General features: G+C 33.9%; 1 protein-coding gene across 2 annotated transcripts; it reads left to right on the top strand.

The window, feature by feature from the left end:
• The first annotated feature begins 34,589 nt into the window (after positions 1-34,589).
• Positions 34,590-71,760, top strand: LOC129004033 (chromobox protein homolog 1-like). 2 transcript variants are annotated; one of them, XM_054432404.1, is made up of 8 exons: positions 34,590-34,786; positions 49,117-49,236; positions 50,804-50,923; positions 59,324-59,407; positions 61,722-61,952; positions 63,511-63,672; positions 65,080-65,187; positions 71,062-71,760. In XM_054432404.1, the coding sequence occupies exons 1-7, from the start codon at positions 34,754-34,756 to the stop codon at positions 65,179-65,181; spliced, it is 852 nt and encodes a 283-aa protein (XP_054288379.1). In that variant the 5' UTR covers positions 34,590-34,753; the 3' UTR covers positions 65,182-65,187; positions 71,062-71,760. The 2 variants fall into 2 exon arrangements, with proteins under 2 accessions (XP_054288379.1, XP_054288381.1); XM_054432406.1 differs by having other exon boundaries at positions 34,592-34,786; positions 61,851-61,952.
• Positions 71,761-72,089: the final 329 nt, after the last annotated feature.

The following is a 72,089-nucleotide window of genomic DNA, read 5'->3' as shown; positions in this document are numbered from 1 at the left end:
CTATAAGACCTAAAAATTCTAGTTTGAACTATAATTTATTTTGACTAAAGCATAGATACAATGTACTATTGTCAATCAAATTTTCATCTTTGTTAAACAATCCCAGGAAATCTTTTATAAATATAATTTATCATCATATTTCTGGTTATAAGTATAAAAGTATAATGGAGTAACAAAATATTAAAAGTAAATAAATGTATTCCCAATTTCATTTTTGGTTTATATAAACATATCTAAATTGGAAAGGAGCGTCATTCCCTATAATGCGTTGTTATTTTAGAGCTTTTATTGAAATTCCTGAAGAATTTCAAATATTCCTGGGGCTTTGACAAAATTCGGAAAAACTCGGAATTCGACGTCATCAGCTTAAAGAAATCATGATCACATGCTTTTACGTTACCCTTTGATTTCCCCAATACGTTAAGCCTTTGGCAGCCGCTTTGCTCTCTTTACTGGATTTATCGATTCGAATATTCTATTTGCCTCAAAAGTAAGATTTTTATTTTATCTATAAACCCAAACTGAGGTGCATCTTAAAATGTATCACTCGAGCTCATTGAATTCCATACTTAACCACTAATAAACCTTGATAAAAAATATATCTTTCATTTTAGGAAACTAGTAATGATATTATAAAATCTATGGAAGTATAATGTACCTTATTTTCAATCTTTAACATATACAGATGTATTGTTTATGTCTCAATCTTCATGACATCGTCAAGGTCATGCTGATAGAAAGGTTTTACGCCACCTGCACTGTATATTTCAGGCTTTTAAGTACAGTAGAAACATAAGGCAAAAACGTTATTTAATTTGGTATTGAACCAACCTCCAAAAAATTCTATGAAGAAACAGTTAAAACATACAACAGCGCTTTGGATAGTATTAAAATCACCTTTAGTCATTTTATATTTATATTTTGGAACTGGCCAAATTTTTTCCGGTCAACAGTAATAAATATTCTGATTGTGATCCAACAGATTTAAACGATTTTCAACTATTTTTCAATTGGTTTAGTAGTTATGTAATGTAATTTATAACTACCCTAGCACACTTAATCAATTTATTTTCTCACAAAATGTGTAAATTTATATCCTTTTTAAATATGTAAAAACTCGTCGTTTTTAGCATTTCAATGCGACCAAGTGCTTTGAAATGATTACAATGTAATCCTCACATGCTTTGTCATGATTACAACGGGTAAGATTGACAAACATTTACCGAGTAACTGGAAAACTGATCCAGAAAATTATACCTTTAACATGGAGAATTATTTTTAAGAAGATTAGTTTCGCGAATCTCTCTTAAGCTATTACTATAGTGCTTATATTAAAAAGAGAATGTATTATATGAGTTGTTTTTGCTATTTTATATTATTTGGTTCTTCAGAAAGAATCTCTTGTAAACCAAAATCATGTTGAAACATTTTCATGGTTTATAAGATTAATATAACTTAGGTTAATATATTAATTCACTGAATTTTTTCCCTGTATAAGTTTTAGCTACTACATAATTCTTAATTACAGGATCTCTAGTTTTTGTAGAATTTTTCAAGTGACATTTTTCTCATTTGTTATACACATTAACAAAATTGTATTACAACGCCAAATGAAACCAAATAAAATGTAATATAAAAAAACTTAAGCTCCTTTTATCAACGCAATTATTATTACATATAGGGATTTTGCTATATAATTCATCTTGAGGGTTCCCCAATGCAGTAGAGCCTTTTTAGATATTCTCTTTCATCAGAGGACGTGGAAGTCTTGACATGTCTTGACATGTTTCACTAGGAAGCTGTTTTTGTAGTAAATCATCTGCAGTACTGACTTTATATCCTACATAATATTATGAGTATAATAGAGAACGTATTAGAGAATACAGTAAACAGATTAAGCCTTTGGTAAGTAAAACCCTGCTCGGTCCCCAAACTGACGATGGACAGCAATACGGAGCTTTCAGCCTTCAATTAAAGTTCGTAAAACGGCTAAAAACATCGTAGTGTAGTGAAAATAAAATTTCGCCACAATTTTGTTGGGGATGATTCTACAAGCTTAGATCGCAATACAATAAAAGAGATCTGCCTACTTCAAGTTTTACATTTAATTATTGACGTCAGGAATGAAATGCGTATGTAAGTATGTAAACTTTACATACTTTTAGGCTACATCATAGACAAAAATAATTAAATAATAGACTGTCAGCCGTATTGCGGTTACCATGGTTACCATAGGTTCTGGCGCACACCGCTGGGAGTGCCGTGTAGTTACGTAGTACGCCGTAACTACATGTCTCTCACAGTGGTGTGCGCCAGAACCTATGGTAATTGCAGCATGGCTGACAGTCTATATTTAATTCTTTTTGTCCATTGCTACATCTAGGTAGACTAAAGAAGAAAATTACAAGGACACAGAGAAAGCAATTGTCAGAAAGTTGGACAACTCCAATTACAGTCCGACCATGGAGTAATCAGCTGTGGCTGTACGTGTCAATCACTAACTAGTCGAGTGGAGACATAAATTTGGTGTATTTTAAATTGTGGTGTGTTAAGTAATCACATCAACAGTTTACAATAGCTACTTAAAACACTTGTTAGGTAATTATAGTTATATATGCAATGGTCAACGCACCGTTTTCATGTTATCACGTCGTTATCAATGGTTCATTCGTTAGCACAGGAAACTACAGTATGTTCATAGGTCCATGTCTTGGCCTGCCTGTACAATTTAACATAGTCCAGTCAATGAATGATCCAAAAGTAGGTGTAGAGTGCGTGAGCAGGTAACTAAGCGATTCCTTCAGAAACTTGTTCAGGGGGCTTAGGGTGTTAACATACCAAAAGTCCTGACTCCTAGGTGGTGAGCCAGGGGGTGGAGGGGGGAAAAAGGGGGGGAAAGGTACGCATTTTGGGTTTTTTGATTATATCTCGAAAACTATCAACTTTTTGTATACTATAGTAAATTATAAAATTGAAGAAGATTAAATTTTCTACAAGAAAAGTATATAATGTGTTTATTTTGGTTCAACAGATTACGAGTTATAACTTATTTAATTGATATCTTATTAAAATACTCCTTCCATAAGAAATACATGTAAATTAGTATGCGAAATGGGGCGAATCCTATCCGCCCAAAGGAAATATAACTGATATTCTGGAAATATTGACAAAATTTCCAGTAATTTGACACTTTAATCATGAAATTTTGTCAAAAATTAAAGCGAGGGTGAGCGTTTAAAAATGGGATGATTTAAGGTTTTTTTTTATATTTCCAATAAAAAACACCAAAACTCGAAATTTTGTTACCTCGCCCTCGCCTTAATTTTGGATCAATTTTAATGATTAAAGTGTCAAATTACTGGAAATTTTGTCAAGATTTCCAGAATATCATTTATATTTCCTTTGGGCGAATAGGATTCGCCCCATTTCGCATACTAATTAACATGTATTTCTTATGGAAGAAGATTTTAATAAGATATCAATTAAATAAGTTATAACTCGTAATCTGTTGAACCAAAATAAACACATTATATACTTTTCTTGTAGAAAATTTAATCTTCTTCAATTTTATAATTTACTATAGTATACAAAAAGTTGATAGTTTTCGAGATATAGTCAAAAAATCCAAAATGCGTACCTTTTCCCCCCCTTTTTCCCCCCTCCACCCCCTGGCTCACCACCTAGGAGTCAGGACTTTTGGTATGTTAACACCCTAAGCCCCCTGAACAAGTTTCTGAAGGAATCGCTTAGTTACCTGCTCACGCACTCTACACCTCATTCCTTGACTGGACTAACAATACAGTATCCACTTAAAAGTGATAAAAAAGCTTCGGTCCAAACCATGTTCTAAAACATTATTTTACTAAAATGAATTGGAAAAAACCAATTGTATTAAAACGTTATACATTTATCGTATTTGCGTAAAGAAGCTACTGTTCCGAATCAAGTTAAAAGGTTTTTATTGGATAACCGTTAAATTATATTTTGAAAGATATTTTATATTTTACACATCTGTACCATAAACAACTTGGTCTTTTAAATTTGTTAATATTAATTTGCGATTTTTTTTATATCTATAACTTGTTTGTATAATTCTTAACTCTAGAGCTTTTTTTGCTCGTAAACCATTTGTTTTCAACGAAATGTGACAGTTATAAAGTGCATGCGTTAATGACTTAATAACACTCATTGTGAATATGTTAATGTTCAGATTTAACTCAGGGTGTAAAGTTTATGTCACTTATCTCTCTCCGTCCCACACTAGGCATTAACTGTGGACTCTCGACATTAATTACTAGGAAATTTATGCCTATCAAACAGCGGATTTTGTAATCTTTCGACCGCATACGTGGTTATCTAATACTTTAAGTTAAATCTTCTTTTATGATATTTTTATCGTTGATGGGCTGTATTTCTGTAATACCCTGATAACTAAAATAATTTACTTAAACCTCAAATAATTTTTTGTGACATTTACCATTCATAGGTACAAGTTTTAATGTAAAATCTGTTTATATTCTTTAATTCAATTAATTAATTACGTTTTGAATCGTCCCATAACAAAAACTATCAACTTTTAATTTCATTATTTTGTAATAAAACATTTTTTTCTATACTATATTTTATCCCTACTAGGCTTAACCTTGAATAATATCAATAGCGTCAAAACACACGAGCTAACAACATTACATATATCTAACTACGAGCCATTTTCTCGTAGATTTTAAGTCATTTTGAGAGATATCAATCTAAACTGGTAAATTTAACATTAAAATATTTTATATTTCATCTCGGCACTAAAAAGGGGGTAATTTTAATCCCTTCAATTACAGATGGAAAAACTAATTTTCTAATTTTGCAAAGACTGCTGCAAACCCAAACTGGAACAAATTAAATCGAATCCTTATAGTCCAGTCAAGGAATGAGGTGTAGAGTGCGTGAGCAGGTAACTAAGCGATTCCTTCAGAAACTTGTTCAGGGGGCTTAGGGTGTTAACATACCAAAAGTCCTGACTCCTAGGTGGTGAGCCAGGGGGTGGAGGGGGAAAAAGGGGGGGAAAAAGGTACGCATTTTGGGTTTTTTTATATATCTCGAAAACTATCAACTTTTTGTATACTATAGTAAATTATAAAATTGAAGAAGATTAAATTTTCTACAAGAAAAGTATATAATGTGTTTATTTTGGTTCAACAGATTACGAGTTATAACTTATTTAATTGATATCTTATTAAAATCTTCTTCCATAAGAAAAACATGTAAATTAGTATGCGAAATGGGGCGAATCCTATCCGCCCAAAGGAAATATAAATGATATTCTGGAAATCTTGACAAAATTTCCAGTAATTTGACACTTTAATCATTAAAATTGATCCAAAATTAAGGCGAGGGCGAGGTAACAAAATTTTGAGTTTTGGTGTTTTTTTATTGGAAATATAAAAAAAAACCTTAAATCATCCCATTTTTAAACGCTCACCCTCGCTTTAATTTTGGATCAATTTAAATGATTAAAGTGTCAAATTACTGGAAATTTTGTCAATATTTCCAGAATATCAGTTATATTTCCTTTGGGCGGATAGGATTCGCCCCATTTCGCATACTAATTTACATGTATTTCTTATGGAAGGAGTATTTTAATAAGATATCAATTAAATAAGTTATAACTCGTAATCTGTTGAACCAAAATAAACACATTATATACTTTTCTTGTAGAAAATTTAATCTTCTTCAATTTTATAATTTACTATAGTATACAAAAAGTTGATAGTTTTCGAGATATAATTAAAAAACCCAAAATGCGTACCTTTTCCCCCCCCCCCTTTTTCCCCCCTCCACCCCCTGGCTCACCACCTAGGAGTCAGGACTTTTGGTATGTTAACACCCTAAGCCCCCTGAACAAGTTTCTGAAGGAATCGCTTAGTTACCTGCTCACGCACTCTACACCTACTTTTGGATCATTCATTGACTGGACTATTAGCCACAAAACAAATCATAATATTGATAAATAAGTTTCCTGAGATAGTCGTTTTTAATTGACAATTAAATCATTCATCTACATTTTTTCAGCTGTTTGGTCCCCGAGTCTACAATCGCACACTAAAGAAATGGCTTTGTTTTGTAAATAAATGAGGGACTTCTTTAAAGACGCCATTAAGTGTTGAGAGTTCCGTGCCTAAGCATTCGCACTGGAGACTCAGTAACAATCGCACTTAAAATAAATCTTCAACAGGATTGGTATAAATCGTGTTTGTAGTTTTATCCATTATTTAAGGTGCTTCAAAAAATATGCATCTCAAACCAGAATAAACTTTTAAAACTATGTTTTTGGGTTTTTAAGGCGTTTGTTCTAGACAGGGGTAGTTTTTCACATTACTTCAGAGTCAAAGAGAGTCGCAGTATTATAACGTAAAATAAAATGCATTGATGGCGGGATTTGGACCTGGGACCTGAGTGACTGAAGTCCCGCACTCTACCAATAGACCAGCTCGTTATGGTGAATACTATAAAAATCTCTTAAAACTTTCAAAAACCTAAAATTACATAATTTTAAAACGAACCATGTAAAACTTTACCCATATTTACTCATATTAACCCATATTCACAACCAAAATTAAATACATACATTTAAGTATATTTATACCAGTGCATCAGTCTTAGGCTACGGCCACACGGGCGTTTTTTTTTTCACGCGGTAAAATGTAGCTTATCTTCACGCTGCTTGAATTCCCGCTGTTGTATGCCACACGTGCGTTTTTTTCTCGCAGTAAAATGTAGCTTATTCTCACGCCGGTTGAAGTCAAGGAGCGGCAAAATGCGGTGGGGACCCGCAGTTGATTGACGAATTCACGTAATTATGTTGTATATCTTCCTTATGGCCGGAATAGTAACCTTGTTTCTGACTAGAGAACAAGAAATATGAATGGTATATTAATTTCGATACGAAAACAACACTAAGGTATTTTATTTTGTCAACTTTTCATTTATTTTTTTACATTTAGTATAAAAAAATAAATATAATATATAAATTTTGATACAAAAAGAACAATAACATTACTTTATTTTGTTAAAATTTCATTTCATTATTTACATTTAGTATACAAAATAAATATAATAGGCCTATAAATATTATGATGACAAGATTTTCATCAGATCTTTGAATATTCTACTACATAAATGCCTCTTTACATCTTTCAGTTCAACTAAATGCCTTTCCTTTTGGTAACAAATTATTAAGTGGTCCAGTAAGGTCGACCTATGTTTAAGATCCTACTGTGTAATTGGCTAGACCCAAAAATATTTTACGCTATCCTGGAAAAATTAGATACATTTATCTTTGTTTTAACTTGCTAGGACGACTTGATAAAAGCTACGTGTTGCTCCCGCCCGTGTGGCCAGGGACAAAGCGTGAAAACAAGCTTCAAAAATGCACCCCAGTCCATTCTTCTGCGGGCCCGCGGCGGGTGATTTTGCAGACGCGCCACATCTGCGTGAAAACACACTGCGTGTGGCATACCTCATTACAATGTTGCTCATATTTCTCGCGTTTTTCCACGCTGCGTTCTCGCTTGAAAAAACGCCCGTGTGGCCATAGCCTTAGGGATGGAGACATACTGTAGTTTATTTTGTTGTGTTATTTTAAGAAAATCTCTATTTAAGTGGCCGAAAACAAGGGAATTGTGTAAAGAGAGCCCAGCATTATGTTTTAATTACAAACTCAATTAACCATAAAAAGCCTTTTAAACCTTAACGCGGCAAGCAATTTATAACTGATCACAGATAATAGCCAATTCTTGAAATTTAAGAATTTCGTAAGTAAACATCAAAAACAATTATTTTAATAGAGAATAGTGACATTATTTGTGACATATTCGTACCTAAACTTGTATCTGATTGTGCTTGCTTACTTGAAAATCTTTGGACGATGTAAGAAATGCTAGACGAGTAGTCATTTTAATAATTCAGCCATATAATTACAACAAATGTAAACTATCTGATATAAAAAGGGGTTTCGAGTAGTTTCCTTAATATAAATGATGCTTATAATAGACGATGTTTACACACGGATTTGATAAAAATTCTTAAGAAGAACCAGCCTCGACAAACTAACAAGTTAGGGAAGTAAAAAGTTTATTCAGATTTAGAGTTCATGTTTATAAACTAGCTTGAAAGTGTCATCGTAAACTTTTGCACCGCAACATGTAATAAATAATAGGCCGAATCAACCTTGAGGTTAACCTTTGTAATGCCCTAAGAGTAAGTTTGTGTTGTCCATTATGTTAAGTACTTTTGAATAACTTTACATTTTGAAAACCATCAGCCATGTCTAGGATAAGGCTTAACGCTGAACATATTTTCTGATACCCAGGGTTCGGTTCCTATTGACCACCACCAATAGACATAAAAAGAACTTAAAGAGTCCTTGGTGCCTAGACGTTCTAATTCATAAAACAATTTAAAAAATACACAGTACACAAGATATTTAATGTATAATCACTTTGGTGTTTGAAAAACTATTTTTGGATTATAATTAACTCTTCAGCAGCTGTTTGAAACTATCCAAAATGGCCGCTAGCATCCAAGGGATATTTAATTGATTGAAATGTATAGTTTTTAGTAGTCTGAGCTTACAAATAAGCATAGTTTTGCAGCAAATGGTTGTACAAATGACTTTATGTCACACCCAAAAAGGCTGTTTGCATGTTTTACATGTTGCTGTTTATTATTCAGTACACAGACACCTGCAGTGCTACCTGATCTACCACTGTATTCTACTCTGACAACACGTCTCCTGTTTGTACTTTTTTGTTGGACAGTTTGGTTCTTTTTATAACAGCTGTAGCCAATGAAAAGCTAAACTTTATCTGCAAGAGTGTTGATGGCGTTAAAACACTCCTTCAAATGTTACCAATTAAATCCACGGAACAGTATTATGATTTAAAAACTAAATAAAGTTATTTAATTATCAGTTAAGCTCAGATATAAGTATAGTGTGATAGGTAATACAGCATAAGAAGTCAATTTGTTAATAATTTTCCTTGAGGTTTAAACGTTAATGCCTTACTGCGATCAGTGATCAATTTGTTTAAGTACTGCATCGGTTTACAGATCTTTTATGCACTAATATGTACCCATTTTATTGCTTTAAACAAAATTTCTCATCCAGATTTTGTACTAAAATTGAATCTAAAAAGCAATAATATTTATATAGATTGAAATAAAACAAACCGAAGTTAAATCAAGATTCTAAAAGTATTTCAAACTAATAATTAAGATACCTACATAAATGAGTTTTTTTCCCTTCTAATCTACAACTTTTTTTGCACTTTTCTATACTTTTTATTTTTTTCTGAAATATTTATACATAGAAACATCGATTTCATTATTAGTGTTTTAAAAACAAGTTTTAGTTATAAACGGGAACGTTATCCGTTAGATTTAATATCAAATTATATGTTTTACGAAAACAAACTCCTAGTGTGTGTTCGGTTGACAAAATGTTAATTTGAGAACAGAAAAAGGCAAAACACACGATAATTACGTAGCTGCTAAACAAGCAGGCATATAATTACTGCATCAAATAGCAAAACAAATGAGACTGTGAATTAAGTACTTATTCTGCTGTCATCAGTCTAAAAGCCTTTGACTTTTGTGGCCCTGGGACATATTCGTAATTATATATTTTTATCAATTATCACAAAGACTGTTTGGAATGTACGAAAACCAATTACTGTGAACAGAAAACTATCCAAACTTAAAGTTTTCGATTCTAATTTACTTAAAAGGTTAGGAAACCCCGAACTAGTTTAACGCGAACAGTCAAGAAAGACTCCTAGGACTAGTGGAAAGTTTACCATTGTCAAAGTAGTTCTGAGTGTTTAAACTTCTGCACGTGTGGCTGTACTTACTTAGAAACTAAATATTGAAATATTTTCCTGTAGTGTGAAACTTAATTCATAATATAAAAGGTAAGCTAAGACTTTTGCAGTTTGGTTACTATTCGTAGGGACAACAGAAACGGAATGAGGTAAAACATGTGTTACTGTAAAGATTTGGGGTTTTACCCGAGGAGTCACTACGTAAATTATAGGCCTACCTTTTATGAACACCATTATATGTAAAACAGATAGAGTACCTCCCCTTACTACCCCTTACTATAATATTACTTGATTGTGTGCTGAAAGTAAGTTTCAAAATACCACGTCACTGCATTGTCACATAGACTTAGTTGATTGATAAGAGTCAAACCACGGCAGAAGTGCCCTAGGGAACCTACGCCTACACCGGATACACTAAGTTATTCCCTTTCATTAAAACAGAACGTCTTGTTTCCTATGTGCATTTGCGAGCAACACTTTATTTAATTTTTACACTAGTTCCTCACACTAGATCATTGAAATAGTATATTTCGTACCTAGGGCCGAAAAATGAGGTATCAGTCCCGGGCCTAGCTCTTACCACTAAACCTACAGTTATAGATTATTTTCTTATGGGAAATTCGCTAAAAAGCTCATATTGGGAGTTAGATAATTTCCAATTAATGTTATGGGAACTAAAATATAGCTTTTTCTACGTATGCTAGACAGTTTAGAAAAATCACAAAATCCTCAATAACATATGTGATTTTGCAAGAAAAGTATTGAAATGTAAATTGTAAGAGAAGATGTTTACGCTACATACATTACAGTATGCCAGATAGTGTTGTTAGTATTCCAGGCTGCACAACCTCTTCTTAGTGACCTAATTGTGGATTTCTCGTTACTCACTTCACTTCACAAATAGAATCATAATTCTTGTAATAAAAATATTCGTTTAGCTATGTAATTTCTTGAGTAAATCAATCAAGTAATTCTCGTCCTTAAAACATAGGTAACTACTATACTTAATTTATAGGAATTAGTGTGGTATTTGATTAAAACTTTATTATTTAATGTTTCGAGGGTACCTAATATTTAAGATGAATTATCTATTTTATTATATACAATAAGTGTTAATGTAGTTGTATTGAGTCCAAACGCACCAGCCCCGGGGGCTGTTAGAGTGCCTACCCAGATTAAGCGCTACAGCTACAGATTAAGCACTACAGTTACAGATTAAGCGCTACAGCTACAGATTAAGCACCACAGTTACAGATTAAGCGCTACAGCTACAGATTAAGCACTACAGTTACAGATTAAGCACTACAGCTACAGATTAAGCACTACAGTTACAGATTAAGCGCTACAGCTACAGATTAAGCACCACAGTTACAGATTAAGCGCTACAGCTACAGATTAAGCACTACAGTTAAAAAATTAAGCACTACAGCTACAGATTAAGCACTACAGTTACAGATTAAGCGCTACAGCTACAGATTAAGCACCACAGTTACAGATTAAGCACTACAGTTACAGATTAAGCACTACAGTTACAGATTAAGCGCTACAGCTACAGATTAAGCACTACAGTTACAGATTAAGCGCTACAGCTACAGATTAAGCACCACAGTTACAGATTAAGCACTACAGTTACAGATTAAGCGCTACAGCTACAGATTAAGCACTACAGTTACAGATTAAGCGCTACAGCTACAGATTAAGCACCACAGTTACAGATTAAGCACTACAGTTACAGATTAAGCACTACAGTTACAGATTAAGCACTACAGTTACAGATTAAGCACTACAGTTACAGATTAAGCACTACAGTTACAGATTAAGCACTACAGTTACAGATTAAGCGCTACAGCTACAGATTAAGCACTACAGTTACAGATTAAGCACTACAGTTACAGATTAAGCACTACAGTTACAGATTAAGCACTACAGTTACAGATTAAGCACTACAGTTACAGATTAAGCACTACAGTTACAGATTAAGCGCTACAGTTACAGATTAAGCACTACAGCTACAGATTAAGCACTACAGCTACAAATTAAGCACCACAGTTACAGATTAAGCACTACAGTTACAGATTAAGCACTACAGTTACAGATTAAGCACCACAGTTACAGATTAAGCACTACAGTTACAGATTAAGCACTACAGCTACAGATTAAGCACTACAGCTACAAATTAAGCACCACAGTTACAGATTAAGCACTACAGCTACAGATTAAGCACTACAGCTACAGATTAAGCACTACAGCCACAGATTAAGCACTACAGTTACAGATTAAGCACTACAGTTACAGATTAAGCACTAAAGTTACAGATTAAGCACTACAGTTACAGATTAAGCACTACAGCTACAAATTAAGCACCACAGTTACAGATTAAGCACTACAGTTACAGATTAAGCACTACAGTTACAGATTAAGCACTACAGTTACAGATTAAGCACTACAGTTACAGATTAAGCACTACAGCTACAGATTAAGCACTACAGCTACAAATTAAGCACCACAGTTACAGATTAAGCACTACAGCTACAGATTAAGCACTACAGCTACAGATTAAGCACTACAGCCACAGATTATGCACTACAGTTACAGATTAAGCACCACAGTTACAGATTAAGCACTACAGCTACAGATTAAGCACTACAGCTACAGATTAAGCACTACAGCCACAGATTAAGCACTACAGTTACAGATTAAGCACTACAGTTACAGATTAAGCACTACAGTTACAGATTAAGCACTACAGTTACAGATTAAGCACTACAGTTACAGATTAAGCACCACAGTTACAGATTAAGCACCACAGTTACAGATTAAGCACCACAGTTTATGAGATTATGTCGATGGGACCGAGGGACTCTCGATTGCTCCAGTGAGACTAACTTGGATTCTCTGAGGAAGTAGGCACGTGAGACAAGGGTTAACTATATTACAAAACGTTCAAGTCCTCCTTCAAAACACCTAATGAACCTCACTCTTGTAATATTTCAATGCAATATTGAGGTTGTTAAGACACAATAACTTTTCCTGTAATTCTTAGGTCCTTTTTGTGGATTAAGTCACTGCATACATACAAACAAAAATAATAAGATATCTTGCAATGACTAATGGTAGGATCCAGTTCCAAAAATGCATAATAGAAAATCATGTACAGTATGTTAAAAACGTTAATGTCAAATTAGGACAGTACAGCTTTCTTTGTGTAGAAAGTAATTTATGGATTGCAATTATACTATCTGGAATTTCAAAGACTTGATAAATCATAAATAATCGAGGTTACATACCTCAAATGCAATTCCCGTGTTGGTACAATGACTATTTCACATTTTAGGATTACAATCGCATCCTTAGGAATTAAAAACATGAAACTAATCTTCGCAGACTCGTCTTAGGCGTGCACAACACAAATAAATAGTATATTTCATCACTAGGGCCTAAAGTGACTATTTTTGACGCGAGGTAATTTCTACGATCGACGCGATGCCGAAGCATTTATTTTTTCTTAATATAAGGATTTTAAAATATTAGGTTATGAAGCCTACAATCTTTGATAAGTATTTTCAATTATTTATTCAATAAGTACATTCTATTATGTTCCACTGTATTTAAAATATGGCTACAATTATTTAGATTGGATTGATTGGGTGTTCAAATGTCAATCATTAAACTCATCTCAACTTGACACATTGTTAATGAACACCAACAATTGACATTGTTGAGCAGCTCTAAGCAATGCGTATGTATTGAGAATAGTTCTAACATATGTTTGAGTTGTGGTTTCAAATGAAACGTTAACTGTTTGAGGTTTGATTGTGGTTGGATACTGCATGTAACTAAACATTGTGGCCTCCGGTTTGAGTATAGAGTGTGTTACATATTTGTGTAACTATTCTAAACTGTTAATCTGTAACAGTTGCGAGTGTAGTCCAACCAAAGGTATCGCTGCCACCCACTCTTTGATGGGAGAGTAAGCCTTATACGAATAGACTTTTGAGAAAATGCAAATTTACATTAGTCAAACTTGAGCTAAAGGTTTATTTAAACAGGTATGAAAGCTGCGTAAATTTCTGTTTAATAAGCAATGATGTGGACAGTAAGATGAACATGTGCAAATAATACATCGATGACAATGTATGCGTGTCCTCCCTATTCGAACACGGGATCAAGTAACTTCAACGCGTCTCTTTGTTTTAGACAATTGCATTGAAATCACATGATTAACAAATTATTGGATAAGCCAAGTGCTGAGAATATCACTTGAATACTGTTTCAACTGTTACATGGCCTAGAAAAAAAAAATAAAATCAGCAATCAATTCCAAACTTAAGGGTGGTGACACGCTACAAGTCCTTTGCATGAACAAGTCCTTGAACATAAATACATCTTCCATTCCTTTTCTTGAAATTCCAAAACGTCGTTTATTATTTCTATTTTTAGCACTTACACCATATAAAAAGTAACCAATACACTAATGCTCAATTTGAACAATTAAATGGCTCCAGGACAATTAAAAAATTGGGAGAAAGGATTACATATTACAAAGATTTTCTAAGAATTCAATTTAGAATCTGAATATCCTAAATGTGTCAAAGAATGTTGATAAATAAATGGGGATTACTGTACGTGATCTTTTTTCAAGGGCCAGACAAACTTTGGACTAAAAGACAATAAACTAGTAATGGAGTCTGATCTGGCAAACAACAGAGTAATCAACCACAGTTCCCACAGCTCTTTGTCCCTGTAAAGTGACTCTTTCATCAATGAATTTAAAAATAGTTTTCAAGCAAGAAAAAATAAGAGTAATCTTTTTCAACGAGCTTTTCATTAGTACTGGCAACAGAAACAGCTGATCGTAGTCAGTACCTACCTTTGAGTGCTAATATAACTTTATTGACTTAACTACCCAAAAGTCAATGTATCTCCCCTAATGCTGCACTCACACAAAGCTGAAAATTCTTAGATAATGCTGCTGTTATAGTGAGGAAGTATTTTAGTGATGTTTGGATTATTGACTGCTGATTTCTTACTTTTGGAAGAGAAGTTCTAAACGCTTATGGTATGAATTGAGATCTCTAATCGAAAAAGTGTATCCAAGAATAGATTTATAGATACTTACTCCAAATTTTGATTCATCAATTGTAATAAACATCTAATGTTGTTGTTTTTTGCAAATGTTATGCATATAAACATAGTTTTAATGTCTTAGTCAATCACCTTTTGAAAATCAATTCAGTTTAAGTAAATTTGATTAAAATCTATCAAGTTTTTTATACCATCCATAAAAAGTGAAACTTTAAACATCTCACTGCATCATCAAAACACATAGTTCCTTACCTATTTCACTCAGAAACATAACTGTTAATCAACTCAATTTAAACATGCAAAGCATAATTTATTTTATTTTAAAATGTGTATTTTTTTATAAAAGAGGTTTTTATATGCTCAATTGTTATCTCAATAAAAATACCTCACATAAGAGCCGTTTGGAGCATGGCAGGATAAATATGTAACGTTTGCTCACATAAAGTGGATCCCTATGGGAAAGTAGCAACATTTACAATTCTACAGGGAAATTACCGCCATCTTTGGTATCTGTCACTGTAGCATCATTGCAGATAAAGTTTTATTTTTCAGTTGGCAGCATTGAATCATGATAAAATCTCTTCTTGTAAATAATGTCCTTTTTGTTAAGTGAGATTGTTCAATGAAATTATGGTTGTCAATGCTTACCATACGCATAGAAAACATAGCTATGTTTAAGCCCCAAGTAAAACACCCCTTATGTTTTAAACTATGTAAATCAATTATGATCTTCTTGCCATACATTTTTCTACGTTTATGCTCAAAACTCCCTTGGTCGTCTTATTGCTCTGTAATAAGGTATTGGGTATTCAGTTAGGCTAATTCAGCCAAAAATTTACAGAAGGCATTTAACTCATTACCATTTCTCTTTGCGTAAACCTCAATAGGAGAAATACAAGATACATTGTCACATTAATTAACTTATAAGTTTATCTTGTCCTAGATAGTACGAACGCAATGAATCTTACACTGGCTTATCAAGGGTCCATAGATTGTATCAGAAATATAAATTTATTTTTTTATGTCCCACCTTCACATCCTAGGTTGCTAGTTCTATCCCAGAACTGTTTTACACATTACCTCAGGCTAGTCCTAGAAGATTGTGGAATTATCACATGGATAAAATCCATTGGAGATTGGCAGGATTTGGACCCAAGATCTCAACACCGAAGCCCCGTGCTCTACCACTAGACCAGCTCGCTCCCCTAGAGATATAAATTGATGTATGTTGCTAGCCTAGTGGTTAGCGTGTCTAAATTCGGTGCAACAGGGACGGACTCGATTTCCGGCACAACCACAAATCATAATGGTTTAGACCACTTTCCAAAGCGTTTGCGTTCCTCCTATATACATCCTTTAGGATTTTATAGGACGAAATCTACACAACGAAAAACTTCCTTGTATGATTCAATGTGTCAAGTCCTAGCTTATTGCTAAACTTGATATCTCTATGAATTAATTTTTTTCAGTTAATAGGAAGTATGTGTCAATTGAAGTTTTTGTATATTTGTATAGCTTTTAAGCAACTTTTACTTTTCGCCTTTTTTAGTTGTTCCCAATTTTACATTTACTAATGTGGTCCTTCGAGCCGGATTTGAACCAGACCTATGTGTCCTCATCAGTGGCAGACACGACACCGGCTTAAATTATGTGTCATGGTTTGACCGAAGACTGTACAGGTTAGATAAATTAATATCGTTGAGAAAAATGACTGCAAATAAATTGTCTAATATTTAAAAGATTGCAGGTTAAAAAAGGCTAAGTAAGGTTACGTAGTAGCCTTGTTGATGAAGGCTAGACTTAAATCCAAATCTGTTGTATGTACTTCACTTTATCCCATAGATTACTATTGACTTTTTCCGTTAAGTTTGATAGTTTTATTATTGTCTATAGGGGGTCAAAGTTCAATAAAGATCAACTCTCAAAGCCACAGAGGCAATATGACTCCCTCTTGTGACAAATAGAATGTCTTATTAGATCTTGTGTACCAGACTGGGAGTGTTGTAGATTAATTACTAATTTAACTACAATACAATATAAAATATAGTTTAAAATGGTTTTACCATGCACTCTTATTGCAACTACATACTTTTAAAACAAAAAGTTCATAAGACAAGCTGTAAAAGTCTATTATTATAAAAGGTTTTATGATTTTGACTTTTACCCATTTAAAATGTATAAAATATTTGAGTAAAAATGTCTATGCTCTAAGAAATAACAAGGGCTCTTCATACAGTAAACTAATGTCACTGATTCGTTCAAAATTACAGTGTGAAGTGAATAAAATAATAACGTAATAGTAAAACTAATTGTGAATTAGTATAGTTAAATATTAAAATGACAAAACTCCATCAAGAAGTTACTAAATATACAGTCATTTTTTGCTTAGTAGCTAACAAACAACTTCAACAACGATTGTCGATTTTCCTTGCACGAATTTAATAAACCGTAATGTTTTCTAAAGAAGGCAGGAAATTAAAATCATAATCGAACATCAAATTAGATCATTTTACAGCCAATCGAGACAAACACTGAGATCTTAGCCAGCTTATATTTCGCTTCATTCTCTTTGTATTAAGTTTTGATTTAATATTCTGAATCATCCACTGACATTAAATCGAAATTTATTATTTTTGACCAATAATATAAACGGATGATTAGATTTTCTGTTTAAATACTAGCAATATGAATCTATATATTAATTTGAAACTAATTTTCTTTGTGACAGCTAATTTGAGAGAACGGCTGGGCGTAGAAACTCAGTAGAGGTGTCTAAAGAAAGGGCTTGGTCTGTAGATGAGCCATCAAAAGAGAAACGTGGTAAATTTCCTTGGGACTCTGCCCCAGTGGCCTTTAAATTCCCATCCCATGTTATTCTTACGGGGGAAAACGTGTTTTTGTCACAGCTAATTTCAGAGAACGGCTGGGCGTAGAAACTTGGTAGTGGTCTCCAAAGAGAGGTCATGGTCTGTAGATAAGCCATCAAAAGAGAAACAGGGTAAATTTCCTTGGGGCTCTGCCCCAGAGGCCTTTAAAGTCCCCTCAGCAGATTTGTTTACATTATGACCATATGTATAATTTTACACTAATTTTTAATTAACCAGCTGTTAATATTTAAATTGTGATTTACTGAATTTGTCAAAATGAAGTATTTGCAAAGGGTTTTTCTGATTTTAAAATCGATTTTCTTCTGCATCGTGTCATGTTTTGCAATAATGTTGTAATGTTGTAATGTTATAATGTGAAATCCAAATCAGTGGAAAATCCTAATATCACAGTAACTCTTAAAATTATTTCTTATGGAGTTAACTTAAGTCTATTGTATGGGTTGGTTTCTGCCTTTTTTTACCACTTCTTGGAGATTGTACGTAGGCGTGTTGCACGTAGATGATATTCTTTGCGTATTGCTTTGTAGACGATACTTGGGTTGGTGTAATTATTACAATGGAAAAAAGCGAGAAATCCTGGACGATTTGATATATGTAGGCCTACTAAAAATAAAACTGAATTAGAAGAAATATAAATAATGTTTTTTTTCTTCTTCATAATCATTATTATAGAGAACCTAATGCGGCCATGAGAGGGAAACATTTGTAGAAAACTCTAAAAAACAAGATCAGCTTTTGAAAAAAGATAAGATAATTACAAACAATTTTGATTATATCTAACTGTTGTGTATCGTGAGTATTTCCATAATCTTTGATTCGACTTTTGACCGTTATTTGTTTTAAAATAACGCCTGTAATGCTTTGCAATTGCTCGAATTCGAGCAACAGGTAAACTAGTACTTTAAATATTGTCAACGAGGGTAATTTGGGTAAGGGAAGAGTTCAAGCGACAGCAGTTTATTTTTACTTTCTCCAACTTTACATAGTATATGGAGAAAGTATTGTTTTAGTTAATATTTTCGAGTTTGAGTTTTGAGTGGATATATCCATTTTGGGTCCCCCTGAACCCAAAAAAGTGGTTTTCGAAGTGATGTCTGTGTGTGTGCACATGTGTCATGGTGTGCGTGGATGTGTACAGAGCTACGGACCACACCTGTAGTCAAATTTTGATTAATTTTGATATTTAGGTTACTAATCCATGGTATCTTCAGGTTTTTTTATATTTTTTGAAATGTTGATTTTTAATGTTGATTTTCCCATAAAACAACGGAAAAATCAATTTCTTTCAAAAATAGCCCGAACGATCTTGATAAAAATTTCGTATGTTATAGCCCTTTAACTTCTAAACAAAATGGTAGAACTCAAATTTCTGTAAAAATTACGGTTCAAAAGTTATTGTAAATTATGCTATTTTCACACAAAAAAAAACACAAAATAAGAGAAAATCGTATTTTCGAAAGAAACCGGATTTGATTGAAATTAGTATGTGATAATCCTTATAATTCCAAACAACATAGTGTAACCCCCATTGCTGTAAAAAATATGGTTAAAAAGTTATGCTCTGTTGGTAACGCGTGCAAAACGAATCCAAGAAATGTGCATTGGCTTCCCTGTTCTACTACAACTTTCATCAGAATTGTGCATTCTCCCATATGTTCCACAGCCAGACCTGATTTACATGTAGACGAAAAATTCCAAGGTAAAAGATGCCTAAAAACAGGAAACCTACCAAATACTCATGTACACGACCATTGGGATTTTTTACAAAACTTTTTCTTTCAAACAACGTCCACAAAATTGTAAAGATGCCATTATAATTATAATATTGTATGTTCCACCCAAACTTCAGCTGAAGTAGGGTTAGGGGTGGTGGTTGGGGTGGGGGGTCCTGTCCAACTTACCAACCCTTGATAAGCAGATTTAACTAACCATACAGGATAATCCCTACATTAGAGACTATGTTTGTTTTGAAAATCCTCGTTGTTTTTAAAACGGATTTGTATAATTTACATATCAAAAGGTGGATGTATTTACAGATCATTTTGACAAATAGTATGTTTTGATTTATATAATTAATGTAACTAAATTGTAGTTTAAGGACATTGGATGTTTATTTTTTTGTATGTCTATGCCAGAAAACTTTCCATGTTTTTCTTTTAATGAAACTGTTTTAAATCGTGTCTTTTTACTATCCAACGTGGATTTTTTTAAACATAATATACAAATACCCCAAGGACAGCAAGATCTGGTTTAAAATTATCAAAAGGTTTCTGATTTTACTTAGTAGTAAATAGTTATTTACAAGTACTTATAATTTACTGCTCCTGACTTAAATATTAGTTAACGGTGGCGAAGAGTAATTATAAGTGAGTTAATTGTTGCTTAAATCAGCTTTTTCTCTCGCTAGAGTAATTTATTAAAACTCCAACCACCCAGAACAGCTGATCCAACAATTTCCAACAATTAACATCTGTTTCATACCTTTTCCAGGACCAACCCTGGGATTTTCTTATGACACTGTAACTATAGTGACTTTCATTGTTGAACGTTTCCTTTTATTAGTAAAGAATCGTATTAACACTTAAGGTGGTCTTAAGCCCCCCCCCTTGATTAGACGACCGTTAAGCCCCCTTGGGTCTCATTGTTTTCACTAACAATAACGTTGAATTGTGTAGTTTTAGGAGTTGAGCTCTTGAAAAATGTCATACATACTTGTAGGGGTTTTAATAATTTATCTTTATGTTTGTTTTATGCTCAACAGTTTGTTACTAAACAGCTCCATAAATTTATTTTTACTGAAAACCCGTGGTAAACCCATGATACAAAGTTGCAAGGTAAATTCTACGTTGCAGAAGGATGGATTTTCATATTGATTTATCCGCTTTGTTAGACATGAATATAACAATACAAATAGTTTAGTTCGTTACACCCGCTTATTACAAGATGTTCTTATACAATCTGCATTTTATGATAGTAAGTATTTACTTTAGGATATTTTTAGACTGTGACCATGATCATGGATGAAATTCATAAGTCAGTGACAAGTCAAAAAGGAGATTTAGGATTTTCTTATATATTAAGTATTTCAATTTTTCCTTTCCCTCCCTATACCAAAGTATATGGAGAAAGTAGTGTTTTCGTGAAATAAAAATTCGAACGAATATTGTTGTTGACCTCTGATGAATGAAAAAATAAAAAAATGAAATGATGAAAAATGAAAATGATGAAATGAAAAATAAATCAATTCGGTCCCGGGCTTAGGTATTTTCGTGCCACCTACGGTGTAGCTACTTCTTTATGAGGGAAATTCACTAGAACTGATTTTGGAACGGTTGCCCAGACAATGTATTGATCTCATAATTCGTCTCCATTTTGTCGACACCTTTGCGAATGCCACCTAGTTTTATTACTTTAATATTACCATAAATAATATATTCTACATTTGCAATGAACCCCCAATAACACTAAACCCCGCAGTTAAATGCATCAATGCAAATCAGCTGATCGACAATGAAATAGTTGAAGTTGCTAAGATTTATTTGTTAAGTTCATTTACTTGGAAATAAATGTTTGTTTATATCACATAAAAATGTAAACCCCAACGACAACGTGACTAGTTACCAAAAAGTAATATTTGGGAGTATTTTATGTGCATTTTTTAGCTGTATATACAAAGCACACAAATTCTCTACCATCGTTTTTTATTCTGATCCCCCCCCCCTCTGAAATCATTTTCATACATATATTACATATTTCGTTCCAATGTTTAGGTATTCTACAATACTGTTTCTAATTTCAACATAAAGTACTTGCGTGTGTACTTTAAAGGTGGAAAAGAAAACGTTGAAATGGAGCGAAAGCAAGACACTGAAAGTTCAAGTCCAGCGTTACATTTTACAGCGCTGATAAACTTTAGAAGATAGTGCCTTGACACTTCTTAGCAGATGCGGAGGATTTTATGGCTTTATTTTAACTGAAACATAGCTAAAACTCTTCTTTTTTATTGTATTTTTATAGGAATATTAGCAAATCAAGTGCGTCTTCTGTTATTACACCAATCTGGTTTTCCTAAATTTTTTATAAGTCCATAGATACTTTTTTTGGTACCGACACCACCTAACCCACACCTAAATTGGTAAAATAACCCCGTTAGGTTAGGTTAGGAAGATTTTATTGTTTAAACTTATTAAAACCTTATATGGAAGTTAGTTAACGGTATGGTCGGTATAATACTAAAGTACCAGTCTATATATATAATTTAAGGTACTAGCTTTTGTTGTGCTTTGCAACGGGAAGAAAAATAATAGTGCTCTACTCTATTGTTAAATCTTTAAAAAAATGTTTTCTTAGGTTAAGCGTTAACCTAAGTACAAATTGAAGAAACCAAACGTTTTACATTACTTGTAATACGCCTTGCAATTTCAGCAGGATCCATGTTGATAGAATGCTGAACATGTTCAATTAACATGGGGTGGACAGCTACAAGCTCAGTCCTGACGTTACATGGGGTGCAGATAAATAACCGTTTATTGGCCGTGTAAAGGCGACCGGACCCTTCTAGCAGTAATTTGGTGCCTCTGAAGTACTCAATAACATTGTTGGACCAAAACAATTTAATTTAAACTAAAATTGCATAATGGATAATGTCACTATTACCATTTGAAATAAATCCTTGTCTAGAAAAATACAAACGGAAAGTTTAAAAATATGCCCAATTTTACCATACACTTACTGTTTACTCACATGACAGATAATACCTATAAAGAGTGGTAAGTGGTGATCGATTTCGATTGGACACTCCAATCATCATCATCAGACCGAAAAGGAGATCACCATATTTTAAGTATTTGCCACCTTTTGGTAAGTGTAAATAGGTTACAAGTGTAATTAGTTTTTTTTATTTACTTTCTGTATATTTTAAAATGAACAATGTAGTGGGACTTAACATTGAAGTAATGTTAAAGCAATTTGCTCAAAGAGTTATGTAACAAAATTAAAATGGATTAAACTTCATTGCACATTTTAAGATACATTATTCCAAGGTACCAGTGTAAAAATTAATGTTTATGCTGAAATAATCATGGTGTTATTTTAATCTAAGCTACTTTTCTGGTACATCGCCAAGAGATTAGGTAGAAGAGTGTTATTTTAGTTACTCTGAGTCAGTTTTACACTGATTTCGTTACTTTTCAGGCATTCCGCCAACATTACTTCTCATGCTATATCTTACCATTAAAAAAAGGGTTGAACCTTTAAAACTATTTATTACTAGATAGGGTTTTGATTTTAACCCTTTGCATAAAGCCGTCTATTTTCATGACATAGCCATTGTGATCTAAATAGCTTCTTCATTAGCATTGCACGTGTTATTAAATGTACCGAAAGTACATCAAATACGTCTAAATACACTTTTAACATATTTACACTTAGAGTTGACTCACAAGACGGTTAAAAATGGTAAGTGGTGATTGATTACGATTGGACACTACAATAATCCTGATTTGTTGGACAAAGCAAGGTTCAAATAACCTTAGGTAAAATACTTAGCCATGATGACAAATCTTTTACGGGGTTTAAATTGGTTTTAAGCTTAATCCTCCAAAGTCCTCCTCACCCTTTATTGGGTCGTTGCTAAATCCTCCGGAGCTTCACTGTTGGTGTTTTCATTGACAGCAGCAAAGTCTTGTTTTATAATGCGATTCAACGTGTGAAATACTTCATCGACTAAATTAGAATATGGAGTGTCACAACAATACTGTTTTAAAAAATGGGCACTCTGTTGGTGTATCATTTCAACTTCTTCCAATAATTTCGTTTAAAGAACTGAAAATGTTGAACAATGGGATGAAATATCTAGTTCTATCAATAATTAATAGAAATATTCTGTAAGAGACTATTTAATCTATTGTATAAGTATGTAATTTACAACTTGCACAATATATTACCACAATATACCAGTGACGTACGATATAGCCTCAATGTATTCAGTGAACTGATTGCACTGAAGATGTTTGTATTGTCACTGAAAGCTGATGAGCTTATCTCGCCGCCAAGTTGCGGGTGAAGTTACACTTTAGCTGTCTCAACCCTTAACTACCTCCTTATCAGCTGATTTAATCTCATTGTTGTAACTTTATTTTGTTTAAACTCATAACAATTTTGTAATGTTGGTAGCATTATAAAGTTCGCTGTGGCATTGCAGATCTCAAGTTACTACTGTCAAATTTAAATGGTATATCTGCGCATGTTTGAGGTACAAATCAAAATTCTTAGAACAATACGTATTTAGGTGAGTTCCTTGTAAAACGAACGAATTACTAGTCTACAAAATTAAAGCAATAAATTTGATTTTCACTATTTGTATATCGTGAAATAGATAACTTCCCATATTTAAGTAATGGCATGGCTTTATCCTATTGTAGAATCTATAGGGTGTGTTGATGTGTGTTAGCGAATTTCCCTATAGGGAAGTAGCTATTACCGTAGGTGGCACGGTAAGACCTAGACCCGGGACCGATTTACTTTTTCATTTTGATGTCCCCAGAGGCCAAACACACCATTCGTTCAAATTTTTATATATGTATATATATATATATTTATATAGATTTATATATATATATATATAGATTTATATATATATATATAGATTTATATATATATATGTATATATATATATATATATATATATACGTCCGTGAACGCGATAACTTGAGTAATTTTTGTCTGATTTTGATGAAATCTGGTTTAAAGGTGTAAAGCGGGATAAACTTGAATGAGTTCGCGAACCAGCATGATCGGACCATGGGAACGGGGCTTTACGGGGAGTTTTATGGGGTAAAATTGGTTTTTCTCATTTTTGACCCTCAAAACACAAAATTTTCCAATTTCTCTTCAGACCTTTTTAAAGAGCTTAAAAAACAAATAATTTAGTATATAAGTTGAGTGCTTGAATCTTGGCTTCATTGTTTTCAATTGGCACGCCCATTTTAAGGTAGGTTTACCATTTTCTTTTGCCATACCACCAAAGATTACTTAATATTTTACAATAGGCCTAAGTATATTGCCAAATGAATCAAAATAGTTTTGAAAATCTTTTAAACGTCAAAAACCAAATAACAACCGACAAAAAATTGTCTGCACAATTAAGGATCAAAACTAGCCTCAAAAATAACTGTCTTCAGTCGATCCAAAAGATACTGAAACTATAATTTAACCTACATCCAAAACCACTTTAATTAACGGTATTGGCAAACTGACACACTTTTTTCCCATGCTTGTCAACAACAATTAATTGGTAAGCGGTGAGAGTAACTAAGATATTCTTAGAGAATAATCACATTAATTGCAATAACTTTAAAACCGTACTTCTTACAGCAATTGAGTTGTACAATTTTGTTCAGAGTTAAAAGGACCATAACACACTGGATTTTTATCAAAATTGTTCAAGCCGTTTTGGGAAAAATCCTATTCGTCTGTTATAATATGGGTTTAATGGAAAATCTACATTGTAAATTCAAATTGAAAAATGAAAATTTTCTATAGATACTCGGGATTAGTATAGTACCCACATACAAAATTTCATTTAAATTCTACAGCTCTGTACATCCACAGACACATATACAACATACACAAACACAGACATCAAAAATCACTTTTTTGTGTTCACGGGGGGGGGGGGAATTTAATATTATTCCACCCAAAACTCAACCCCGAAAATACTGAAGGATAATTCAGGGGGATTGCCTCTTCATTTACTTAAGTCAATGCTTGCAGCTCTATACTTTCACTAAATAGGAAAATAGTGTATAAACACTTACATCAACACTCTAAGCCGGTAGGTTTCCACATTCTATACAGTGTGTAAAATAAGTCTTGAAAGAAATCTGTATTTTTTTAACCGAAATAGATAGAAATATTCTGTTTGTGGTGTTGACTGTCAATAAAGTTTCCATATTTTTTACACCAAACATACTTTTTAACTTCCCTAACAGAGTAGGGGGTAGGGGGTGACTTATTTTTTTCAAATAGCAACCTCTATTAAGTGACCCCTCATTTTGAAGGGTTTGTCAAAAGAAATACAAACCCGAGGTAGATATTTCATCACTAGCCTAAATGGCGGGTATTCCAAAATTTGATTTATGTGAAAATCATATATTTTGGAATACCCGCCATTTTGGCTAGGCGTGAGATATTCACCTCGGATTTGCGTCATTGTGATTCTCTTGACAAGCCCTTCAAAATGAGGGGTCACTCAATAGGGGTTGCTATTTGAAAAAAGTCACTCCCTACCCCACCCTGTTAGGGGGTTATAGAATTTGTTTGTGTAAAAAATAGCGAAACTTTTCCTAAGAATCAATGCTACAAACAGAATATTTCTATCTATTTCGGTTTTAAAAATACAGATTTGTTTCAAGACTTAATTTACACACTGTATAATATTAGTTTAAACTTTAAATAAAGGATTTTTAAATACAGATATTCAAATAAAAGAACTCAAGTTGGATCAGTCAGGTTTTCGGCCTCAGTGCTGCCATCCAACGGCGTGGCACAAAACTACAGTCAATAGCAGTGAGAAGAGGACATAATGTTAAACTGTTCCATCCAGCGCACCCTACTTTTCGAAATATTTTTGTTATGAAACCATACTACTCTAGATAAGACAATGTTCAAACAATAAGCTAGCCATAATGTTTTTTAGGTGGAAATATTCATTAACACATGTAGAATATGTCCTAGAATATAATGTTTTAAACTTCTATGCTGCAAAAAGAGTATTTATATAGGCATAGCGGTTAAAATACCATAAATGATAATTTGTATATTTTAATTGTTGAGTGTTGCGAGGAAAATGTTTATTTTCAAGCTGGAAGTAGGTTTAAGATATTTTCATTTTTGTCTTGTTTTGATCCAAAATATAATATTTATTTTGTCTTGAACCTAATTTTCTCAGATACCGTAAAAGCAATTTTACTGAAGTATTAATTTATTATCTTTGTAAAAGCATTGTTCCATACCTTAGATTTCACATTATGTTACTTATTGTTAACTGACTAGCCATCATTTTCCGTCTAAATTCTGTAATATATTTGGGTTTATCCGTTGAAATAAATAAATAAACACATTGATGGTTAAGTTGCTGAACGAAATTCAATGTCAAATCAATTATTGACATTATTGCAACTCTGATGGACGTTCCATTTCAGACAATTCAATTATGCCCTTCAAACTTGTCAATAAATATTGGAATCTCTTTTATCCATCGAATTTACAGTGAAATATAGAAAAATTAGAACTAAGTTTGGAATGCTTTTAAATGTAATTTCTTTAAAACCAATGTTGTATATTGTAAGAAATTTAAATATTAAATCATAATAATAAACAGCGTTTGTTCTTCAACTATTTTTACAAATAGTTCTGAGATAGTCAAAGCAATTAATAAAAACCCTTTTTTCAAAATAAAAACCTCAATACAAGTTGTCATTTTCCTCCTAGCCTTTACGAGTGAAAAACTCTAGTTCATATTAAGGATTCAGGAGATAGAGTAAGCTACATAGAATCCTTATTAAAATCCCGTTGGCTAAGCTCTAAGCTGGTTAGGCTGCACCTCATTTTGTCGTACTATTTTACAACCAAAATCTTAATATTTCAGCGTATTTTTCATTTGATTGTTTTGAACTTGGTGTTGTTGATAGGAAATTTAAAATTATGAATAAAAGTGTCATTGAAATTTGTTATGAAATCATCCTTTTTTTTACCATAAATAATAAAAATTAAATAGCCGCTATATTGAAATTATAAATTGAACAACGTTATTTTGTTCTAACACAGATCCCTTTTGCCTTAACATACATACCGAGTTTTATGAAAATCGGTTGGATCAATCCAAAGATAAACATTTATGAAAAAAACACAAAAAGGCAGCTATCTGGTTAACGAAACAATTTTGGAAAATACTCATTTTTTATTATGTTTTATGTTTTTGGTCCATTGAATTACTTGCCAGAGTTTTGGTTGTTTACTTACCAAACACCCTATAGATTTGCTCAATGATAAAATCTAATAATATTATACTCATAAGTTAAATACGATTTCTAGCAACGTTTGTTATACATCCGGAGAATTAAACTGGTCGATTTTAGCACTAGTTTTCCTCAAAGCACTTTTGTTTCTTGGATAATGTCCATCTTCCTACTTCACTAATTTTACTGAAATTGTGTTTATCATTAAATTAATTGAATGTCCTTCCTCATTGCATTGTATCTAACGCATTTTGCAAATCACTTTCTAGACTTAACTTAGTCCAACTCAACTAGATCGATTTATTTATAGTTCATTCTGATGGCAAACTTAAGCGTATTATTCCATAACTCGTTAGATATAACTGTTTTAACCAATCAATGAATGACGTAGGCGTGGTTTAGTAAATAAATGAAAAGGGAATGTCAATTTGAAATCGTCAATAACAAGTGAAAAGCTTTTAGCTCGTCATGTCCGGTGGTGGAAGAGCGTTCAATGATGCAAGGGACATCAATAGTGGTGCGGGGTTCCATGTTAAATATACAGCCTCCCTTAATTTACCGTTTTCAGATATTTACAAATTTCCCATATATGAAACTAAACTATTGCCTATTACGGTTAGACCTAGACCCGAACCGAATTGCTTTTTCATTTTAATGACACCATAATAAATTAAAACACTATTAATTAAAAATTTAAAATTATTATATACTAGGGTACCCACGTGAATCGTGGATTTTAATATATTTAAAAACTTAATTACAATGTAAAAATAATAATGGAATACTTATTTACATTCCAAAGATCAAGACCTCCACCATAAAGGCTAATGTATAATTTACCTACCTCAATCAGGCTGCAATTTTCAGAAAAATGGACTATTTAAAAATCAATTTTCCTAAACTTTTTCGTCTGTCTCTTCTTTACAATCTGACTGTGGTTAAAATATTAAACTGATGGACCAGCTGTTAGATTCAGCAGTCATTCGTGTTTAAACCGTTATGATAGACACTTTTTAGTCGTGTAATGAACTATACTTCTAGTCTTTCTTGCATAATCAATTAGCAAACTAAGCCAGAAATCGAACATACTTTTCATGCAAGGATAACAGGATAGCCTCACAAAATGGCTTCAGCTTGTGTTCAATATGTCAAATTATTGACAACCATGAACATGCTAAAACATAACAATAAATCATTTGATAAATAATTTCCATCCATGCGATTGTTAACAATCTAAATTTATAGCTGATTATGTCAGCTTACTTTTGCTCCCTAGGGAGTAAAAATGCTACTTTAGCCAAGACACGCATGTGTTAAAAACGGCTGTTGTTGCTGCAGTTGCTGACGAAAAGAAAGTTTTTCAGCAACACTGGATCTTTGAAAGTGAAATATAAAAATAATTGAAACGTTAGGGAAGCCCTTTTTCGTTAACATTCGTAGATGCGTTGGATCATAAGCTTTAAAATTACACGTCAATCTTTAAAATCGGTTAAGTGGGACAGCTGAAAAGGGATGTCGCAGAGAAAGCCAATGTATATGCTATAGATTATGATCAACAGTCTATGAAATAAATTATAACAAGCTGCTTTACCCGTGCTTTGCAACGGGAAGAAAAGTTGTGCTGATGTGTATTTTAAAATACACCAACTCTATGATTTAAAAGTTTAAACCTAATTACTTTCAAACCCCTACTTTTGATGTTAATAGATCCAAAAGAATATGACAACATACCTTAGTGTAGCAATAGCATCAATTGCTTCATATTGATGCTTCATGAATGACATTTTTTATCATAATTCTTCAATTTTAGCCAAGCTTCTTTACATGTAGCTTACTGTATAAATTACAAAATGAAACTTTGAGCAATACTTTACAAAACGTAATAACCTTTCTTTAAAACCAAACATAACCCTCCTCAATCTACATAGCGTCACAAACATATTTTTTCGAGAAAATAAACAAACACCAGTTCATTGTACTGACCAGCTGTTTCATTAACTAAATTAAATCATTTCTTTGGAAGCATGCCAGGCGTAGCCCTTTGGAAATGAGCCTTTGGGGCAGAGCCCTTAGGAAATTTGTCCATATCAATACTTTTCGGCAAATCTACACACTCTAAGCTTCATTTTGATGTGCCATATGCCCATATTTTTATTGGGCAAATGACCTTAACCGTTTACATAAAATTTGATTGTATCACTTTAATCTAATATATAAAATTCTCGTGTCACAGTGTTTGTCTGCAAACTCCTCCGGAACGACTTCACCGATCGTTATGAAATTTGGTGTGTAAATTCTGTAGGTATGCGAATCGGACGTAAACTATTTCCCGTTTCGAAATTCTTAAAAGGGCTCCGCCCCAGTGGCTCTGGAGTTTCCCATGTTAACCTTATGAGAAATGGAATTAATGAATCTTATCAGCTGTTTCAATTAAACAAGTTGGTTCTGTTCTATGATGTTCAATAGCATTAAAGTTACAAGGATTACCAACAGGGTGCAGCACTATTATTTCTTTTACATTTATGACAACAGCTAATTTGCAACCAAAAGGTGAGTGAGCGTAGCGAACGAACTTCAACCTGGAGGCAAGTGAGCGCAGCGAACGAGCTCCAACCTAAAGGTGAGTGAGCGTAGCGAACGAGCTCCAACCCAAAGGTGAGTGAGCGTAGCGAACGAACTTCAACCAGGACGTGATTGAGCGATGCGAACGAGATCATCTTGAAAATTAAACGTAACGGTACTTTCTTTCCATCGGTCTGTCTTAGGGGAAACCTATAACTTAGGCGATACGAAGTTCGCCGGGTCAGCTAGTAATATAATAGATTCTTTTGATTCTTATAGTTGGTAGTTCGTTACCACCAAGCTGTCTTACCACACGAACCACAAGCTTGCAACCACAAGTCCTCCCTCAACCAAAGCCTTCGTTACTGTAGGCCTACCCACAAAGGAAAGTAAATGTTAGTGGTTTTAAATGAACCAGTTTGATCCCTTTACAAAGGACTCTTTCCACATAGTTAGATTTGTGTAAAAAACATATTGTGGCTTTAAATAAAGGTGGGTGATCTTAATTTATTTGATTAATTTTTTTAACTAGTTAAAATATGCCAAAATGTGAGATTTAGGTTCCAGAATAAAATAATGGCTCGTGGTATTATCTAATAAACAAAGGCTTATGTGCTTAGAAGAGAAAATGTAAAAAAAATATTTTAAAATTCTAATGTTTTTACTATGGAGAATTAGTAAACTGGGGGCCAAATTTAAAATACCGTTTAGTTTGGGCACCACGTTATTTTTAACTCACAGGAATATAAATTCAACAGTGTTCTGATAATGAATCATAAAACATTCTGACAACCCTTCGACAAAATAATAGAAAAGAGCCAATTGGGTTAGGGTGCTATAACTTAGAAGGCAGCGGGCAGGGGAAGGTGACGCGGATATCTATAAGAAACAAATGTTCCCGCCATTTCTAACCGACACCGTTGTTCTACCGCCAAGCGTGTGACGTCACCACCACCATACAGTGCTGCTGCCGCTGCCAAACGACTGCAGCGGCCATTATACGAACTAATAAGTCGTCTCGTCCCTTCCTTTTGTCTGTCTGCGTCTGGCTCTGGCAGTTGGAGTTGGGCCGAGTAAGGAGTTGCTCAGCAAAGATCAGCACATTCCAGCCACGCGACAGTTGGCACTCTGCAAGGCCAATGGCCAAAGAATGCGCTGAGCATAGTTGATGGAGTTTTCAATGGAAACTATTTGCTCAAATTCTATGAGGCGAAAGGGAATTCTAATGCAAACTTTTTTTGCTAGGTATTTTAAGGCAAATTTTATAGTGAAAGTAGAATGTTCATTTATGTTAGTAGGTACCACATTGGTTCGTGTTTTATAAAAATAAAATATATATTTAAGATCAACTATAACATTTTTTTATATTTTGGTTAGTATAGAGAAATCGTCAAACAATTTATATGAATTGGGCCTACCAACTACATACAATACTAGTAGTCCTGTATACAGATTGGGTGATAAAAAGCTTGTTTGAGTGTTTCAGGCCCGCAATATTTAGATTTGTAATTTACTTTCCATAAAGTCAACGATACCCAATAATGATTCAAATAAAATAAAATAAATAAGATAAAATGAAAAGGGTATTACGAATTTGGAATTGCCAATAACAAATAGGTGGAAAAGCTTTTAGACAGTCGTGTACGGTTGAGGACTAGTGTTCAATGATGCACTGGCTAGTAAATATTAATATTGATGCGTGGTTTAATGGTGAATATCCAACATTGTTTGTTTGATAGTTTGCTGATAAAAACCCTTTATCCATCAAGTTTGGATACTCTGTTTTGACTTTTCGTGCTTGTAAAAATACTAAACTGGTTTTGGCGGGTGCTGTGGCCAGTAATATTTAGGTGTGTTCATTTTTTCTGAATACCATTAAAATAATTTAAATGAACTCAACTATAAACGAGTACCTAAAAATCAGAGTCCACAACCTATCCAAGGCCTATTGGAGTCGACAAGTTTTTGTATGGTGTAAACAGAGGGTGAAGATATACAAATAAAGTAATAATTACCTATTTTAAATTACTACTTAGGTCTGTTGCAACAGGGAAGGTAATATCATTGACTATGAATCCTTAAGGATTCATAGTCAATGGTAATATAGTGTGTGTTTTTAGTGAAATGTAAGCTATAGCTTAGTATAAAATAAATAACTGGCCAATTTGATCGAAAGATTATCCTCAAGAATGCTACTATACTTAATTAACCATAAGGATAACACTGGAATTTTGAAAATTTGTAGATTTCACCATAACTATTAGGCGTACAACAATGCTTCAATGTACTAAACTATTTGTTTTCATCTCTACAAAATGGTTTCGGGATAAAATTTTCAAAATTAATGTTGTAAAACCCAATTTTACCCCATTACACCCCGTTCCAATCATGTTGCTTCGCCAACTCGATTGCTGATGAAATGTTGTTTTGTTGTAATTTAATGTTTTGTATTTATATAATCTTATTATAATCTTAACTAATTATTTTGTAAATGGCATTGCCGTGGAAAATAAAAATGAAAATGAACTCGTTCAAATAAATGCAGGTTTACACGTTTATACCGAATTTCATCAAAATCAAATGAATCGTGCTAACAGATTAATCAAATAATTTAATAAGTAATTTATTTTGAGCCTAATAAAATTTAAAACGAACCATGAATGACCAATTTACGAGTAGAAGGGTGAAACAATCTTATAAATTTCAAATATGCTAAATTGTTATTTATAAACCAGACTGCTGTGTTATTTATAGTTAGTTTACCATTATTTATTATTCAAACCTTAGTATTTGATAGTTTTTCCCGCTAAAAGTAGATTTTTCATCATGTCTGATTCCTTCTTCTCCCCCACTTCCTTTTCTTCTCGGTTTGAAATCAACTTCGGATTCAGTGTTCCCGTGTATGGGAATTTTTCCCACATTTTTTCCCGTTATATTTCATTTGGATGTTTGGTTAAAATAAGTTTTCCTAATATCGGCATGTTATGCTAATAGCTAGATGCGTATTTTAGGCCTAATCTAAATAAGAGTGAAAAATAGATTATAGAATGAAGTAATAATATATATATATATATATGAGAAAGTATGTATTTTTTCCAATAATAATGATAATAAACATGTTATTCAAGCGTTAGGTATATATTGCCCTTAATGATTAGTTTTGATAATGTGTAATTTTTCTTAAACATGAGTATAATTTGATTCAATTTTAATTTTTTTGCAATATTTGTTTATTCCAAAAATTGATTCATAATTGATCTACTAGCAGTGCCCGAAGTCTACACGAAGTCAATGAATGTTTTATTTTATTTATTTTATTTATTCATTCCGACGGCAATCGCTATTTTACAAAATAATACATTGACAAGATTTACATGCAACAAGATAATACAATAGAAAACATCAATAAATGAGTAAGAAGTTTGGTGGTGGTGGTGGACAGTTTGAGTAAATTACAACCGTTACAACATTGTGAAAAAAGTAACAATAACAAGAAACAGTGTAAATAATTAACATCAATAACAATAACAAGAAACAGTGTAAATAATTAACATCAATAACAATAATAAGAAACAGTGTAAATAATTAACATCAATAACAATAACAAGAAACAGTGTGAATAATAAACATCAATAACAATAACAAGAAACAGTGTAAATAATTAACTACAATAACAATAAGTGTGAATAATTAACATCAATAACAATCAGTATCATCAAAATGACAACATTGTAAATAATTAACATTAATAAATTCACTATACATAACAATAATAGACTATGGCAATAGATAACAATATAATAAACTGTGAAAAAGCTAACGTAACATAAAAACAAAACTATATAACAAAAGGATGGATCTGGAGGGAGAAAAACTTTTTGATAGTATGCTGACAACAAGACATTTCATCACTTAACACTGTTGAGCGTGTGGCCCTCTAAAGGCACCACCAAGGAACTTCAAGAGCACAAATCCCATCACTTGACACGAATGTTGTTGCCGAAAGGGAGTAGTCTACCTTTTAATCAATGGTATCGCTGTATGGTAGCATATATTATCTCCTGCTTCAGACAGGGAAAATTATTTTTTGTCTGTAGTTGAGTGGTCACACTGTTACTGTTAGTAGCGTACTCGATCTCTTCCGCATCTCGATCTCAACTGCCATCATCGCTATTCATTCGGTCGGATCGAATCGTTGGCTATTCGTTTATTTCACCGGTTTATCGGTTAATTGCTGATCCTAATTCCTAACTAGGCTTATTTTTGAAACGGGATTTAGAAACTGTACCCATAGTAGCGATTAGTGTCCCAAATTTAATCCAGTGCAATGGTTAAAGGAAAAAAGCCTACAAAGAAAGAGGTAAGTAACCTAATGTAATGCAAGTTAGTGGACTCTCGGCTCGGCGTCCTTACGATCACAGTAACTCAATTCAGGCTATTATGTTATATTCATTTTTTACCTATTTTTAGTTTACATAATTTTGGTCGATGTATGCTACTGGTCATAACAAACCCTATTATTTAGTTTCGAAAACATTAAACCCGTTGACCTATATTAATCATAAGGCCTACTTCATCTCAGAATCCCGCCAACCGCCATTTTTGTTTTTACTGATGCAGCACTTTAGCTATTGGCTATCGTCATAATAACTTACTTTTACTTAGTCTAATCCTAAGCTTACAACAGTCAATTTTATTTAACTTTCGTCGTTTTTACTTAGTTAATAATTAACTTACTTGGTTATTTTGAAATGCCCAAATTTAGATACGGTATCTTGCACAAATTCTGGGCCTAAGTTATTGTTTTGTTAGGCCCATTAGGCCTACCTAAGTCCTCTAGGCCAAGTAAGGCCCTAGGCCTAGACATCTTATAACTAATCTAATCTTATAATAATCTTAATAATAATCTTATAACTCTATGCATGTTTTTTCTATCTATTTAACTGTACAGCTATTTATTTATTGTAGCGTCTGTGATATGCAAGCCTTTCTATTTTGTATGCTAAAATGTGACTGTGATAATGTATCGCTATTGTTTTATATATGTGTCTCTGACGAGGTCTATTGTAATCAATGATTAGGCTATTTAATGACCAATAAAGTACTTGATTACTTGATTACTTGACATAAAATAACCGTGTATGCTATCCTTTAACCCAAGTTACCCAGAGAGCATAGACCTAATTAATTTACCTACTTTGGGTCGCTGGAATTTTACCCCCTGGGCAAAGCTGACGTCACTATGACGTAGGATCCTGAGTGGCCAAAAGTTTGTTCGCGGCCGGAATTTTACCCCCGCGGATTTGGAAGTCTAATGAAAATAGCCAGAGCGTGATTAATTAGATTAGCGATAAAAACCGGAATTTTACCCCCTGTCCATATAACTAGCGTTTAGACAACTAAGTTAACCCTCCGAGTGTCATGCGTCGCTGCAGCGACGCGTAACGCACTTTGTATAGTGTCGTGCGTCGCTACAGCGACTCGCGAAAACTGTTTACGGCGAAGGCTCTATGACTAACTGAATCGGACTGTACTGGATTGAGTTAGGTATCGTTCTTTCCGTAATATTCTAAGCTTTCTCCAGAGGTCTGTCTCTAAGCACTATTCATTTTAGTTCCGAAAATATTGTAGCAGACAGCTGACTGAGCTGACGTGCGTGTATTTGTAAACAGCTAGGTTACCCTCGGACCGATGACTGATGTGTTTTATTACATTTATCATTGTTTTAGTGTTAAAAATCAAAAGTAGTGATATACGTGGTGCATTATAAGAAGATTTAAGTGGTTTTGAAGTGCTGGTTGATGATCCTGAAGAAGTAGGTAGTGATATTGATGTAAATTATCAGCCAGATTCCTAGCTATGGTTGGGCTATGCATTCTTAGCTAAACGCTATGTAGGCCTACTGAAATCTGTTTTTTGCCCATAACTTATTTATTTGCAAATCTACTTCCTTATATTATTATATATTTGTAATCCTCATAAAATTTAGAACAAAGTGGCTATTTTCAAATATTTATAGGCCTATAATTTATACAATTTCATTGAGCGCAAACTTATTTTTTTTTTTAATTTTCGAAATTATACATTTTTTTTTACCTAAAAAATTTTTTTAAAAAAATCTTCCTTATGTTTTATATATAATATTGAAGCCCAAGATTTTCCAAACAAAATGGTATATAGAACAGTATAATTAACATTGTTTTTAAGCTTCTCAGATCAGTTTTAATAAAACCTTGCAAATGAGCAAAAAATAGGCTGACATTAAGGCCAAAACACGTGACACTCGGAGGGTTAAAGATGTACGGGCCGGATTTTTACCACCTGGAATTTTACCCCCTGGCCGGTTTTAGAAATTGAATGATTGATTTTCTTATTTCTGTTTTTAATTAATTGTAAACATTTCATTATTTAACTTAATAGCCTATCGGGTCAATCCATATCAAAGTGATCCAGAAATAAAATAATTGGTTGCTTGACCATTTTAAAAATAAATAATAATTTTATCCTAGATACCTCTATCAATTCTGGGTTCAAAAGTGATTTTAATTTTTTTTTATCTCTTTTGTTACTTCTACGGCGGCCATTTTTGTTTTGCGGAACACGCAAATTTTTGCTCATATAAGGGTTTGCGTTAACTTGCACAACTCGGTAACCATGAACACTAGAGCGATGAAACAAAAAGCATTTTAATCTGGAAGAAACAGCCTAAATATTATGTTCAGTAGGCCTACATATTTATTGAAATGTGTAGGCCTATCAAAAACAGTTATAAACCCATCTCAACATTTCATAAGAAAACGGGAAAATTTCAACTTTTGAAGGCGTATTACCATTGGAACGAATAAAATCTCAGACTTGATTTTTTTTGTGTGTGTAGCAACTCAGTAGAACTGTTTGTATTTCAAATATCAACAATGAGACTTAATTCCTTTAAGTTATCATTTTTCAAAAACTGAATTTTTTTGAAAAATTCAAATTTTTAGTCTCAATATCTTTGTTGGGACAAAGTGTAAAAATCTGAAATTTTTACCAAAAACCCCTCTTATGGTTGTTATAGGCTACTGCTGTATGAATTTCATCTTTGAGATTTACTTTTAAGCTAAGTTACAGTATCATGAAAATCACAAAAAACCCATAAGCTCGGCCAACGTGGCTAGTACTGTAGGTAGCTTAAAGATTAATTTATAGGTGTAGGTAATTATTTTATTTAATGTAAACTTATCTTAATGTTCATTTCAAAAATCCAAAACAGATTTTTAACTTAAACTTTGTAAGTTACCCAAAGTACAAATTAGGCCTATATGTACCGCTACGGTACTAAAAATAAAGAAAATCCTGCTAAATTTTAAGTTTTATTTATCATTTAACTTAAATAAAACTTAGTTAATTCTATTTATATTGAGGTCTTAAAATTTATTTTCCATTTAGATTTAATGTACCGTAACCTGTATAACACAAATCAATAAGTGTTTATTGTGGTATTTTGAAAAAAAATAACTCATATTCAGTGGGAACTGATACAGTCTCCAGTACCTACAGGAAGTCGTAAATGAGTCACAAAACACAGTTTTTCTTAACAAAATAATTCATTTTTATAACAGATGAAGAAATCACTCAACACCTCAACAACAAACTCCTGGACCGATTTGAGAACTATTTAAAGATTACTGGAACAAGAAGCTTCCATTGTTTTATTCCTGTACCGGACAGTAGTAATGTTAGGTGCTTCGTAACCTCACTAGCAACTGAAAGCTGTAAAAATTACACTTCATACCAAAGACTCTATTGCATTTGTGTATGACAGTGGTGGGTGGCAGAGGTGATTGACATCAGTTATCAAAATAAAGATCCAGCAGGACCAACAACCAACCGCCTTTAAAACAAATTAGAAAGACCAAGCTTGGGTGCCTATAAACAATAACAAAGTTTTGAGAAAATTAAATCTCTTTTAACTGACAAAAACCACTGGAAGGACAAACCCAAACTGAATGAAGAAACATCCAAACTTCCTAATTAGCATGACCAAAGTAGAACAAAAAACACTAACAAGTAAAAAAAGTTGTATAAGAACTTGTCTTTCAAACAGCTTTTGTATGTAAAATTTCTAATATTCTTTATTAAAATGAAAGTGGTTCAATAAATTAATAAATTAGTTCAAAATATTTAGGCCTATTGAAAAAAAAGGTGTACCGGTAAACCTAAATGAAAATAATCTGATAAAAAGTTTTTTTTTAATTTCACATAAAAGACAAGAAATTTGCAAGAAAAGGCTATACATTACTTTAAAGTAAGTTAAGTAAGTTTACATTAAATAAAATAATTACCTAGACCTATAAATTAATTTTTAAGCTACCTACAGTACTAGCCGCTTTGGCCGAGCTTATGGGGTTTTTGCGATTTTCATGATACTGTAACTTAGCTTAAAAGTAGGCCTAAATCTCAAAGATGAAATTCATACAGCAGTATAACAACCATAAGAGGGGTTTTTGGTAAAAATTTCAGATTTTTAAACTTTGTCCCAACAAAGATATTGAGACTCAAAATTTGAATTTTTCAAAAAATTTCAGTTTTTGAAAAAAGATAACTTTTAAATGAATTAAGTCTCATGGTTGATATTTGAAATACAAACAGTTCTACTGAGTTGCTACACACACAAAAAAAAAATCAAGTCTGAGATTTTATTCGTTCCAATGGTATAAGGATGCAAGACAAAGTTTGTTGTTTCAGTCTATAAAAAATTTGTCAGGCACTTGTTTCTGTGTTAAAGTATGTAATTATATTGTATTATTACAAATAAATATTAGTTGGTCAAATCAAGTACGAAAATATCCATGAAAAAATACATTTCTTGGGAGTTACGAAACTGATTATGTGTTACGAAACTGACCGCGCGTGACGAAAATGAATATCACGTAACGAAACTGACACTACATATAGGTTTCAGGCCAAAGAAATGTGAAAAACTTAATAAAAATTAACAAAAACATTATTTTGTTGTTTATTTATGTTTATTTTACCCCCCATGTAATCCTTATTTTTAACATAAATACTGAATAAGCTGATTTTCGTCGAAACAAAACTGACTACAAGACTGACTTAGTCGTAGGATTATTTTTCGTAGGAACGTGTTACCAACTTATTATAGAAATAAAATAAATACACTGGAAATTAATACTAAATGTAAGGTAAGTAAAAAGGCTGAACGTGACCTTCCCTACTATTTTTGTAAGGCAATAAAAAACGCTGAACGTCACTTTCACAACTATTGGTGTACGTCAATGTCACAGTCGAATTCATAAAAAAACCTATCCCCCTTCATGATCATTTCAGGAGGAGGAAGGATCTCAACAATATCGGTGAAATGAACAAACGAGTTGTCACTGTCCACAACTTTGAAAGTAGTGTTATTCTCTCCAACGCGTTTAGCAAATGTCACCTCCACTTCACCATTGTCTTCAATGGCTGAATTGCACACAGCCAAATAGCGATAAGGTACATCCTTTTCATTTTTCAAATTTACTATCAAAAATATCCCGGCTTGAATATTATCTGGATCTGAAATAAAAACAATTTTCATTAAACTTATTATTTCAATTAAGACATACGTTTTTTTAATTTAATAGAATGTTTGAAAACAAAAACATTTCCTTTAATTTAATTAATTTAAATTTATTAAATTAATTTATTTAAATTTATTTTAAGTAGTCATTAAATTTAATGTAACTTTTAATTTATTAGCAAAAACTGTTTTAATGGCTCATGAACGTTATTGCAATTTTATTATTTATTGAAATGAAGCTGATAATGATTTTTTTTTTGCTCCTTACCAATAGATTTAGTGGATGAGTCTTTCAGATTAGTGCTTGCTGACCCTTCCTCTTCAAGTGGAAAGTCACTTTCGTCACTTGATGTAGGCCTATAAACATTGCTAACTTTGAGTACCTTTTTCTTGTGAATTTGATTCCGAGTCTTTTGTTTGGAGGATATTTTTATTTCCAGCTTCCTTAGTGATATTTATTTGCATTACACCGAAATGTGGGCATACCTTGTTGACTGGACAATCAAAGCAGGAGAGTTTTCGGCCAAACATACTTCCAACAGTACTAAACGTTATTTGCCTCAAACTCATGATCCCCTTTATTTCTGGGATAGATTTAGGGAGGGCCTTTTTTGCAGATTCAATAGAAGTGTAAGGAATCTCAAGAAGCCGAGTCTTGGTCTTATCATTTAATGCTGATACAATGTCAGCAGCACATGTGATATCTTTGCCGTGTTTGACTTCTGAGTCTGCGCTTCTTTTTATGTGGCCACCTACGCCATCCATGGCCCCCTTCCCATGACCAGGTTCACTGAAGTTCCAAGTCACACGTTTGACTTTTTTGAAAATGTTCGGTAGGATTGTCTTCATTAAGTAAACGTTTGTCCGGTTCCTATACTGGGAAGACGGACTATCCGAAAACACATGCACTGTATGAGTATCCGGGAATCTTTCATTAGTTTCTTCGAGAATAGGTGCCATATGCGCCCAAACACCATGCGCATGATGGTCTAAATTATCAGAGAGGGTGCAAAAAGTTTCAGCCTTTGTTGTCTCGCCAATATGATAATATAATAGCCCTGTATGCAATGAAATCTGGCGTTTGGATGCTCCAAAATGTGTGCCTTGGATTTCATTTGCATACTTAGCAACGTAGTTCTGAGAAAAGTCGATGTGAAAAATAAGTTCACCATCCTTTAGATTGCTCTTCAGCTGTTTAAATGCCTTAGATTGATGTTTCAGATTGGCAACGTGTTTGTTAAACACTTCCAGAGACTTATAGAAACGTTTCTTTACTTTTGCTATTGGCTCAGACACTTGAGACTTAACAGTCTTTCTGATTTTCCTACAAACTCCTTTAATGTCTTTCATTTCAAACTGCGTTTTCCACTGATGGAATTTAAGTTCATCAACTGTGTCACCATGAAACTCCATTTCTTTAATTGGGCATTTCACGAGATCATTTGCATTGGCAAACTTTATAACATTTGAACGTTTTAGAGCATTTACCAGGAGTTGCATGTTTTCGTGTATAATGCAAGCACACGTTTCGCGGTCTCTTGCATTTGGAGGCTGGACCCAAAACGGCCTTACACGTGTAAATGTGGAGTATGAGATTTTTCGCCCATATTCCTTAACAAATCTCAGATACAGGTTCTTCATGGTGTCCAGAAGGATTCGACGCTGCTTTTTAACTTTGCCTTTCTTCACCACGTCTTTATTTCCTGGGCACATTTTTGAGACGGTGTCATCTTCAAAGAACTTTTGAAGTGTTTTGAAGTCCTTAACTTTAATTGTCCGGTAAACTTTTCTTCAGTATTCAGCATTCACTTTGTCAGTCTCATGCTTATTGCATTTGTACGGAAGAATTTGTTTCAACTGATTTTGAAGTCTGTATTTCCTTAAGATTTTAGTTCCAACCACTTTTCGTACTATTTGGATTTCTTTAGTTTTAGGACTTACACTTTGAAGTTGTGTTTTTAATTGTTTTTGCAACGCAAACCCAATGAATAATTGTCTGCGTACATTGGGAGATACACGATCTTTACCTATCACTTCTTTCACTTTCTTTGAAGGTGAGGGTGAGGCTAGTGTTTGATTGTCACTTTTACTTGTTTTTTTTTTCAATCTTTGCAACCGTTTTTTACATTTTTCTAGTTTTCTTTCCAGACTTAATATTTTTTCATCCTTTTTTCTAAGCTCTCTATATGCCTTTGCTCGATCCCGTCTTACTTTCTTTCTTCCACTCAAATTTTGTCTTGAAACTTGTTGGGGCACTTGTACAATGTCTTCTTCCTCTCCAGATTCAGGGGGGGTGTTTTCCAAGGCCTTCTCTTGCATTTTCTTCTTGTCGCGATACCTCTTTGAGTCTTCTTTCCACCTTTTTCTTCTTTCTTTTTGCTCTTTAGCGCTAAGTTCCTTTATAAATTTTACTTTGTTCTCTGCTTTCCTTTTTTGATATCTTTCCCTTGCCTTCTTTCTGTATTCAGCTTTCTGTTCTTCTGACATTTTGTCTCTATATTTTTTTTGACGATTTGCGGCGAGTTTATTTTGCCTTTCCAGTTTTTTTGATTCAACTGTCTTTTTCTTTGTTTTTTTCGCCATTTTTTCAATCTAGCAACTGTAAAGCAAAAAAAATCCTGCATTAGAATGATACCCGAAAATATAAAAATGATATTAAATCTTAGTGAGGTTAAGATGAGATCAACAGGAACAAGAAAAACATCGAGGATGCAAGAAAACGAGAGGTGCGGCAAAAACATTAATGTTACACTTTGCTAAATTGCTTATTATTGTCCCACATAATAACAAACTATTAGAAGAACAGGTAGTATTATAAAAAAAAAACAGTTATGTTTATACAGAATACAAAAATCGTCAGATACGTCACGGTTTCGTCAGTTTCATTACGTAGCAAAATCTGACGTCAGTTTCGTAGCGGAACGAAAATGACTGTAACGTAACTGACGATCTTGACATTTTCGCGCCAGATGGTGCTGAACATCGCCAGGGTGAGCAAAGAGACGTATAGGTTATGTTTGTACTGACCTACTGTCTACTACTAAACCTTAATTAGAACAATTAACATATTACTTTTATATAAACATGAGTAACGAAACTGATGTGTAATAAAGGTACTTACCTTCAGTAGTCCTGTATTTATTTATTTCATTCGAAATATAAAGAAAATACCCACACGAAACACTTTCACCGCAAACTTCATTAGTTCCTTTTGCCACTGTAGTATGATTGGGCGGGATATCGGCGAATCACGTAGTTTGTAGCGCGAATTTAAAATATCTCTGCAGACGATGGCAAAAGCCGGGGACACACAGTTTTTTATTATTTTCTCTTTAAATAACAATATTATGGAAAATATAGGTGTGGTATAAGAATATACAGACATTAGTTATTACGTTTTATATTTAGTTTACAGATTTCTTTTTGATTCTACATTACTTTAGAGTTTAATGATATTCAAACTAGCCTCTGGGGACAGTAACGAAACTGACAAAATCAGCTTTTAAAAGATTTAAAACTAATTTATTCACTAATTAAGTAAAAAATAAGGATTACAAGGGATAAAATAGGGATAAATAAACAACAACATAATAAAATTGTATTTTTTTATTAACTTTTTCACATTTTTTTGGCCTGGGACCTAAATTGAGGGACAAAATCAAAACAAATAAATTTTTTTCATAAACAAATTTACTTTGGTATGGTTCTTTGTATACAAGTAGTATATGTCATATAAAACATAGTAATTAGTTCAGCAGAGCTTAATTCTAATAATTTCTATTTTTTACAGGTTTTTTTGTGAGCAGAGTACAAAAAAAAACGTCAATTTCGTTACGTTTTAAAATTCCTTAAAAAACATATTTAATTTAAAAAAGTTTTGTTAATAGTTTTAATAAATTATATTAAGGGTATAAAAACAAGAATCTGAGAAGAAACTAAAATTAAAGTATATTTTAAGATAAATAATTGTGAAAAACCTCTCCTTGATTGAAAGTATGCTTACGCCTTCAAAAGTTGAAATTTTTTCCGTTTTCTTATGAAATGTTGAGATGGGTTTAAAACTGTTTTTGATACACATTTCAATATGTACTGAACATAATATTTAGGCTGTTTCTTCCAGATTAAAATGCTTTTTGTTTCATCACTCTAGTGTTCATGGTTACCAAGTTGTGCAAGTTAACGCAAACCCTTACATGAGCAAAGATTTGCGTGTTCTGCAAAACAAAAATGGCCGCCGTAGGAGTAACAAAATAGATAAAAAAATTTTTAAATCACTTTTGAACCCAGAATTGATAAAGGATAAACATATTATTTATTTTAAAAATGGTCAAGCAACCCCTGTTGGATCACTTGATATATTTTTTTTTTTTTTATTTTAAAAAAAGAGGTTGGCGGCCTCTTTTAACCTTGCATTTGCCCGTCCACATAGACTAAGCGCCCGTGCGTGGATCGTTTACAGCAAAGCAAGGAGTGAGCCGGTACAGTACAAAGGTGAACTGTACTGATAAAATGTTATCGGCAGTGACCAGGATCCGAACCCACGACATCGCTGCCTTGGGCCCGAAGTCCGCGACGCTACCGACTGAGCCACCGACTCACTAACTAATATGATATGGATAGACCCTATCTTTATTTATTTATTTTGTAAAGAAATGTTCGAAACAATTATCATTCATTTGATTGTTTACGCCATATTAACCAACTGTTGGCTTCAAAGATCGAATCCTAATACTAGAATCTCAAAATTAAAATTAAAAACTTGTCCGATTAGATAATGTTACAAATAGTAGGCCTAAATTAATGTACCTACAGTAGGCTACATAATAAGTAATGAAATGTTTACTATTAAATTAAAACAGAATGAAGATAATTAATTATTCTCACTAATTTATATATCTGGCTAGGGGGTAAAATTCCGGGGGTAAAAATCCGGGCCGTACACTCTAGGTTTTTATAATTACATGTGTTCTGATTAAATTCACAACCGTGAAAATATATGTTTAATTCCGCGTTTAATCCATCGAGCTGATGTCGCGAAACTCAAAAGTTTGTGGCCGGAATTTTACCCCCTGGTTTGTGATGTCACGTTTGCACAGGGGGTAAAATTCCAGGGGGATAAAAATCCGCTACCCCCCTACTTCCTCCTAGACCGAGACCAGTAGAGCAGCACAAGTTGCTTAATGCAACATAAGGTCTAGGCCCTAAGTTAAAAGATTTTCTTAACACAAATCTACCATTAATGGAAAAAACCCTGGAACAATTTTTCCTAGCTTAGGCCTACGATCGTCGTGAAACTGGCAATAGATCAGCAATAACTCCGCCCACTTCTCGTACCGCCCCTCCGACGATCTCACGTCACAGTAAAACGTCATACCTCAGTCTGACTATGTCATCACTAGGTTAACATAACCTCCAAATAATCAGTGGCGGGAAATTTTTTTCTTCGAAATCAAAACGCGGCCAAAATGAGGTTTCATGGCACCCGCAGAGCGTTGAGTATACTAGTTCTCTAATATATATGTATAAAACTGCATAAACAAATTATTGCCTTGTTGTTTTATTATGTTAGTAACATAGTAAAATACAAGATAATATATACCTATATCCCTTATAAGAGCTAACTCGATCATAGCTTATATATGTAGCTTGAAAGAGATCCTATGATAGAAAATCACTTAAAATGAATCTATTGCTGGCGATTTCAGAAAAAATGATCATTAAATTTTGGATTTTATTACCTTAATACTTTCCTTACATAGTAAAGGACTAGGTACTTATATATACTTGCATATGGGTGATATCGATCATAACTGAGCTACGTAGCTCATAAGTGGTCAAAAAATGTCAAAATACAATCTATTGCTGGCAATTTCAGAAAAATTGATCTCTAATTTTTGATTCTATTACCTTAATACGTTCCTTACATAGTAAAGGACTAGGTATTTATACTTGCATATGGGTGATATAGATCGTAGGCTAACTGAGCTCAGCTCAATAGTGGTCCAATGGTCAAAATACAATCGATTGCTGGCGATTTCAGGAAAATCACTTGTTTAATTTTTGGATTTTATTTCCTAAACATGTTCCTTACATAGTAAGGGACAAGGTATTTATACTCTCATATGGGTCATATCGATCATAACTGAGCTATGTAGCTCAAAAGTGGTCCAATGGTCAAAAAACGTCAAAATACATAACAAAGGGTCAAGCCAAACATGTAAAGGGGCATAAGATTCTACTTAACAGAGAGAACTTAACAACAAACAACAAACTACAATCTGAGCAATGTTGACTAACAATGATAAATCTTAGATATAATTAACATTGAATAAAAATCTGTAGCCAACAAAGATAACAAAAATACCCCCGCTGCAGCAAACCTGCCGTCTAAGCGAATTTCCATTTAGCTGAATTGATTTTCAATTGATCTATTTAAATAACATTAGGTTTAACGAGTACCTAGGTTTGCTGCTACAAGGAAACTAATAAAGTGTGTTTTTAGTAAAATATTGATAGCTTACTATAAAATAAATAAATTTGCTAAGTTTGATCAAAATATATCCATAAACAAGCAAACTACAACATTTTACAATATTCTCCATAAGAATAACATGGGAATTTTAAATTTACCATTTTTTTAGTTTTCTCCGTAACCAATAACCGTACAAAAACACTTTGATATACTGAATTGTTTGTTTTTTTAAGCTCTTTAAGAAGGTTTAGAGAAAAATTGGGAAATTTTGTGTTTTGAGGGTCAAAAGTGAGAAAAACCAATTTTTACCCCAAAAAACCCCCCATAAAACCCTGTTCCCATGGTCCGATCATGCTGGATCGCGAACTCATTCAAGTTTATCCCGCCTTACACCTTCAAACCAAATTTCATCAAAATCGGATAAAAATTACTCAAGTTATCGTGTTCACGGACACATATATATATATATATATATATAAATCTATATATATATATATATATATATATATACAAAAATTTGAACGAATGGTGTTTTTGGCCTCTGAGGACATCAAAATGAAAAAGTAAATCGGGCCCGGGCCTAAGTCTTACCATGAGACCTACGGTAATAGCTACTTCCCTATAGGGAAATTCGCTAATAATAACAACAACAACAACAAACAACAACAGCAACAAATACAATAGCAACAATAATAAGTACAACAGGAACAAATAATGACAATAATATATAACAATAATAATACTACAATAGAAAAATATAACAATCGTAATAAATAAGAAGGAGTGTTCTGAAACAGAATTATTTTGAATTCGAAAATAAATATTATATCCAGAACGAGGGACTAACAATGGGTTCACCTCTTTCTAGTATTCTCGCAGAGTTATTCCTGAACCATGTAGAAAATGAACACCTTTGGTCTGATTCCAACCGACACCTCAATAAAATAATCCACTATAGCAGATATGTTGACGACACCCTCATACTTTTCAATGGCAACGAGAGACAAATCAGCTTACTCCAGGCATACTTAAATAGATTCCACAAAAACCTACAGTTTACCCTTGAAATTGAAGAAAATAAATCCATTAATTTCCTAGACGTTACCATTACCAGATACAACAGCCAATTGCAATTTAAAATCTACAGAAAACCAACCACCACAGATCAGACGATCCATTCATTATCACATCATCCACATAACCATAAAACAGCTGCATACAATAGTTTTGTACACCGCTTACTCTCCATCCCAATGAGTGCAACTGATTACAACGACGAAGTAAATACGTTAAAACATATAGCAATCGCCAATGGCTATAACAGTTCCTTGATTGACAAACTGATAAAGAAATGCAATAGAAATGATAATAAGCCACATGATAAGAGTAAAATATACGTAAGTGCGAACTACGGTGTCGTACTGAACCACACCTTGACCAAAGAATTGGCTAAGAATGATGTTGTCGTATCTTTCAAAACTAACAATAAACTGTCTACCATCGTCAAAGAACGACAACCGTCTAGAACTAATACAATGGACAAAACAGGAATTTACAAACTAAAATGTGACGATTGTCCCAAATTTTTACATAGGCCAAACATCAAGATCTTTTTCCATCAGGTTTAAGGAACATATGCCAAAGAAAAATTCCAAATCAGCGTATGCAAACCACTTAATTTCGTCCAACCATAATTACACAAATATCGACAATAATTTAGAAATAGTACAACTCTGCAATAAAGGACGATACATGGATACAGTTGAGGAGTTTGAAATCTACAAGGCGTCAAAAGAACAACCACAGAATATATTAAATGAACAATTATCATTCGAATCAAACATCATCTACAACACCGCTATTCATATACACAATAAACAGAAAACAAAGGAACGAGATAAGGATAACAGTGGAGTAGGAGTAGGGGTCAACGCCAACGGCACGTGACAGTCGCGACTCACCCTCTACCGGCGCCGTATCACGTGTGTTGTTACCGTCGTCTGGTCGACCAATATTAAATGTTTCGTGTTTCCGTGTGTTATGTGTTTTGTCCTCTATTTATTATTAAACTTTTGACGAACTCCACTGCGAGGAATATGAAGACTACTTGACATTCTTCTGACCTGATGATGTGCTCCATTCGTAGCATGAAACAGCTGTAGTCTACTAACTACAAAGGATCGTTTTGACAGTAACAAGGTAATTTAAACCACTATATAGTAATAAATAAATAAACTGATACTATTTTACTTAAACAACAAATCAAGGCAGCGCCTCACAGATCAAGTAACAACCTTTTTAACGACTCGCCACTGGTGGAGAAGAGGTCGGTATCTTCCGGTAAGCTGTTGGCCAAGAGTTGGATGCGGTGAAATGTACTGTGGAACATGTAGTACATTGGTGTTCACAATTACCCACGTTGACCCTACCAAAGAATGCCTGATTTTATAAAAATTGTAAATGGCCGCCATTTTGCAATTTTGTACGCTATCATAGCCCATTTAGATAATTTGGTTATTTTATATGGAGTTTTTCTAACTTAACCTACGTATGAAAATGAATGTAAAAAAATAGCTTAGGCCTACTTGTCTGTATTTTTGGCAATAGGCCTAGTCTAAAAAATTATGGTTAGGCCTATGTTACAATAGATTATTTTCAGGAGGTCGAGGCTGAGAGTGTTACAAATGACAACACAGAAAACACCAGCCAAGAGAATGGAGTAGACGATCCATCCGCTAAGAAGAAGGCTATCAAGACTACCGGCAAATCCAAAGAAAAGGTAGGCATAGACTCAAAATTTAAATAGTTAGCCTATATAAAAAGGGACCTCTTGTCGACGATGCAAAATTTTCGGTACCGGCACGGTCGATATAGGCTAAGTAATTACGGTAAAAAATACCAAAATTTTGATTTAAGCACCGGTATATTGATTGTTATATCTCGTTTAACTTAGAACAGGACAGTATCGGTTAAATTATGGATTTGTAAGATGTAAAAGGTTGAAATAAATCTTTTTGTTAGTCCTGCACGATCTGGGAAAAGGTACCTACCTGTTGTCGCTCAATGTTATTTCGCCCTAACAACAAGAGGTTTAATTTCTAATATTCACTTTATAAACAGGCTTTAGTCCAAAAAATGAATTGTACTGCATTCTATTGGGAATTTAGAGGACTACAACAAAGTTCAGTTTACAGAGACCAAAATATCTCACAAATTTTGTGGTCCTTCAAGTGGTGCCTTTTTTATCTTATGAAGAAGTAACATAGGACCGCCAAGAGGTCCCTTTTTCTGAAATGAAAACCCCTGTGAGCTAAGACAAAAATTTGTATTGCTTCCAAAGAGGACATTAGAAGCTTTCTGTTGATACCAAAATTGTCCCATAAATAGGCCTATAAATAAAAAGCTGTTTTTATGTTTATAATTGAAATTTTCAAAATAGTTTTCTCTATATGACCCACTCCATAAAAAAATTCAAACTCCTATAACTTTAACATCGTAGATGCAAGAGACTTGCACCAAGTAATTCGGAATTTAAAAAGGAATTCAAATATAATATACATACCGTAGGCCTATAACTTGGCTCAAAATCAAAAATTCCAGACAAGAGGTCCCTTTTCGCTTTCCACGTCATATTTAGGCCTAATTAATTTATCACTGTCGTTTTCTTGTAAAGTTCAATAACAGGCCATAGATTCACACAGTTGAATTGTGCTTACAAGCCCTACAATTATATTTGTTAACTTCCTATGTAGCTACTGTCGAATGAGACTGCTTATATAATTAAGCTCAGCATGACAAAATGATTCCGTCCTGAAGCTCAGGAGATGATTCTGAGCTATTTTGTTACGGTACGGTACAGTTTCCTTGCATAGTAAGTCAATATACAGCCAGAACCACGTAAAAAAATTACATGTTAGGTGCAGTGTTAGGTGCACCTACAGATATTCCACATTCTATGTAACAACAATTCAAATCACTGAAAAATAGTGCGATAGTAGCCCGGATCAGCTGATTACTGTACTGTATTAGTGCCAACCAGTCTGTCTACAGAAGCAGCCGTGAAGTATCTCCCTCCCATCCGTAACATTTACAAGCATCAAATATTTATATTCATCACCCGTCTTGGTAGGGTTAAACTTAAGAGTTTTCTAGATTTGCCTGTAAATTAATGAATCCATGCATCATGTCTTTGTAAATTTGTTAATGTAGCAATGCCATTCAATTTCTACATTCTTAAACTGGTACCCTGATTAACTTAATTGGTAATGGTAAGATTAACTGTTTTGATTCCTAATCCTTGTATTTGGAATTTTTGTCTATATAATGTTACCTACTTGTATTTTCAGAAACCCGAGGAGAACCCTTCAGAAGAAGAAAAAGAAGAGGAGGTGGTTGAAAATGGGGAGGAAAGCTCAGAGAAGAAAAAGGCTCCTGTCAAACCAAAAAAGGCCGCCAAAAAAGAACCTGTGAGTAAAGCAATATTATTGTACAAACATTCGGCAGGGTTACACACTCAACCGTGAAGGGAAAACTGTGGATTTCACTGTCAAACCATGATAGATCCTCTGGGGTTCTTTCAACAGTATGTAAACTTAAAACGATTGACGGAATATCCGTATCAACCAAGTAAGTTAGCAAGTTGTAAATGCAACATGCTGAAATTCGGTACATTAAAGCCGACTTTTTTAAACAAAAGATGGTAAAGCTTAGCGAATTGGGAACCAGGTTTTGCGGTCAGGAGAACAGGGATAAATGTTTTAATTTTTCCAAGGAGTTCTTTGGCTACCTACTCAGAAAATCCAAACAACGTGTAAGGGAATATTCTGGTACGGTAAGTTCCAAGATTTACTTCAGATAGGGTGAAGTGGGGTAAGTGGAACCAGGGGGCAAGTGTAACCGCAGCTTATCAATCAACTGATAAGATAATTTTCAGCTTAATTACCATCATATTGTATTCTCTGGACCTTGTTTTAAGGTTCTTAACCTTAACACGTTCAGTGCGGCATACCTTCAAACAGGCCAATGATGGTGAGGCCCGGGCAAAGCACCAGCGCGCATTCGAATCGGCGAACGCAATTGGCATTCAAATATTTCAGTCTGACAAATAAAAAAAAAGAGCAGCGGTGATTGTGCTGCGTTACCTACTTTGAGAGTGGACGTAGTTCACTGAAACACCCGAAGGTAGCAGCACTGCCTGGATCTGTAGCCAGTGTCTTTGTAATGTGGCTCGAAGAGAGAAAATCCCCGGAACCGGGACCAAGGCATTGCATTGGAACGGAACAATTTAGTACCAACATACACCAGAATGAAGCTCGCATTCTAAGCTACAGGCTAGGAATGATTACAACGTTCCCCGGCAATGGTTGAGCTCACATTGAAGCAAGATTGTTGGCATTGGTGAAGGACGACATTTCCCGCCCCTCGTACTGAAGGTGTTAAATAGAGATGTGCGAGTACAGGTTTTTCAGGTCGAGTCGAGTTCGAGTCGAGTAATTGGCAAAAGATCCGATTCTCGAGTTCGAGTCGAGTTTAAACCAAAAAGATCTATGGATGTGTTATTTTAAGTAACACCTTAGGCCCAGATCATGAAACTTGTAAAATCCTTCTTACAAGTTGAAGTACTATTACAAGGAAATGAATTATCAATATTTATTTGTGCAGTACTATATCAATATAACACATAAAATCATTTAAAATCAACAATAATAGAGCTCATAAATGAACATTTTTTACTTCTGTGAAAAACAGGTAAGTAAGTGAGTTTTTTATCCATCCAAAAAATAGTTAGATTAATCATTAATCCCTACTGATAAGTAATATTGCATAATACTTGGATAACAATACTTAATACTTGCATCTATTAGCTATTAAGTTTAATAAAGAGATTTATTCTACAACTTGAAATTTTATTTCATACCTTTTCACCTTTAGTCTTATAAGTTTATTACCATTCTTAGTTGGTGTGGTTTTTGTAGCAGTAGGCCTACAAAATTTCCTTATTCAGAAAAAGTGACAGATGATGTGACAGTAGGTAAAGGAAAAAGAACATTTTAAATGAATTAAAACTATATATTTTTTATCTTGTCTTAAAATAGTAGTAAACAAAAATTCTGTTAAATACTAAAAATGTGTGTTGAAAAATACAAGTAGCTTAAAATAATAGGCTTAATAATAGAATAGTAGTTATAGTAATCAAATGTAACTTAGGCCTAATTCAACACACAAAGTTTCAACACACAGGTTTCACAATTTAATTACACATTGTGATGTAATTCACTATAATCTATTGTATTTAATGCAGATATACATAATTATTAATGTAAGTTTCCAAGAAAACAAGAAGAAAACAAACTATGAAACTATGTAACCTTTATTCAGGCCTAATTCACTTAAATCCTTAAATGCTTAAATCCATTGCATTTAATCCAGGTAAACCAACCATTTTAAGTAAGCTAACTTAACATTTTCATGAAGGAAAACAAGCTCTTCTACATGGTCAGTCAGAAGATTATATCTTGTCAGTTGATAGTCAACATTTTGTTGAAATGTATGTCAAAAATAAAGTAGCCTACCCAAGACAACCTTAAAATAAATACAAATCGCCTATCTTATTGTTTAACAAAACAATTGTAGATCAAATAAGTAGGTAGGTACTCAATAATGTACTAGGCCCATAAAATAGTAGTTAGGCTACAGAAATCAAATGTAACCTAGACTTACACGTTACACGATTATCTACTATTCACTATAATCCATTGTATTCAATCCAGATTAACCCCTTCATTTAATGTAAGTTTTCATGAAGAAAAACAAGCTCTTCTACATGGTCAGTCAGAAGATTATGTCTTCTTTTTGTTACTACATTACCCGCTGCAGAAAATAGTCTTTCACTTGCAACAGATGTAACAGGAATTGGCAGGTAATGCATAGCTAGTGGTACTAATAGTTGATATTCAGCACTGTTTTTTTTCCACCACTCACATGGATTATCCTTGCGATGAATGCAAGGTGTTGACAGATATGAATTAACAACCATATCAATTTTATCTCTGGTTGTAGCTGATTGGGTACTTATTAATTTATCTATGTCTTGAAATAGCAGATTTACAGGTTCCATTTGTTGATCTTCTGGCTCTCGGAGTGGATTGTCTGAATTTTCTGGATTTGTCTCCAAATCCAAATGAGCGTTTACTTCCTCAAGTAACCACATTCTTGCAAGTAGCTTCTCATGAGGCTCTAGAAGAGCACTCTTAAATCGAGGGTCGATGACCATGGACAACACCGTTAATTTCTCACTTTTGAAAGCGGGAAACCTTGTTAGCAGGGATTTTTGCAACGATCGAGCAAGCATTACAGACCCCCGCTCTTTTTCTTGAATTACTTTTGTTAAATATTTATCTATCCCGTACAAAATGGGGAATTTACTTGACATTGTTGGAAAAATGTCCTCTGAAATGACATTTGTAGCATGGTGAATTGGTTGAAGAACCTTGCAATAGCTCTCAGCAATTGCCCACTCGTCTGATGTAAGGTTTGCAACTCTTGAGTTAGCTGCAGCTAACTCAGCAGATATTGGCCCCCTCTGCTCTATGAGCCTGAAACATAGGAATAAATAATTACCGTATTATAAAAACAAAAATATAGATCTCATGTAGGCTATCTTTTTGTAACTAGGCCTAAACTAAAAGGTCACTGCATGTTTCACAGTTCATTGAGCATGTTTTTTTTTTTTTAATATTATTAGATACTTTTGTTTTAATATGAATAAGTTTAAAACTGACGTTCAAAATCAAATTTTGATTTTTAAATGAAAATAGTTTAATATAGATCTGTTACTGAAAATGATAATATCCCTCAGATCCAATAGATAAAAATGTAATTAATTAATCACAGATAAAAACCAAAGCTATTAATTTAAATGAAAATTATATTAAAACATTCACTACATGATTGTTTTCAGTTAGGGGGATACACTCACTCATACTACAAAAAGAACAATTTTAAATGTTAGGCCTACCTTTCCAACATGATAAATTCACTATTCCATCTAGTATCCACATCTTGGTATAATGTATGACAAGGTACTTTCATTGTCTTCTGGAATTCCTCCAAACTTCTCATGGCTTTGGGACTATGTTTATAATGTCCAACAATGGCTCGACATTTAGTTAGGAGGCTTTGCATTCCACGGATTTCTTGTTTTATATCTTTTATGCACAACTGAAGTGTGTGGGAAAAGCAAGGAATGTTGTTTACTGAACCTGGAAAATGTAAACACACCGGTACCCTAATTAATATCTGACATTAAAAGTTAATTTTCAAAGTTGACCTAAAATAAGTTTGTATTAGCCTAAAATAACATCCTGTTTGCATATCTGAACTCAGAACCCAATAGGCTTATCAATATAAATGCCTATCATTCCTCTTTAGGCATGTGTATTATTAAACACTTGACTCCCTACTTTAATGTAAAAGAACTAGCCTAAAAATATTTAAGGCCTAGCCTAGTTTAATATTTTCTGCCATTAACGATTTATTTCAGGTAGCCTAGGCCCTATATTTCTAAATATTTTGTATCACCTTCCTTACGTCACATAAATGTAAGTTCTTTTTTATTTAATTATATTTTAAATTTTTCAACAATACTAGTCTACGACTTACCTTGGCCAAAGGCTGAAGTTATATTTCTCGCGTTGTCTGTTGTAATATAGGTAGGGTATAATTCACAGTTCAGTTCCCATTCGGACAGAGTATCTGTGATTTTGGTTTTAATTTGATCACCAGTGTGTTCTTCTGGGAAGTGGAACGTACCTAAAGAATACCTCTTGATGTCAAATTCTTTTGTCATTAAGTGAAGAGTTAATGATATGTAACTATCTGAAGCTCCTGATGTCCAGAGATCAGACGTGAATGATAATGATTTAATATGAGGGAGTGAAGCACTTATTTCTGACATTAGTCTTGCCTTTGTTTCATTAAAAAGGTTTGGGATAATATTTCTAGAAAATGTTACCCTTGATGGGATTTCATATAAGGGTACCACTTCTTTCATTAAATCCCTAAAACCTTGTTCCTCAACCAAGGAGTAGGGATGGCAAGATTTTGCCATCCATGATGCTATTTTCTTAGTTATACAGGGTTGCCACCAACCATGAAAACCTTGAAAAGCTTGAATTATGCATGAATTCTTGTGACCATGAAAAAAGGCATGGATTATGCATGGATTTCTCAAATGGACCATGAATTTTCAAAATCAGAAACAATTATTCAACCAGTAGGCCTACCATTAAATTTTCCAAATAAAAAATATTTGATATTTAAAAACAGTTCATAGAAACGAACACCATGAAAATACTTTGTGGAGATGATTATTTAACATGTTCCACGGTCAGAAACAATTGCTTATTTCATTCCAAGTCATTCAAAGATGCTGATGTCAGCTGAAACTTCCCGAGGACTATATATGGTTCGAAAAATCATTAGTAGGCCAACCCCTGCGTATGAAAAAGGGGTATGGGGACTTAAATTACAAAAACAGAAGTTTTAGAAGTTCCATGCACGGAATTGAAACGGGGTGCGCAATAAAACCAAATTTCCGACTGTCGCCTGACTTTTTTAGCTTTTTGGATAAAACCATCATACTTTACTTTACTTTTTTATGAAATGGCGACCATACATAGTAGGTATTTTAAGCCAAGTATGAATGGAGATGAGTGTAGGATGTATCTTAGTACGTTGCGGAATAAGATAAACCAGAATGCACATTTTATGACAATTATGTAGGCTTTTTTGGCTGGGTGAGTGGGATTTTTGTTTTATTCCGGTGGAAAGACTGAATTAGACCTAGACTTAATATATTTTACAATTCTTCTCCAATATCTCATATAGAATATGAGCTGGCCAGTTTTGTTTTCACCTTTGTTTTGAATGTTTATAAATCACTCTAAAAAATTTGTATATTAAGTATGAAAGGTTATTCAAAAGAAACACCAAGAAACTACCTCTTTAACGTCAGCTTATGAAATCGGCAAAACTGAATTGTGTTGAAATTGTATAAGCGACCATGAATTCTTTGTAAACTACCAATGAAAACCATGAATTCTGCATGAATCTTATCATCCCACTGTGGTGGCAACCCTGTTATAGTTTTGGATTTAGGGTGGTCCTTCCCCCATTTATTTCCCATAGTCATATCTGTTAGAGTTTGTTGTTTTAGTTGGCTTTTGTTTACTTTTCCCGTTTTTGAGGCCAACCTTTTCTCTTCTTGCTCTTTCTGGGCTTTCTTAAATTCGCCTAATACAACTGGGTGCATGTTTAGATGCCTTCCTAAGTTCGTTGTAGAGCCAGTTGGTGTCTTGACAACTTTCTTGCATTTGTTACAAGAAGCTTTGGTCGAGTCGAGTTTAGAAAAGTATTTCCAAACGACAGATTTACTTACATTTTGGTTAAGATTTAAACTGGAAGCACCAGAAGGCCCTGGTTGTGGATCGTCTGGATCATCCTCCATTTCAGTAAAGATTTACATAATTCCACTGTTTTAACTTAAATTACCTGTAATCTGCCGTCTAACACCGTATTTTTTATCTATGCTAACAACTACAATCACTACTTAAGCACTACATATTTATTTAACCAGACATAAGTTAAGTTATAACTACTTTGAACTTTCGTGATTTGATTTGAACGGACGACGGAAGAACACTACATTAGTGAGTACCTACATTATTCACCGGCAGACAACTAACACACCAAAGCAACATTTCAACCATGGAGTAAACAAAATATTCCATAATGATAATATCATTGACTATTGGGTTATTAGTCAAAGATTATAGATGACTGTAAAAGTAAAAACAGTTAATTTAAAGCAATGACAAATTATAAAATACTATACTACATAGCATAAGATATTATCTTGAGAGACAAAATTGTTATGTCACTATATAATTGTAATTATTATACTTCAGAAGTTTTTACACATAACACATATTGATTGACTATGGGAGAGGAAAGGGATAAGTAATAAAACAATTAATTGTTTTTGTTATTTCCAAACATTGTATTATTCATTGGTGAATTGGAACTGGATTTCATCTTCAGATGTTGGTAGTACCGATCATGGTGTTCTGCCAGCTGTGTCGTCATTGCATCATTCATTTCATTTTATTTCTTTCTTTAGTATTAGTATGCCAGCCAAGCCAGTCCCGCCCCGGAAGTCGGCTATAAATGGCTGTGTTGAGTTGACCTGTTCTGTCGGGACAGCTTTAAAATAGGTTAGGACAACTATCTCTTGCTTATTTCTACAGTAATACAACTTAACCAGCATTTTATGTCAATACAATTCACAGTTTAACATACATTGATTATTTTGCAATTTTGAATCAAACTCGACTCGAAACTGTCGAGTTCAAAGATCGACTCGAGTTTCAAGGCCATACTCGACTCGAACTCGAAATCTCGAGTACTCGCACATCTCTAGTGTTAAAAATCTAAATAACATAGGTATGAACAAATTTAAATTAAAAAAAAGCTTACATGTGACCTTTTGATGTAAATTCACAGGTCAAACTAAATTTTTTTACTTTTTTAAAGGAATTTTTTTGTAAGTTAATTTTTGTCTTTAAAAAGCTGATTAGTTGTAGTTATGGTACAAAAAATTCACTATTACAAGTAGGTAGTACCAATAATACCTGAGCAATGTTAGGTCAATGTTCAACTACTGTAGAGCCCCGGTTAACCCAAAAAAAGGGGGAGGGTAGCCGTTTCGGATAACCAATTGTTCTGTTAACCCCTAATATGCTAAAAATAGCCTAGGCCTATATTACCACAGTGTGTTGGAAAAATGAATTTGAAACCATGTCTTTATAATACAGTACCTGTTTTATTTCAGCTACAGAAATGTTACAATGGGTTGGAAAACACTTTTTAACACTTTTTTATAAGCATTTTACAAGACTTTCTTATATTTTGGTCATGTAGGCCATTATTTTATGGAACCGTTTCGGTTAACCGAGGTTCTACTGTAGGCTAAAATCTGTTCCTCTTACCCCACTTCACCCTGGTCCTTTTGGTGTTCATGGAATATTTGCTCTGGTAATTGGAAAGAAACAATCAAATTGGTTGCTTATCATTCAGACAGTCAAATTATTATTTCAATAAAACTTAGTTAAGGATTTTAAATTTCAGAAATTCAAAAAATCAGAACCAAAAAAATGTAAAACAATTTTCTCTCTGTTCTCTGTTCTTTGTTTTGCTGTCTTTTAAAACTGACTTTTTAATTGGCTTGCTTAGAGAAATTGAATGCGTGCTTTACATTTAATCAGATTATGTTAATTAGCTAAAGATGCCTGAAATAGGCTAACTAGAACATCACACTGTTCAAGAAGTTACTTTTTCAGATATTTTTAGAACCTAAGCCAGAGTATATCGGGGAATTGGTTTGTTAAATCTCCCCTGCAACCTGCAGCGGCACTTGTCACGTTCTGCTGACGGTGGCGTGTTAGCTCCAAATATTAGGTAAAAGAGTGGTTATAATGCTCACCATGATCATACTCTCCGGGAACCCTACAGGAATTTGATTTCACCTAGAAATGTCCTGGAAAACTCAGAGAATTAACCCAAACCCCTGGGAATCCTTTTAAGCGTGGTTATCCATAATGTCCATAATGTTGGTTATCCGAAAGCCTGATCACTGGTTTTTCCGTGATCGTTAGACACAATCAGCGGTGAAGCCAAGACCGCAATAGATTCTCCTTACACATGATAAAGGTTGTTGACAAACTTATAGGAGAAAGTATGTGTCAGAATGCTGATACCGTTTATTTGTTCATGAGTGGTGCTTCTAAAGTTATTGTTTTGGTTTTCAGAAACCTCAAGCAGAGCCAGCCCGCAAGTCTTCCAGAACGCCAAAGCCGGTTACAAAAGATGGAGACAGTGAAGCCTCTTATGAGGTAAACATATATAGAGTGTTTTGTAACCTCATTGTAAATCATCTTTAACTTTAAGTCATTGGTTAGTTACAGAGCCGCCATTTTGTATTTTCCGAACATTGCCTTTTTATTCAATTTTGTGGAAGTACTGGTACTTAAAAATTTTTAATTTTGCATGAATCTTAATACCAGTGTGGAGTATGTAGACTTGTGAGAAACATATTAAAAACAAGAATCCTGTTTTATCGGAATTTTCAAAACATACTTAATGACACCTAATGAGAAAGTAAAAAATACAATTTTTTTACACTAAAGCTACCTATAACCACAGAAAACATATTACAACAACCCAGAATGCCAAACGCGTGGTAAAAAGCATTAAGCGTTTTGAGAGAGCTTTGCCTGTCAATTGTAGGCAGCGCCACCAGCGTTGCCATGCACTCAGCATAGCAACGCTGGTGGCGCTGCCTACGATTGACAGGCAAAGCTCTCTCAAAACACTTAATGCTTTTTACCATGCGGTTGGCATTCTGGGTTATAGCAGTATGTTTTCTGTGCTATAACCCATAAAAAAATATTAAATAGCAATTCCGTCTTCAATAATGTGAAACAAATTAGATCATCTCAAAAGCTGTTGCTTATGTGGGAAAACCATCACAAATTCAAACTACAGTAAAAGTGTCAAAGAGCAGAAAAAGTAGACAATATTCAGTAGACAGTAGACCAGAAACATCATGATCATAACTAACTGAAATACCAAAAATCCCAATTAACTTTACTAGGTATAGTCTTGAGTACCGGTATTTCAAACAGATGCTCACAATTCTCCAAAGAATGTAAATAATTCGTTGAATGTCCTATTTATTTAGTGATGTGTAGGGGAGAGTGGGGCTCATTTGAACGGTTGAAATTTGCCGCCATGTTTTTATACTCGCAGGCCATTGGATCAGATGTAAAATGTAGCCCTCCAATAGGGCAAGAGGTTGCATTCATCTCCCTCTATTTCTGATCAGTTCTTAGTTTGTTGTTGGAAAAAAAAGTTTTAGAGTGCCACAAGGAAATTTATTTAGCAGTAGGGATTTGTAAATTTTCCATAGAAAAACTACATTACAGATAAGTTTGATCCATTTACCTTATGGCTTAGGTTATACATATTTAGTTACAATAATGCACTTCACATTGATAAATTATAATCCAAGAAGACATAATTTAACTTTTTGCAAAATGGTGTCTAGTAGGGTAGATTTGAACAGAGTCTGAGGGGTACATTTGAACACCATGTTTTCCTCTGGTAAGCATTTTGTTCAAATATACCCCAACTGAAACACATAAATACCCCCATTAAAAAATTAAAGTTTAAAAAGTGTTCAAATGTGCCCCACTCTCCCCTAATAAATACCAAAATTTATCGATTCTCGATACCGATGCCAATATCTGGTAAATATATTCTCAATTCAATACCAGCACCATGTGTTTTATTAACCAAATTCTCTGTATGGATTGCTTGCTTATTCAACTGTATTTATGCCATGTCCTTCTATAAAGTAATTTTGAAGCAATTTGAGTTTTCCCATGTAAAGCAAAATCAATGCAGCAATGAAAAATTCCAGCTAAGTTTAAACCCTTCTAAGACTTAAATACCATATCAAAAGCGAATGAAGATTTAGAAAAACTATCACAAAGAAAATGTTAATTAAAACTAGAGTTGTGCCAGTTTGGGATTTTCAATCAAGCCAAACTCAAGGTAATATCGTGATCATCTTCCGCCATCAGAGAGACCACGAATATTCTGCGATCACTGCAAAATCCTGAATATCTTCTGCGATCATTGCAAAATTCTGAATATCTTCCTCAGTCACAGAAACATCATCCATCACCTCCCGTGGTCATGAAAATATTACCGATGTCCTCTACGACCACAATAAAATATTGAATATCTCCTGCGGTAATGTGGACATTAGGATCATCTCTTGTCATGTAGACATTGTCATTGTCTCAGCAAAGAGCTGAATATCCCCCGTGGTAACACATCGTCAATTGCGATATTCCAGTCATGTAGACATCATCATTGTATTCCACGGTTGTGGTAAAATTCTAATCCTTCTGGTCATCACCCCCAACTGTGTAAACATCGTCGTCACTTTGTCTCCTGCGATTGCAGAAAAATCCTACTCTGTGGAAACAAACATTATCACTGTCTTCCCTGACTGGCAAATTCATGATCATCGTACTTTGGTAGTATTTGTTTAAACTTTTATTTTCCTGGTAGCCTGTTAATTTAATTTGTTTTTTGAAAATAGTCTAAGCTTTCATTGTGTATTAAATTGTGTGACAGGTAGAAAAAATAATTGATTGCCGAACAATACAAGGCAAGAGAGAATACCTCGTGCGTTGGAAGGGGTATTCTAGAGGGGACGACACATGGGAGGAGGAATCGGACCTTAATTGTAACGACTTGTTACAGAAATTCAGGTCAGAGAAACCTCAGACGAAGAAGCGACCCTCAAAGTCACCGGTGAAGGCCACCGCACCTAAAAAGACAAAGAAGGTTGAAAAAGATTACGAGGTAAGTTGGTTTACTAAGTTCGCTAATTACGATATTTCATTACAAAATCCTCTAAAAACCACATGAAAGTATAAATCATGGGACTTAAACAAAAGACGTTGATACTCTCAGTTGTCTTATAGGAAACATCCACTTATATGAAAATTTGTTCATACATTCAGTTAATTTTCATCAGAGGCATTTTTGATAATGCTTTAAAAAATAATTTTGACCTTGTAATGGTGATCCGTTACTAAATTTCATTGTGACTGTGTAACCAAAGGCATGTTTTTCAAACCCTTATTTTTATCAACATAGCAGTCTACATGGCAAACCTTGCTGGCTGAGTACTTGAGATAAGTCATATTTTTGTTGGTCATAGTGTCTGCTCTCCGGGAATCTTACCTTGAAATGTCCTGGAAAACTCAATCCACCCAAACCTCTCCGGGAATCCGGAGCCCTGTCGTCGGAATCGTCGGCTAACCGAAACACTATCGCTTTTGTTGCCGCAATCGCGGGGAACAATTATCGGTGTTGCCGAATCGGCAGGATATGCTCACGGGTATTTGCCACAATCGTGGAAGACAATTATTGGCGTCGCCGAAACCGCAAATTATGCACCCAAGTGTTGCCGTGATCGCGGGTAACGATTATTGGTGACGCTGAAATCATAAAATATGCGAACCTGTTTAGCCGCGATCGGTTGCCGGTGTTGATGAGACTGCAAGGATATGCTCACCGGCATTCCCACAATCGCGGGAGATTATAACTGGTGTCGCCTCACCTACCAGTTATACTGTTTTATTATGTTGTTTAAAATATTATTCTTTAGAAAAGTTTTGTTTCAGATAATAATAAATTATTATTATCCAGTTGCGATAAGTTGAGAGGGTTCCGATAGTAGCTCTTAAAATTCAGGAATTTGCCTTGAATTCTCCTGGAAAAATTTTCACACCAGGTTTAGTAGACATATGTTGGTGCTAGTGTGCAAAATAGACTTCCAGTTATCAACAAATGAGTCACGATCACAAATAAAAAATTTGCAAGTATAATTAACAATAGCGACGAACAAGATGTTAACTATGGGGAGGCCCACCATCTCCTCGCTAACGGACTGTAGAGTTGCCGTTGTTTACTTCATTGATTATGGAACTAATTTTAAATGCCATGAAAGAAATTACTGACTTACAAAAAATCTTAAGAATAAAACCCTTTCTCCAATAGCCACGCCTTTAAATAAGTTTTAAATTTTGTAATAAAGAGTGACTTGTATTTAGTGGCAGTTATGGTAATTTTTGAGAGCCATGTACTGGTGATGACGGATGTAAGTTCATGTTGTAAAGGTTTTAGACAGTTTTTCAATCAGGTATCATAATTAATTGCGGTTGGATAGGTTTAGCGTTTAAGGTTTCCTTATTCATCAAAGTGATTCAATGAATATTTAAGCTTGTAGAAGGAAAGAATTCTAAATTGATTGAAAAATTTTTTACAGTTTCTTCATCTAGGGCCTATTGGCCTGATAGCTCTTTTTAGAGATTTATTTTGCTTAGCCAGCTGATCTCTATACTAATTTTTATAGGTAGAAGAAATAGTCGGCCTGAGAATGAAAAAGGGCAAAAAAGAATTCAAAATCCGTTGGAAGGGATACAAGGAAAGCGATGACAGTTGGGAGCCAGAAAACCATCTTTCCTGTCAAGATCTGATCAACAAGTACCTAGAAGAGCATGGAAGTGAGACGCAGGTAACTGAAAATACGAGATGAGTAATGTAATTGGGGCAGAAGATGAAGTAGGCTTAAAGGTTGACAAACTGTTGAAGTAATTTGGATGTTTAAGTATGGTCAAAATATTCTAGGTTTCCTGATTCTTATAGGATTTGTATGTGATGGTAACATGCTTACCTGAATGGGAAAGAGTCCAAACTTGTACAAGGAACACAAAACTTTACTCCATATAGGCCTACACAAAACATTAAAATATTTTACTTTCACTGACAGCGCATTTTCTTTCTTTCCCATTCAGGTAAACCTGTTATCCTCAACATCTTAAAAACCTAGGCCCTTGTGCTGTTGGCCTATGCTACAGTTCGGCCAAAACTTCTGTGCGCGTGGACGGGTCGCTACTAGCTGAACTAAAACATACGGGTACCGGCTATTGGCAGTGCTGGGGGTAGGGGTGAGTGAGTAGCAAGACACAAATGTTTTCACAAAAGTACCCCCAACAACCCCCTCGCCTAGACCCAACCAGATCTGGTCGGGCGCATAGAAACTATGGCCTTATATTCTAGGTTTAAGTTGTTAGAGAAGCGGTATGGAATGAGTTAAGGTAGGCATTTTTGGGATAGAGATATGAGGAGTGAGGAGGTTTATGGAGTTGTTGAGTTAAATAAGTTCATTGAGAACATCTTAGATGGAGGGTTGAAATCCTTGAGTTTGGGAAGGTATTTCCGGTTGTAACAGTTCCAGTCATATCTCGTGAAAAGTTATGAGGTCTGTGAGCTCATGATGTGGGGGATGTTTGGAGGGGTTCGGGCTAAAAATGTAATGTTACCTTATTTATCTTGAGATGGAATTACATTAGATGTACAACTAATTCGTTTGAAATGTTCTTCACAGTGTTCTTAAATTCTTCGAAAACCTCATCATTGTTGTTTGTGCTGTTTGGAAATAACTAAGCAACTGCATTATTATTTTCTATCAACTCAACAAGTGTAACTCCACTCTTAAATATGTACATATTTTATAGATTAAATGGGCCATTACCTTTTACATAGATTTTCTACCAACAATGCACCAGAGTATGTTTTTCAATTAAAGTAAGCTCAATTTAATTACTGAGCTCTATAACCCCCCACCACTGTTGTCTATGAGGAATGTCACACACGCATTCATGTATTAAACTGGCTTAACCAATGGTTCTCTCAAGTTGTATTTTACTCTGGGTGCCTTATGTGTATTTGCAACTTCAAACTCCATACAGTAAAACCCCATAAATCCGGCCTACGTGGGACCGAGCCCCTGGCCAGATAACATTTTGGGCGGATAAACCAACATATGATTAAAACAATAATTTGTACAATAACTTAAGATTGGTTAAAATTAGTGTTAAAGTCTTTGGAAGATTCTTCAATGAGTTGGATGTTGTTTTAGCCTGAAGAGAAGAAAACGCCCAGCAAAAAGACTGCCACAAAGAAAACTGCAAAGAAGAAGACACCTGCCAAGTCAGCAAAAGGCAGGAAATCCAGGAAATAAATTAAGGTATATTGAGTTCAATTAGGGATGGACGGGATTGAATTTTTAGTTCAGGACGGGACGGGATTTTTATTTCCTTCCCAATTTTCGGGACGGGACGGGACGGGATTTTTTTCTGTGCATAAAAAGAAAGTACTGTATATTGCAGTTACCAAAAAAGACATACGAAATCAATTTTTACCATTTGTGGCACTGATCTATGAAAACCAAAAAATGGGTAACAATTTACAGGTACCTATAGAAACTTGTGACTCGCGGGTCACAGGGTGATCGTCTGTATGACTCACGGTCACGGCGCGATCGTCGTCATGACTCGCGGTCACGGCTCGATCGTCAGCATGACTCCGCCATCACGGCATGATCATCAGTATGACTCCGCGGTCACGGCGCGATCGTCGGTAGGACTCCGCGGTCACGGCGCGATCGTCGGTAGGACTCCGCGGTCACGTCGTGATCGTCGGTATGACTCCACGGTCACAGTCCGATCGTCGTTATGACTTGCGGTCACGGTGCGATCGTCAGTCCAATAATCGCGGCCACGGCGCGATCGTCGTTATGACTCCGCGGTCACAGCGTAATCGTCGAAATGACTTCGTCTCCTGCGTTCGCGGACCTATCGCTAGTAATAACGGCGTTATCGGCACTCGCGAAGCTGAAAAATCGCCGACGATCGGACCACATCCCGTCCCGAAAAATTCCCGAGTCAAATGTAATCCCGTCATGATAATCAGAAATATATTTTTCCCGAAAAATTCCCGAAATTTCGGGACCCGTCCATCCCTAAGTTCAATTGACTTAATCTCTAGCTTAGGCCTATACTTTTTCAGGAAGTTTCATGAAAAACCTTTGATTAAAATATTTGCTATTCTAATTATCAAGAAATTGTAGCTAGCTTAGCTTGAAGGCAGGACAAAAACAGTATTTTATTTTGTCCCCTGAGGAACTTTGTCAAGTTTAGATTGAGGGATTAGCAAAACTTTAGTCTAATAATTCCTGTGTTCTATGACGTTCCTATGCCTTTTCCAAGGTAAACTAGCTGCTATCCCTTTTATTCTACAAATTAACATCCTAACATTGAGCCTTTCCTAAAACAAAATTTATCATAGTTACTTTAGTTCAATGATCTTAAGAGCTCATTTAACCCATCAAAGGTTTTAACTTACAAAAAAAATACTGTAAAATCAGTGAGTGTAATTTTTACCATTTAATTGGTTTGATCCCGAAAAGTCTGATTATTATTTTCGAATTCAAACTGGACTCATTGGACTTTTAATCAACAGTCCTGGCTGAAAATTCTCAGCTTATCTTAGTCAGTTAGAAAGTTATCTCGTTCTATAACTCTTATACGAGGGCTATCTAGAAAGTACATTTCTGTTTGAAATTAAAAATGAAGTTAAGGACAATGTTTTTTTTACTTTAGAGGTCACACTTACAACCTAATTTTCAAAATTGTCATGTATCTTTCCAGGAAGTCCACAAAGGTTTCAACCTTTTTTTGTCCCAAAAAACAGTTGCCATAACCTTCATTGCCAACATTCTTTGCAAATATTTTTTGGGGCTTTTGGGGGAATTTGTTTGCCCCACTCCATCGACTGCAATTAAATCGCACAGTTCACATTCTTAACCCATGTATGAATGTATGAATAACATCATCTGTAGTGATTCGATCGAGAAGTGAGTTGCTTCAGAGTTGCCCATCATCAGGCACAAAACATGTTGTAACCAAGCTTATTTATAGGCTTACAAATATTTCAGTCTGACGAATAGCAAATGACGTGCGGTGATGTGCTGTGTTAGGACTGTTGACTTAAGTGAAAGTAAATTACTAACACCTAAGGTTTTACTGTTACAATAATTATCTTTTATTTTACTGAAGTACACACACACAACATTTTTACTCAAACATAACTTATTCAACAAAAACTCTCATTACCGTACTATAAAAACAATCCTAACTATTTACACATGATCAGCTGTTACCAACATAAATTAAATTAAATACAGGACAAGTAACAGCAAACATATTATATAAAAATAAAATTACATTCAACACCTTCCCTTAATTTTAATTTTATATAAGAAACAAAAAATAAATATCTCGATTGTCGTCTTCTGTTCAAGATTTTGGATAGTTGATCAAAGCTTTGCTAAATTGATGAAACTTGACATTGTTCAAGGGTTTTGTAAACATATCCGCAACATTCTCGGATGTAGAAACAAAAGAAATGTTTATTTTACCTTGCCTTACATTTTCAGTCAAAAAATGGTAGCGAACATCAATGTGTTTGCTTCGCTTATTAAAAATTCCATTTTTACAAAGCTTAATAGCACTTTGATTGTCCATGTTTAGGTTTGTTTCAACATTAGTTCCACTCAACTCTTGCAAGAAAGTTTTTAAATATAACACTTCTTTGACACATTCCGCCGCTGCAATGTATTCTGCTTCAGTGCTGGACAAAGCTACAATCGGTTGTCTTCTTGTACACCAGCTTATTGGGTCTTCTCCATACATTATGACAAATCCAGTAGTACTTCTTCTTGTATGCTTGCAATTTGCATAGTCTGCGTCACAATATACATTTAGGCAATTTTCTCCTGATGCTGAAAATAATATTCCTGCGTCTTGAGTACCTTTAATATATCTTAAGGTTCGTTTGACATTTACAACATCTTCATTGCTTGGATTCTCAACACATCTACTTTCTAATCCCACAGCAAGTGTAAGATCAGGTCTGGTTTTATTGGATAAGTACAGCAAACTTCCTACAACTTCTCTGTAAGAATAATCTTTTGTCAGGCAGCTTACTTCTTCATCAGGTTTGCTCGTTTTCACTGGACAAATGGGAGTGTCTACAGGTTTACAATCTATCATTCCATATTTTTCGAGAATACTGTTTGAATAGTTCTTTTGTGTTAACAATATCCCTTCCCTTGAATATAAAATTTCCATTCCAAGAAAGTTTGATGGGTTTTCGTCTGTTTTTATTTTAAAATCTCTAGACAGCTCGTTCAAAAGTTTCTTCATCTCTCTTTCATCTGAACCAGCAAGAATTCCATCATCAACAAATATAGCAAGATGAATACTGCCATTTGTAAAAACACAACGGTCAGACTGAGTTTGTTTTAAGCCATATTTTAGCAAGCAGTTTGTAAACAACTGGTTCCATTTAAATGGAGCTTGTTTAAGTCCATATAAAGTCTTTCTTAATTTCAAAACTTTATCTTTATGATCAAACCCTTCAGGTACACACATATAAATTTCTTCATCTAAATTTCCATAGAGAAAAGCAGTTTTAACATCAAATTGCATTAGTTTGAGATTTTGTTTGGCAGCTAATGAAAATAACAAACGTAAAGTTGAATTACTTACAACTGGGCTGTAGGTTTCTTCATAGTCTATACCTTGTTCTTGGGCAAAACCTCTAACAACTAGTCTCGCTTTGTATTTTCCGTTATCCTTTCTTGTTAATACCCACTTGTTACTTAGGATCTTCTTGTTTAGTGCTTGCTTTTTGTCAACCACTTCCCACGTTTCATTCTCAATAAGGGAGCTTTTCTCATCCTCAATTGCTTGTAGCCAATTTTTTTTATCTGGTCCTTTGATTGCTTCTTCATATGTTAACAACACAAACTCTTTATATCTTTCAGGTAGTTTAGTTTTTCTCCTTAGTTTGATGCTTTGTGTAGTATCAGTATTACTTAAACTTGGCTGTTCTTCATTGATTTCATTTTTGTCTGAAACCAACTCAAACTCTACTTCATTATTACTTATCTCACTTAGATTATCTGCACTCTCAATATCTTCATTTTCATTTTCGTCTTCTTTCTGGTCATTTTCATTTTTGTCTTCTTTCTTATCATTTTCATTTTTGTCTCCTTTCTGGTCATTCTCTGTTGTATTTTCAGAGAAAGTAACCTCACCACCATTATTAGTTATTGCAGAAACAGACAACAAGTTTTCACTGAGTTCAGGAACATATAGCACATTATTCAGGATACATTCTTTGAATTTTACAGTTCCACTCGTTGAAGCTAACATGGTTTGATTTTTCTTAGCAACATATATTTCAGAAGAAATATTTTGTTTATTACTTAACAAATCTGCACAATTTTTTATATGTGAAGATGTGCCTGAATCAACAACCCATTCAGATACAAAGTTTACAGTCCCACTATTACCCCGAACATTTTGTCCATCATCATACGACAAAAATGACACAGTTTTACTAGCGACATTTAGGTTCTGGCTTTTTCTAAAGTAACAATTTTTTTCATTATGATTTGACTTTTTACATATATTACAAAATAAATTTGGCTTTACATTTCTTTTTTCAAACTTGTTAACAATTTTTTTTTACATTTCCACAGGTGTTTGCTAGATGACCAACAGCATTGCATTTAAAACATCGCCTTTCATTATCAGAGTTAGCCCTATTGTATGTAGGCTTCTTGCAGTACTTTGCTTTATGGCCTGGAATTTTACAGTTGTGACAAACAACTTGGAATGCAAGATTTTTCTCTAGGCTTACCTCCTTTAACTCACTTCTTGACTCTTCTGCTAACAGTCTCGCTGTTAGATTTGCCAATGTCTTTTCTTCATTGGGCATTGATTCCCAGGCAGTTACAAAATACTTAAATCTATCTGGCAGACTGACAAGAATTTTTGATATTATCATTTTTTCATCAATATCTTGTTTTAAAGTTTTTAGTCTGTGTGCTATGTTTTCAATTCTACTTATGTGAGAACTTATATCAGAATTAGGCTCATACCTGAGGTTAAAGAATTCTTGTAATAACGAGTACTTCTGCTGCTCTGAGTCTCTTTCATAAATATTACACAGCTTCAAAACATTTCTCTTGAGTTTTCACAGTTAATGATATGTAACATCGGTCCCTTCTCAATAGAACTAACTATACACTTCTGAGCCTCTTGGCATCTCTTTTAATCCAATCAGCCTTCTTCTTTCCATCACCCATATCTTCAAGTTTCTCAGAACCATCAACAATACTCATCAAATCACTGGATTGAAATATTATTTTAATCTGAAATTTCCACAATGGAAAAGTTTCAACTCCTTTGAGTTTTTCTACAAAATCATCTTCTTTTACTGATGCCATTGTTAGTCTTACTTTTACTATTTCACTCACCTTCACTACACTTTAACTCTTGGGGTTTTACTAGAAGATTACTTCTTGTTTTTACAGTTATGGTTGAATTAATGAATTTTTCTGGGCCCCATAACCTGTTGACTTAAGTGAAAGTAAATTACTAACACCTAAGGTTTTACTGTTACAATAATTATCTTTTATTTTACTGAAGTACACACACACAACATTTTTACTCAAACATAACTTATTCAACAAAAACTCTCATTACTATAAAAACAATCCTAACTATTTACACATGATCAGCTGTTACCAACATAAATTAAATTAAATACAGGACAAGTAACAGCAAACATATTATATAAAAATAAAATTACATTCAACAAGGACGAGAGTCGACATAGTTTGCTGAAACGCAGATAGCAGCACTGCCTGAAACTAGCCGTCCCATTTTATTGTCAATTTCATTTCAAAGTTGGTTTCTAAGCTTGCCAGAATGGTTTTATATGCAGAATTTTACTGCCAATCTACACCACAATAAAGCACACATTCCTAGCTAAACGCAGACATAAAAATACCAGTTCTTCCTGGTGTGCTGCTGCGCAGAAATTATTTGTAATGTAGGCGATGCCGGCACTCATGGGTGAGCATCAGCGTAGCAGAGAGGAACTAGAGCACTCACCGGTGAGTGGCCAGCAAACGTTTTAAGTAAGTGTCATATGAATACAAAATGTTATCTTGTTTAGTTGTATTAAAACTAATTTCTTGTTCCAGATTCAAGATGAGCTGCTCCTGAGGTTTCTTGGGTGTTTTATTTACGAACATTACCAAACCAACATTTGTATTTTAAGTAGTCATAATGTGTGTGCGTGATTGTTAAGAAGCTGATTGAACTGATACTAAAGACAGTTGAGTGATTCCAAATTTTAAGAAGTTACTAGTACTTAAATTATTTTTTGTTTTATATTCTGAGTTTTATAAGTATGAGTAACGTGGTAGAGTAAGTTAATATTTTTACCAGAACAGTAATTCTCTGATCATCCGTTTTCTTTGAACTGATTTTTGAATTGTAAAAAATATATCCTTACTGATTTTTTTTTGTGGTTCCTTCAAATAACAAGAGCTGTACTTTAATTTTGAGAACTACGTCCAGCAGTCTGTTAAATATAATGCAAAAAAAAGTTGAACTCATAATCTAAGACAAGATGAACACAGGGCTTGGAGAAGTTATGACTTTGCTTTGTCTCTGCAATCGGACCACTGAAATAATTAATTCATTGTTGCAAAAATAGCACAAAGCAAGCTCCAGTGTGTTTCAAATCCCCTGTTTTGTGTTTTAAATACTCCTTGTTTTGCCATACTTTTGGATGATTTGAGTGTTACTGTTTACTTTTGTATTTGTTTAAATAAGTACAAACTACATACACTATATGTAGGGTAGTGTAATAAATTGTGTTTTTATTCATGGCTAAATTGTTTATTCTCCTGGTTATAAACCAATCATATCCTTTGTTAACGGCTAAAATATATTAGTTGGGCTGTTCTGTTTTAGATACTACAGTAGACCTCCTCTTAAAGGGTCGGTTAAAATGGGCAATCCCTAAAAACTAAAACTTACAAAATGTGCGAAGTCATGCGTGTATTATTTACGAAATAAACTACACTTAGCCTATCTAGTGATGTAAAATACTCGAGTAAATACCCTAAAATCAATAAATACCCGGTTATTTTGGGTATTTATGAAATCGATTGAAATTCATTTATATTTACCCCAAATATGTTATTGTTATCGTTATCATTAC

Source organism: Macrosteles quadrilineatus, unplaced genomic scaffold, assembly GCF_028750875.1.
Source record: "Macrosteles quadrilineatus isolate MER2022 unplaced genomic scaffold, UCM_ALF_1.0 Scaffold_9__3_contigs__length_116548681, whole genome shotgun sequence".
In the NCBI taxonomy this organism is placed as follows: Eukaryota; Metazoa; Arthropoda; class Insecta; order Hemiptera; family Cicadellidae; genus Macrosteles; species Macrosteles quadrilineatus.
This window is presented reverse-complemented; position numbering and strand designations above follow the sequence as displayed.

What these genes read in the sequence shown, in the direction of transcription:
- LOC129004033 (XM_054432404.1), top strand. Translation starts at nt 34,754, where the DNA reads ATGGTTAAAGGAAAAAAGCCTACAAAGAAAGAG. An exon ending in AGGTTGAAAAAGATTACGAG is followed by an intron (nt 61,953 to 63,510) that starts GTAAGTTGGTTT and finishes TAATTTTTATAG; the next exon opens with GTAGAAGAAATAGTCGGCCT. An exon ending in AGCATGGAAGTGAGACGCAG is followed by an intron (nt 63,673 to 65,079) that starts GTAACTGAAAAT and finishes ATGTTGTTTTAG; the next exon opens with CCTGAAGAGAAGAAAACGCC.